Source organism: Lolium perenne, chromosome 3 (genome assembly GCF_019359855.2).
Source record: "Lolium perenne isolate Kyuss_39 chromosome 3, Kyuss_2.0, whole genome shotgun sequence".
Taxonomy (NCBI): Eukaryota; Viridiplantae; Streptophyta; class Magnoliopsida; order Poales; family Poaceae; genus Lolium; species Lolium perenne.
The window spans coordinates 330,048,363-330,120,451 of NC_067246.2; the positions used below are offsets into that span (position 1 = coordinate 330,048,363).

General features: G+C 42.9%; 1 protein-coding gene and 1 pseudogene across 1 annotated transcript; both read right to left on the minus strand.

Annotated features, from left to right (window-relative positions):
* Window positions 1–38,216: 38,216 nt before the first annotated feature.
* Window positions 38,217–39,235, minus strand: LOC127345801 (thaumatin-like protein 1b). Its single transcript, XM_051372326.2, has one exon. The coding sequence runs from the start codon at window positions 39,152–39,154 to the stop codon at window positions 38,357–38,359; it is 798 nt and encodes a 265-aa protein (XP_051228286.1). The 5' UTR covers window positions 39,155–39,235; the 3' UTR covers window positions 38,217–38,356.
* Window positions 39,236–45,009: 5,774 nt separating this feature from the next.
* LOC127340431 (2'-deoxymugineic-acid 2'-dioxygenase-like) lies at window positions 45,010–46,816 on the minus strand (annotated as a pseudogene).
* Window positions 46,817–72,089: the final 25,273 nt, after the last annotated feature.

Consider the following 72,089-nt stretch of genomic DNA (forward strand, 5'->3'; position numbering starts at 1 on the left):
CCTCAAGGGAATCTACTGGATATTAAGGTACTCCTTTTAATAGAGTATCGGAGCAAAGCATTAACACTCCGTGAACACATGTGATCCTCACATCACTACCATCCCCTCCGGTTGTCCCGATTTCTGTCACTTCGGGGCCATTGGTTCCGGACAGCGACATGTGTATACAACTTGCAGGTAAGACCATAAACAATGAATATCATGATGAAATAATAACATGTTCAGATCTGAGATCATGGCACTCGGGCCCTAGTGACAAGCATTAAGCATAACAAGTTGCAACAATATCATCAAAGTACCAATTACGGACACTAGGCACTATGCCCTAACAATCTTATACTATTACATGACCAATCTCATCCAATCCCTACCATCCCCTTCAGCCTACAGCAGGGGAATTACTCACACATTTATGGGGGAAACATGGCTGGTTGATGAAGAGGCGTCGGTGGTGGTGATGGCGATGATCTCCTCCAATTCCCCGTCCCGGCGGAGTGCCAGAACGGAGACTTCTGGCTCCCGAGACGGAGTTTTGCGATGTGGCGGCGTTCTGGAGGGTTTCTGGCGACTTCGACTTCCTCCTCGCGATTTTTAGATCAAAAGCAATAAGTAGTCCGAAGGAGGGCATCGGGGGCCAGCCGAGGCCGCCACACACTAGGGCCGCGCGCCCCCCTCCTGGGCCGCGCCGGCCTAGCGTGTGGGGCCCTCGGGCCCCCACCTGGCTTGCCCTTCTGGCTCCGTCAGTATTCTGGAAAAATAGGACCTTTCGCATAAATTCCGAGGATTTTCCTGAAAGTTGGATTTCTGCACAAAAACGAGACACGAGAACAGTTCTGCTGAAAACAGCGTTAGTCCGCGTTAGTTGCATCCAAAACACACAAATTAGAGGCAAAACAATAGAAAAAGTGTTCGGGAAAGTAGATACGTTTTGGACGTATCACACGCCGACCGCTTCGTCCACATTAGGGATTCGTTGCATAGAAAACAAAAATTTTCCTACCGCGAACACGCAATCCAAGCCAAGATGCAATCCAGAAGACGGTAGAAATGAGGGGATGATCGAGACTCACCCTTGAAGAGTTCCAAAGCCTACAAGATGAGGCTCTTGTTGCTGCGGTAGACGTTCACTTGCCGCTTGCAAAAGCGCGTAGAAGATCTTGATCACGGCGCCACGAACGGGCAGCACCTCCATACTCGGTCACACGTTCGGTGTTGATGAAGTCAACGCCCACCTCCCCGTTCCAGCGGGCAGCGGAAGTAGTAGTCTCCTCTTGAATCCGACAGCACGACGGCGTGGTGGCGGTGGTGGTGGAGAACTCCGGCGGAGCTTCGCTAAGCGTGCGGGAGAGAAGGAGGAGTGGGGCGGCTAGGGTTTGGGGAGAGGGGGGGGGGCGCCGGCCACTTAAGGGGTGCGGCCACCTTGTGGTGTTGGGGGTGGCCGGCCCCCTCCCCTTGGCCCTCATTATATAGGTGGAACACCCAAGAGTTGGTCTACAAGTCTTCGAATAAGACCCCAAACCAAAACCTTCCATATGACATGAAACCTACCCAAGCTAGGACTCCCACTAGAGGTGGGATTCCCACCTTCCCTTCGGAGGGGGTGGCCGGCCACCTTGGTGGAGCCCAAGGTGGACTCCCCCCTCCTAGGGTTGGCCGGCCATGGGAGGTGGAGTCCCTCCGGGACTCCGCCTTCATTAGTCATTTCTTCCGGACTTTTCTAGAACCTTCTAGAACCTTCCGTAGAACCTTCCGGATCATTTTAAAACTTATAAAATGACTTCCTATATATGAATCTTATTCTCCGGACCATTCCGGAACTCCTCGTGATGTCCGGGATCTCATCTGGGACTTCGAACAAATCTTCGAACTCCATTCCATATTCAAGTTCTACCATTTCAACATCAAACCTTAAGTGTGTCACCCTACGGTTCGCGAACTATGCGGACATGGTTGAGTACTCTCTCCGACCAATAACCAATAGCGGGATCTGGAGATCCATAATGGCTCCCACATATTCAACGATGACTTTAGTGATCGAATGAACCATTCACATACGATACCAATTCCCTTTGTCACGCGATATTTTACTTGTCTGAGGTTTGATCATCGGTATCACTCTATACCTTGTTCAACCTCGTCTCCTGACAAGTACTCTTTACTCGTACCGTGGTATGTGGTCCCTTATGAACTTTATTCATATGCTTTCAAGACATTAGACAACATTCCACAGAGAGGGCCCAGAGTATATCTATCCGTCATCGGGATGGACAAATCCCACTGTTGATCCATATGCCTCAACTCATACTTTCCGGATACCTAATCCCACCTTTATAACCACCCATTTACGCAGTGGCGTTTGATGTAATCAAAGTACCTTTCCGGTATAAGTGATTTACATGATCTCATGGTCATAAGGACTAGGTAACTATGTATCGAAAGCTTATAGCAAATAACTTAATGATGTGATCTTATGCTACGCTTAATTGGGTGTGTCCATTACATCGTTCATACAATGATATAACCTTGTTATTAATAACATCCAATGTTCATGATTATGAAACTAATCATCCATTAATCAACAAGCTAGTTAAGAGGCATACTAGGGACTCTTTGTTGTTTACATATCACACATGTATCAATGTTTCGGTTAATACAATTATAGCATGGTATATAAACATTTATCATAAACATAAAGATATATAATAACCACTTTTATTATTGCCTCTTGGGCATATCTCCTTCAGTCTCCCACTTGCACTAGAGTCAATAATCTAGATTACATTGTAATATACCTAACACCCATGGCATTCTGGTGTTGGTCATGCTTTGCCCTAGGGAGAGCTTTAGTCAACGGATCTTCTACATTCAGATCAGTGTGTACTTTGCAAATCTTTACTTCTCCATCTTCGATGTAATCGCGAATCGAGTGGTAACGCAGCTTGATATGCTTCAGCCTCTTGTGTGACCTTGGTTCTTGTGCATTGGTGATGGCACCCATGTTGTCACAGTATATGACTAGTGGGTCCAATGCACTAGGAACCACACCGAGCTCTACAATGAACCTCTTCATCCATACCGCTTCTGATGAAGCCTCCGGAAGCCGCTATGTACTCTGATTCTGTTGAAGACTTCGCCACCGTGCACTTTGCTTCGAGCTTGCCCACCATCTGCAGCACTATTCAATAAAAACACGTACCCAGACTGTGACTTAGAGTCATCAGGATCAGTGTTCCAACTTGCATCGGTGTAACCGCTTACAACGAGCTCTTGGTCACCTCCATAACAAAGAAACATATCCTTAGTTCTTTTCAAGTACTTCTGGATATTCTTGACCGCTGTCCAGTGTTCCATTCCTGGATCACTTTGATATCTGCTAGTCAAACTAACATCATGTGCTATATCCGGTCTAGTACATAGCATGGCATACATGATAGATCCTACTACCGAGGCATAGGGGATATTACTCATCCTTTCTCTTTCTTCTGCCGTAGCCGGTCCTTGAGTCTTACTCAAGACCTTGCCTGGTAACATAGGTAAGAAACCTTTCTTACTTTCGTCCATTCTAAACTTCTTTAGAATCTTGTCCAGGTATGTACTCTGTGATAGCCCTATTAGGTGTCTTGATCTATCTCTATAAATCTTGATGCCTAATATATACGATGCTTCACCAAGGTCTTTCATTGAAAAACTATTATTCAAATAACCTTTTACACTGCTTAATAGTTCTATATCATTCCCAATCAATAATATGTCATCTACATATAATATCAGGAATGCTACAGAGCTCCCACTCACTTTCTTGTAAATACAGGCCTCTCCATGACACTGTATAAACCCGAAGTCTTTGATCACCTTATCAAAACGTCGGTTCCAACTTCTTGATGCTTGCTTCAGTCCATAGATTGAAGGCTGAAGTTTGCATACTTTGTCAGCATTTTTAGGATCGACAAAACCTTTGGGTTGTACCATATACAACTCTTCCTCAATGTCTCCATTAAGGAACGCCGTTTTGACATCCATCTGCCAAATCTCATAATCGAAAAATGCAGCTATTGCTAACAAAATCCTCACAGATTTTAGCTTCACTACAGGTGAGAAAGTCTCATCGTAGTCAACTCCTTGAATTTGTCGGAAACCCTTTGCGACAAGTCGAGCTTTATAGACAGTAATATTACCATCAGCATCTGTTTTTTCTCTTGAAGATCCATTTATTCTCGACAGCCTTGCGGCTATCAGGTAAGTCTACCAAAGTCCACACTTTGTTATCATACATGGATCCCATTTCGGATTTCATGGCTTCTTGCCATTTGTTGGAATCTGGGCTCATCATCGCTTCTTCATACGTCGCAGGGTCCTCATCATTGTTGTCCACAATCATGACATTTAGACAAGGATCATACCAATCAGGAGTGGCACGTTCCCTTGTCGATCTGCGAGGTTCAGTAGTTTCCTCGTTCGAAGTTTCATGATCATTATCATTAGCTCCCTCTGTTGCCGCTGCAGGCGGTACAGGAACAGTTTCCGGTACTGCGCTACTCTGATCAATGAGTAAAGATTCATCAATCTCATCGAGTTCTACTTTTCTTCCAGTCACTTCTTTAGTGAGAAATTCTTTCTCAAGAAAGGTTCCGTTCTTAGCAACAAAGATTTTGCCTTCGGATCTGTGATAGAAAGTGTACCCTATAGTTTCCTTAGGGTATCCTATGAAGACTCATTTCTCCGCTTTGGGTTCTAGCTTGTCCGGTTGTAACTTCTTTACATAGGCTTCGCAACCCCAAACTTTAAGGAACGACAGCTTAGGTTTCTTATTAAACCATAATTCATACGGTGTCGTTTCTACGGATTTTGATGGTGCTCTATTTAAAGTGAATGCGGCTGTCTCTAATGCATAACTCCAAAAAGATAACGGCAAATCAGTAAGAGACATCATAGAACGAACCATATCTAAGAGAGTTCGATTACGACGTTCAGACACACCGTTTCGTTGTGGTGTTCCCGGTGGTGTCAATTGTGAAAGTATTCCGCATTTCTTTAAATGCATGCCAAACTCATAACTCAGATATTCACCTCCGCGATCAGATCGTAGAAATTTAATCTTCTTATTACGTTGATTTTCTACTTCACTTTGGAATTCCTTAAACTTCTCGAAAGTTTCAGATTTATGTTTCATGAAATAGATATACCCATATCTACTCAAATCATCTGTGAAGGTTAGAACATAACGATAACCACCGTGCGATGCTACACTCATTGGTCCGCACACATCGGTATGTATGATTTCCAATAATTCAGTAGCTCGCTCCATCATACCAGAAAATGGAGTCTTAGTCATTTTTCCCATTAGACATGCTTCGCATCTATCAAGTGACTCAAAGTCAAGTGATTCAAGTAATCCATCGGTATGGAGTTTCTTCATGCGTTTCACTCCAATATGACCAAGACGGCAGTGCCACATATAAGTAGAATTATCATTCAATTTAATTCGCTTAGCATCAATGGTATGTATATGCGTATCACTACTATCGAGATCTAATAGAAATAAGCCATTCTTTTCAGGTGCTCGACCATAAAAGATATTATGCATAAAAATAGAACAACCATTATTCTCAGACTTGAATGAATAACCGTCTTGCATTAAACAAGATCCAGATATAATGTTCATGCTCAACGCGGGTACAAAATAACAATTATTTAGGCTTAAAACTAATCCCGCAGGTAGATGTAGAGGAAGTGTGCCGACAGCGATCACATCGACTTTGGATCCGTTTCCAACGAGCATCATCACTTCATCTTTCAGTAGTCTTCGTTTATTCTTTAGTTCCTGTTTCGAGTTACAAATATGAGCAACCGAACCAGTATCAAATACCCAGGTACTAGAACGAGAACCAGTGAGATAAACATCTATAACATGTATATCAGATATACCTTCTTTCTTCTTCTTGACAAGGCCGCTCTTCAGATCAGCCAGATACTTGGAGCAATTACGCTTCCAGTGTCCCTTCTCCTTGCAGTAATAGCACTTAGCATCAGGCTTAGGGCCGTTCTTAGGTTTCATAGGAGGCGTGGCAGCTTTCTTGCCACCCTTCTTGAATTTTCCCTTAGACTTGCCCTGTTTCTTGAAACTGGTGGTCTTGTTGACCATCAACACTTGGTGCTCTTTCTTGATCTCAATCTCAGCAGCTTTTAGCATGCCAAAGAGTTCAGGTAACTCCTTGTTCATGTTCTGCATATTGTAGTTCATCACAAAGTTCTTGTAACTTGGTGGCAGTAATTGAAGGACACGATTAATCCCTAGTCTATTAGGAATCACTATTCCCAAGTCACTGAGTTTCTTCGCATGCCCGGTCATTACGAGCATGTGCTCACTAACGGAGCTGCCTTCTTCCATCATGCAGCTGAAGAAGTGTTTCGATGCTTCATAGCATTCCACGGCCGCATGAGTCTCAAATATAGCTTTCAGCTCATTGATCAACTCATGAGGATCGTGGTGCTCAAAACGTTTTTGAAGATCGGCTTCCAGACTGCACAGGAGGGCACACTGAACTTGAGAGTACCGAGTTTTTTGAGTTGCGTAAACATTCTTTACTTCCTCGGTTTCAGTTTCTGCAGGAGGGTCACCTAGCGGTGCATCAAGCACAAATTGCAGATTTCCGCCAGCGAGGAAGATCCTCACATGACGGAACCAGTCGGTGAAGTTGCTACCGTTGCTCTTAAGCTTTTCTTTCTCTAGGAACTGGTTAAAATTGATTGGGGACGCCATCTCTACAACATATATTTGCAAAAGTTTAGACTAAGTTTATGACAAATTGAGTTCAAATTTTAATTCAACATAATTAAAAATCTAGGTGAACTCCCACTCAAAACAATATCCCTCGCATTGTCTTAGTGATCACACGAACCAAATCCACCACACCTAAGTTCGATCATCACGAGACAAGGTGTAATTTTAATGGCGAACACTCAAAGTGTTCATCATATCAACCATATGATTCATGCTCTACCTTTCGGTATCACGTGTTCCGAGACCATGTCTGTACATGCTAGGCTCGTCAAGGCCACCTTAGTATCCGCATGTGCAAAACTGTCTTGCACCCGTTGTATGCACTTGTTGATTCTATCACACCCGATCATCACGAGATGCTTCGAAACGACAAGTCTTGGCAACGGTGCTACTAAGGATGAACACTTTATTATCTTGAGATTTTAGTGAGGGATCATCTTATAATGCTACCGTCGCGATCTAAGCAAAATAAGATGCATAAAAGGATTAACATCACATGCAGTTCATATGTGATATGATATGGCCCTTTTTTCTTTGCGCCTTAGATCTTCATCTCCAAAGCACGGACATGATCTCCATCATCTTCGGGCATGATCTCCATCATCATCGGCGTAGCATCAAGGTCAATGGCGCCGTCTTCATGATTGTCCTCCATGTAGCAACTATTACAACTACTTTGAAATACTACTCAACATGAAATTTAAAGACAACCATAAGGCTCCTGCCGGTTGCCACAATACAATAATGATCATCTCATACATATTCATCATCACATTATGGCCATATCACATCACCAAACCCTGCAAAAACAAGTTAGACGTCTCTAATTTGGTTTGCATATTTTACGTGGTTTAGGGTTTTCGAGAGAGATCTAATCTACCTACGAACATGAACCACAACGGTGATACTAGTGTTGTCAATAGAAGAGTAAATTGAATCTTCACTATAGTAGGAGAGACAGACACCCACAAAGCCTCTTATGCAATACAAGTTGCATGTCGAACGAGGAACAAGTCTCATGAACGCGGTCATGTAAAGTTAGTCCGAGCCGCTTCATCCCACTATGCCACAAAGATCCAGAGTACTCAAACTAAAGACAACAAGAGCATCAACGCCCACAAAACCATTGTGTTCTACTCGTGCAACCATCTATGCATAGACACAGCTCTGATACCACTGTAGGGATTCGTTGCATAGAAAACAAAAAATTTCCTACCGCGAACACGTAATCCAAGCCAAGATGCAATCTAGAAGACGGTAGCAACGAGGGGATGATCGAGACTCACCCTTGAAGAGTTCCAAAGCCTACAAGATGAGGCTCTTGTTGCTGCGGTAGACGTTCACTTGCCGCTTGCAAAAGCGCGTAGAAGATCTTGATCACGGCGCCACGAACGGGCAGCACCTCCGTACTCGGTCACACGTTCGGTGTTGATGAAGTCGACGTCCACCTCCCCGTTCCAGCGGGCAGCGGAAGTAGTAGTCTCCTCTTGAATCCGACAGCACGACGGCGTGGTGGCGGTGGTGGTGGAGAACTCCGGCGGAGCTTCGCTAAGCGTGCGGGAGAGAAGGAGGAGTGGGGCGGCTAGGGTTTGGGGAGAGGGGGCGCCGGCCACTTAAGGGGTGCGGCCACCTTGTGGTGTTGGGGGTGGCCGGCCCCCTCCCCTTGGCCCTCATTATATAGGTGGAACACCCAAGAGTTGGTCTACAAGTCTTCGAATAAGACCCCAAACCAAAACCTTCCATATGACATGAAACCTACCCAAGCTAGGACTCCCACTAGAGGTGGGATTCCCACCTTCCCTTGGGAGGGGGTGGCCGGCCACCTTGGTGGAGCCCAAGGTGGACTCCCCCCTCCTAGGGTTGGCCGGCCATGGGATGTGGAGTCCCTCCGGGACTCCGCCTTCCTTAGTCATTTCTTCCGGACTTTTCTAGAACCTTCTAGAACCTTCCGTAGAACCTTCCGGATCATTTTAAAACTTATAAAATGACTTCCTATATATGAATTTTATTCTCCAGACCATTCCGGAACTCCTCGTGATGTCTGGGATCTCATCCGGGACTTCGAACAAATCTTCGAACTCCATTCCATATTCAAGTTCTACCATTTCAACATCAAACCTTAAGTGTGTCACCCTACGGTTCGCGAACTATGCGGACATGGTTGAGTACTCTCTCCGACCAATAACCAATAGTGGGATCTGGAGATCCATAATGGCTCCCACATATTCAACGATGACTTTAGTGATCGAATGAACCATTCACATACGATACCAATTCCCTTTATCACGCGATATTTTACTTGTCCGAGGTTTGATCATCGGTATCACTCTATACCTTGTTCAACCTCGTCTCCTCACAAGTACTCTTTACTCGTACCGTGGTATGTGGTCTCTTATGAACTTTATTCATATGCTTGCAAGACATTAGACGACATTCCACCGAGAGGGCCCAGAGTATATCTATCCGTCATCGGGATGGACAAATCCCATTGTTGATCCATATGCCTGTTTCTCTTTAGAATTATTTTTTAATAAGTCATTTTGCACTTTAGTGAGTTGATCAATTTGAGTTTGAACGATTTGAAAATGTTTAACAAGCATCTTAACATCATTGGAGGTTCTCTCCACAATATCATGCAAATTGCTAATAGCTTGAGAATTTTCCATTAGATGATTCTCTACTCTCATATTAAAATTTTCTTGCTTAACAATATAATTATCAAACTCATCTAAGCATTGCGCAGGAGGTTTTGAATACGGAATATCTTCCCTAGTAAAGCGCTGAAGGGAGTTTACCTCAATCATGGATGAAGGGGGAATTATCTCACATATATCTTCTATGGGAGGTAGATTCTTCACATCTTCAGATTTAATACCTTTCTCCTTGAGAGACTTCTTGGCTTCCCTCATATCTTCATCATTCAATTTAATTAAACCCCTCTTCTTCAATATTGGCATTGGAATTGGTTCAGGCGTAGTCCAATCATCATGATTCCGGCCTATTTTAGCCAATAATTCTTGACTTAAATGCGGAGTTCTTTTCCTGAAAACACAACCAGCACAACTATCCAAATATGCCCTAGACTCAATGGTTAGTCCACTATAAAATATATCAAGTAGATATATTCTTTTCTAAATCATGTCCAGGTCGAGCTCTGATAAGAGAACAAAATCTTGCCCAAGCCTCAGGCAATTTCTCTTCATCTCCCTGGTCAAATCTATAAATTTTCTGTAAACCAATATGTTGAGCACTAGCAGGAAAGTATTTTCGAAAGAAAACATCACGCAAATCAGTTGGACTTTTAATAGAACCAGGAGGCAAATTATTATACCAAGTTTTAGCATCATCCTTTAATGAGAAAGGAAAAAATTTAGCGACAAAATAAGTACGCATATTGACATCATCAGAAAACAAGCTACTCATAGAAGAAAGTTCAATCATGTGTTCTACAGCACTTTCATTTTCAGTACCACAAAAGGGTGCTTTCTCTACAATAGCTATATGAGATAGATCAAGAGAAAAATCATAATCTTTATCCTTAATGCATATAGGAGATGTGGCAAATTTAGGATCAGGAGATAACTTATGTCTAACAGTATATTGTGTGAGAAACTTTTTAATTTTACTTGCATCAGCAGTAGCATTGCATCTATTAATAAAATCATCATTAAGCTCCACATAATCTTCATCAGGATCATCACTAGAATAATCAAGTTCAGGTGAATTAACAGGTGTAGTAGCATTAGGAGTTTCAGTATTTTCAATTTGTCTAGACCTAGCAATTGTAGCATCTAGAAAGGATCCCAATGAACCACTATCATCAAGCACAGCAGAAACATTATCAATATTATGAGTGTTTTCAGATTCAGCAGAAGTACCAGCAAGTGAAGCTTGTGGCGGTGAAACAAGTTGACTTATCACAGATGGTGAATCAAGAGTAGCATAGGTACTCAGAGTTGTACCTTTTCTTGTAGTGGATGGTAATATGGCGACTTTAGGATCGCGAGTTTTACCCATGATGGAGAATTTGCAGCGAACAATATCAATCCAAGTGAACTTCCAAATAAAGCTATGCTCCCCGGCAACGGCGCCAGAAAACGGTCTTGATAACTGATACGTCTCCGACGTATCGATAATTTCTTATGTTCCATGCCACATTATTGATGTTATCTACATGTTTTATGCACACTTTATGTCATATTCGTGCATTTTCTGGAACTAACCCATTAACAAGATGCCGAAGTGCCAGTTCCTGTTTTCTGCTGTTTTTGGTTTTAGAAATCCTAGTAACGAAATATTCTCGGAATAGGACGAAATCAACGCCAAAGATCTTAGAATCCCCGGAAGCATCCAGAACACACGAGAGGGACCAGAGGGGGGGCACAGGCCCACCACACCATACCCTGGCGCGGCCTAGGGGGGGCCCGCGCCCCCCTATGGTTTGGCCAGCCCTTCGACCCTCTGGCGCCGCCTCTTCGCCTATATAAAGCCCCTGGATCGAAAACCCTGATACGTTCGACGAAAACCACAGAAACCTTCCAGAGCCGCCGCCATCGCGAGGCCAAGATCTGGGGGACAGGAGTCTCTGTTCCGGCACGCTGCCGGAGCGGGGAAGTGCCCCCGGAAGGCTTCTCCATCGACACCGCTGCCATCTCCACCGCCATCTTCATCACCGCTGTTGCTCCCATGAGGAGGGAGTAGTTCTCCATCGAGGCTCGGGGCTGTACCGGTAGCTATGTGGTTAATCTCTCTCCTATGTACCTCAATACAATAATCTCATGAGCTGCTTTACATGATTGAGATTCATATGAGTTTGTATCACAATTTATCTATGTGCTACTCTAGCAATGTTATTAAAGTAGTCTATTCCTCCTGCACGATGTAATGGTGACAGTGTGTGCATCCGTGTTAGTACTTGGTTTATGCTATGATTATGATCTCTTGTAGATTATGAAGTTAACTATTGCTATGATAGTATTGATGTGATCTATTCCTCCTACATATGCATGAAGGTGACAGTGTGCATGCTATGTTAGTACTTGGTTTAGTCTTTTGATCTATCTTACACTATAAGGTTACTAAAATATGAACATTAATTGTGGAGCTTGTTAACTCCGGCATTGAGGGTTCGTGTAATCCTACGCAATGTGTTCATCATCCAACAAGAGTGTAGAGTATGCATTTATCTATTCTATTATGTGATCAATGTTGAGAGTGTCCACTAGTGAAAGTGTAATCCCTAGGCCTTGTTCCTAAATACTGCTATCGCTGCTTGTTTCTTGTTTCTTGCGTTACTACTGCTGCAATACTACCACCATCAACTACACGCCAGCAAGCTATTTTCTGGCACCGTTGCTACTGCTCATATATATTCATACCACCTGTATTTCACTATCTCTTCGCCGAACTAGTGCACCTATTAGGTGTGTTGGGGACACAAGAGACTTCTTGCTTTGTGGTTGCAGGGTTGCATGAGAGGGATATCTTTGACCTCTTCCTCCCTGAGTTCGATAAACCTTGGGTGATCCACTTAAGGGAAACTTGCTGCTGTTCTACAAACCTCTGCTCTTGGAGGCCCAACACCGTCTCTGAGAAAAGGAGGGGGGCGTAGACATCAAGCTATTTTCTGGCGCCGTTGCCGGGGAGGAAAGGTAAAAGGTACTCACACTCCGTATCTCGGCTACTAAGCTATTTTCCGGCGTTGTAAGTACTCGAAGCTATTTCCTTTAGATCCTGCAATTGCAACTTTTTGTTTCTTGTTTACACTAGTTTGGCATAATGGACAACAATGAGCTTCTTATTCTATTTCCTGATTTAAGACATGGATGGTTTGATCCGAAAATTAAAAAACCCATGGAACATGTTAGTATGAACGCTTTGAACACTATTGTTGCTAATGATATGGAAAATTCTAAGCTTGGGGAAGCTGGTTTTGATGAGCATGATCTTTTTAGTCCCCCAAGCATTGAGGAGAAAATTTTCTTTGATGATACTTTGCCTCCCATATATGATGATTATAATTATAGTGGTCTTTTGGTGCCACCTACTATGGAGAGTAAATTTTGTTGTGATTATACTATGCCTCCAACACTTGATGAGAATAATAATGATAGCTACTTTGTTGAATTTGCTCCCACTATTACTAATAAAATTGATTATGCTTATGTGGAGAGTAATTATTTTATGCATGAGACTCATGATAAGAATGCTTTATGTGATAGTTATATTGTTGAGTTTGCTCATGATGCTACTGAAAGTTATTATGAGAGAGGAAAATATGGTTGTAGAAATTTTCATGTTACTAAAACACCTCTCTATGTGCTGAAATTTTTGAAGCTACACTTGTTTTATCTTCCTATGCTTGTTACTTTGCTCTTCATGAACTTGTTTATTTACAAGATTCCTTTTCATAGGAAGCATGTTAGGCTTAAATTTGTTTTGAATTTGCCTCTTGATGCTCTCTTTCGCTTCAACTACTATTTCTTATGAGTGCATCATTAAAACTGCTGAGCCCATCTTAATGGCTATAAAGAAAAGAACTTCTTGGGAGATAACCCATGTGTTATTTTGCTACAGTACTTTGTTTTTATTTTGTGTCTTGGAAGTTGTTTACTACTGTAGCAACCTCTCCTTATCTTAGTTTTGTGTTTTGTTGTGCCAAGTTAAGCCGTTGATAGAAAAGTAAGTACTAGATTTGGATTACTGCGCAGTTCCAGATTTCTTTGCTGTCACGAATCCGGGTCCACCTCCCTGTAGGTAGCTCATAAAATTAAGCCAATTTACGTGCATGATCCTCAGATATGTACGCAACTTTCATTCAATTTGAGCATTTTCATTTGAGCAAGTCTGGTGCCATTTTAAAATTCGTCAATACGAACTGTTCTGTTTTGACAGATTCTGCCTTTTATTTCGCATTGCCTCTTTTGCTATGTTGGATGAATTTCTTTGATCCACTTATGTCCAGTAGCTTTATGCAATGTCCAGAAGTGTTAAGAATGATTGTGTCACCTCTGAATATGTTAATTTTTATTGTGCACTAACCCTCTAATGAGTTGTTTCGAGTTTGGTGTGGAGGAAGTTTTCAAGGATCAAGAGAGGAGTATGATGCAACATGATCAAGGAGAGTGAAAGCTCTAAGCTTGGGGATGCCCCGGTGGTTCACCCCTGCATATATTAAGAAGACTCAAGCGTATAAGCTTGGGGATGCCCAAGGCATCCCCTTCTTCATCGACAAATTATCAGGTTCCTCCCCTGAAACTATATTTTTATTCCATCACATCTTATGTGCTTTGCTTGGAGCGTCGGTTTGTTTTTGTTTTTTGTTTTGTTTGAATAAAATGGATCCTAGCATTCACTTTATGGGAGAGAGACACGCTCTGCTGTAGCATATGGACAAGTATGTCCTTGGTTTCTACTCATAGTATTCATGGCGAAGTTTCTCCTTCGTTAAATTGTTATATGGTTGGAATTGGAAAATGATACATGTAGTAATTGCTATTAATGTCTTGGGTAATGTGATACTTGGCAATTGTTGTGCTCATGTTTAAGCTCTTGCATCATATGCTTTGCACCCATTAATGAAGAAATACATAGAGCATGCTAAAATTTGGTTTGCATATTTGGTTTCTCTAAGGTCTAGATAATTTCTAGTATTGAGTTTGAACAACAAGGAAGACGGTGTAGAGTCTTATAATGTTTTCAATATGTCTTTTATGTGAGTTTTGCTGCACCGGTTCATCCTTGTGTTTGTTTCAAATAAGCCTTGCTAGCCTAAACCTTGTATCGAGAGGGAATACTTCTCATGCATCCAAAATACTTGAGCCAACCACTATGCCATTTGTGTCCACCATACCTACCTACTACATGGTATTTTCCGCCATTCCAAAGTAAATTGCTTGAGTGCTACCTTTAAAATTCCATCATTCGCCTTTGCAATATATAGCTCATGGGACAAATAGCTTAAAAACTATTGTGGTATTGAATATGTAATTATGCACTTTATCTCTTATTAAGTTGCTTGTTGTGCGATAACCATGTTTCTGGGGACGCCATCAACTATTCTTTGTTGAATATCATGTGAGTTGCTATGCATGTTCGTCTTGTCTGAAGTAAGAGAGATCTACCACCTTATGGTTAAGCATGCATATTGTTAGAGAAGAACATTGGGCCGCTAACTAAAGCCATGATCCATGGTGGAAGTTTCAGTTTTGGACAAATATCCTCAATCTCATATGAGAAAATTATTAATTGTTGTTACATGCTTATGCATAAAAGAGGAGTCCATTATCTGTTGTCTATGTTGTCCCGGTATGGATGTCTAAGTTGAGAATAATCAATAGCGAGAAATCCAATGCGAGCTTTCTCCTTAGACCTTTGTACAGGCGGCATAGAGGTACCCCTTTGTGACACTTGGTTAAAACATGTGCATTGTGATGATCCGGTAGTCCAAGCTAATTAGGACAAGGTGCGGGCACTATTAGTACACTATGCATGAGGCTTGCAACTTATAAGATATAATTTACATGATGCATATGCTTTATTACTACCGTTGACAAAATTGTTTCATGTTTTCAAAATCAAAGCTCTAGCACAAATATAGCAATCGATGCTTTTCCTCTATGGAGGACCATTCTTTTACTTTCAATGTTGAGTCAGTTCACCTATTTCTCTCCACCTCAAGAAGCAAACACTTGTGTGAACTGTGCATTGATTCCTACATATTTGCTTATTGCACTTATTATATTACTCTATGTTGACAATATCCATGAGGTATACATGTTACAAGTTGAAAGCAACCGCTGAAACTTAATCTTCCTTTGTGTTGCTTCAATGCCTTTACTTTGAATTATTGCTTTATGAGTTAACTTTTATGCAAGACTTATTGATACTTGTCTCGAAGTACTATTCATGAAAAGTCTTTGCTTTATGATTCACTTGTTTACTCATGTCATATACATTGTTTTGATCGCTGCATTCACTACATATGCTTTACAAATAGTATGATCAAGGTTATGATGGCATGTCACTCCAGAAATTATCTGTGTTATCGTTTTACCTGCTCGGGACGAGCAGAACTAAGCTTGGGGATGCTGATACGTCTCCGACGTATCGATAATTTCTTATGTTCCATGCCACATTATTGATGTTATGTTCATGTTTTATGCACACTTTATGTCATATTCGTGCATTTTCTGGAACTAACCCATTAACAAGATGTCGAAGTGCCAGTTCCTGTTTTCTGCTGTTTTTGGTTTCAGAAATCCTAGTAACGAAATATTCTCGGAATAGGACGAAATCAACGCCAAAGATCTTAGAATCCCCGGAAGCATCCAGAACACACGAGAGGGACCAGAGGGGGGGGCACAGGCCCACCACACCATACCCTGGCGCGGCCTAGGGGGGCCCGCGCCCCCCTATGGTTTGGCCAGCCCTTCGACCCTCTGGCGCCGCCTCTTCGCCTATATAAAGCCCCTGGATCGAAAACCCTGATACGTTCGACGAAAACCACAGAAACCTTCCAGAGCCGCCGCCATCGCGAGGCCAAGATCTGGGGGACAGGAGTCTCTGTTCCGGCACGCTGCCGGAGCGGGGAAGTGCCCCCGGAAGGCTTCTCCATCGACACCGCTGCCATCTCCACCGCCATCTTCATCACCGCTGTTGCTCCCATGAGGAGGGAGTAGTTCTCCATCGAGGCTCGGGGCTGTACCGGTAGCTATGTGGTTAATCTCTCTCCTATGTACCTCAATACAATAATCTCATGAGCTGCTTTACATGATTGAGATTCATATGAGTTTGTATCACAATTTATCTATGTGCTACTCTAGCAATGTTATTAAAGTAGTCTATTCCTCCTGCACGATGTTATGGTGACAGTGTGTGCATTCGTGTTAGTACTTGGTTTATGCTATGATTATGATCTCTTGTAGATTATGAAGTTAACTATTGCTATGATAGTATTGATGTGATCTATTCCTCCTACATATGCATGAAGGTGACAGTGTGCATGCTATGTTAGTACTTGGTTTAGTCTTTTGATCTATCTTACACTATAAGGTTACTAAAATATGAACATTAATTGTGGAGCTTGTTAACTCCGGCATTGAGGGTTCGTGTAATCCTACGCAATGTGTTCATCATCCAACAAGAGTGTAGAGTATGCATTTATCTATTCTATTATGTGATCAATGTTGAGAGTGTCCACTAGTGAAAGTGTAATCCCTAGGCCTTGTTCCTAAATACTGCTATCGCTGCTTGTTTCTTGTTTTCTGCGTTACTACGCTTGCAATACTACCACCATCAACTACACGCCAGCAAGCTATTTTCTGGCACCGTTGCTACTGCTCATATATATTCATACCACCTGTATTTCACTATCTCTTCGCCGAACTAGTGCACCTATTAGGTGTGTTGGGGACACAAGAGACTTCTTGCTTTGTGGTTGCAGGGTTGCATGAGAGGGATATCTTTGACCTCTTCCTCCCTGAGTTCGATAAACCTTGGGTGATCCACTTAAGGGAAACTTGCTGCTGTTCTACAAACCTCTGCTCTTGGAGGCCCAACACTGTCTACAGGAAAAGGAGGGGGGCGTAGACATCAATAACCCACAAGTATAGGGGATCGCAGCAGTCTTCGCGGGTAGTAAAACCCAATTTATTGATTCTACACAAGGGGAGACAAAGAATACTTGAAAGCCTTAACAGCGGAGTTGTCAATTCAGCTGCACCTGGAAACAGACTTGCTCGCAAGAGTTTATCAGTAGTAACAGTTTTATAGCAGTAGCAGTAGTGAAATAACAGCAGCAGAGTAACAGAGACAACAGTAGTGATTATAGTAAACAGCAGGATTAAAATATTGTAGGCACGGGGACGGATAACGGGCGTTGCATGGATGAGAGAAACTCATGTAACAATAAAGTAGGGCATTTGCAGATAATAATAAAACGGTGTCCAAGTACAAAGCAATCAATAGGCATGTGTTCCAATTATAGTCGTACGTGCTCGCAATGAGAAACTTGCACAACATATTTTGTCCTACCAGCCGGTGGCAGCCGGGCCTCAAGGGAATCTACTGGATATTAAGGTACTCCTTTTAATAGAGTATCGGAGCAAAGCATTAACACTCCGTGAACACATGTGATCCTCACATCACTACCATCCCCTCCGGTTGTCCCGATTTCTGTCACTTCGGGGCCATTGGTTCCGGACAGCGACATGTGTATACAACTTGCAGGTAAGACCATAAACAATGAATATCATGATGAAATAATAACATGTTCAGATCTGAGATCATGGAACTCCGGCCCTAGTGACAAGCATTAAGCATAACAAGTTGCAACAATATCATCAAAGTACCAATTACGGACACTAAGCACTATGCCCTAACAATCTTATACTATTACATGACCAATCTCATCCAATCCCTACCATCCCCTTCAGCCTACAGCGGGGGAATTACTCACACATGGATGGGGGAAACATGGCTGGTTGATGAAGAGGCGTCGGTGGTGGTGATGGCGATGATCTCTGATGGCGTGTAACTCACACGTTCGTTGGGAACCCCAAGAGGAAGGTATGATGCGCACAGCAGCAAGTTTTCCCTCAGAAAGAAACCAAGGTTTATCAAACCAGGAGGAGCCAAGAAGCACGTTGAAGGTTGATGGCGGCGGGATGTAGTGCGGCGCAACACCAGGGATTCCGGCGCCAACGTGGAACCTGCACAACACAACCAAAGTACTTTGCCCCAACGAAACAGTGAGGTTGTCAATCTCACCGGCTTGCTGTAACAAAGGATTAACCGTATTGTGTGGAAGATGATTGTTTGCAGAAAACAGTAGAACAAGTATTACGATAGATTGTATTTCAGTATAGAGAATTGGACCGGGGTCCACAGTTCACTAGAGGTGTCTCTCCCATAAGATAAACAGCATGTTGGGTGAACAAATTACAGTTGGGCAATTGACAAATAAAGAGGGCATGACCATGCACATACATATTATGATGAGTATAGTGAGATTTAATTGGGCATTACGACAAAGTACATAGACCGCCATCCAGCATGCATCTATGCCTAAAAAGTCCACCTTCAGGTTATCATCCGAACCCCCTCCAGTATTAAGTTGCTAACAACAGACAATTGCATTAAGTATTGCGCGTAATGTAATTAGTGACTACATCCTTGAACATAGCACCAATGTTTTATCCCTAGTGGCAACAGCACATCCATAACCTTAGAGGTTCTTGTCACCCCTCCAGTTCACGGAGACATGAACCCACTATCGAGCATAAATACTCCCTCTTGGAGTTACTAGCATCAACTTGGCGAGCATCTACTAATAACGGAGAGCATGCAAGATCATAAACAACACATAGACATAACTTTGATAATCAACATAACAAGTATTCTCTATTCATCGGATCCCAACAAACGCAACATATAGAATTACAGATAGATGATCTTGATCATGTTAGGCAGCTCACAAGATCCGACAATTAAGCACAATGGGAGAAGACAACCATCTAGCTACTGCTATGGACCCATAGTCCAGGGGTAGACTACTCACACATCACTCCGGAGGCGACCATGGCGGCATAGAGTCCTCCGGGAGATGATTCCCCTCTCCGGCAGGGTGCCGGAGGTGATCTCCTGGATCCCCCGAGATGGGATCGGCGGCGGCGGCGTCTACGGAAGGTTTTCCGTATCGTGGCTCTCGGCATGCGGGGGTTTCGCAACGGAGGCTTTAAGTAGGCGGAAGGGCAGGTCGGGGAGGCGGCACGAGGGCCCCACACCACGGGCCGCGCGGCCAAGGGGGCCGCGCCGCCTAGGGTGTGGCCACCTCGTGGCCCCACTTCGTCTCCTCTTCGGACTTCCGGAAGCTTCGTGGCAAAATAGGACCCTGGGCGTTGATTTCGTCCAATTCCGAGAATATTTCGTTACTAGGATTTCTGAAACCAAAAGCAATGAAAAACTTGACAGCGCACTTCGGCATCTTGTTAATAGGTTAGTTCCAGAAAATGCACGAATATGACATAAAGTGTGCATAAAACATGTAGATAACATCAATAATGTGGCATGGAACATAAGAAATTATCGATACGTTGGATACGTATCAGCATCCCCAAGCTTAGTTCTGCTCGTCCCGAGCAGGTAAAACGATAACACGAGATAATTTACGGAGTGACATGCCATCATAACCTTGATCATACTATTTGTAAAGCATATGTAGTGAATGCAGCGATCAAAACAATGTATATGACATGAGTAAACAAGTGAATCATATAGCAAAGACTTTTCATGAATAGCACTTCAAGACAAGCATCAATAAGTCTTGCATAAGAGTTAACTCATAAAGCAATAATTCAAAGTAAAAGCATTGAAGCAACACAAAGGAAGATTAAGTTTCAGCGGTTGCTTTCAACTTGTAACATGTATATCTCATGGATAATTGTCAACATAGAGTAATATAATAAGTGCAATATGCAAGTATGTAGGAATCAATGCACAGTTCACACAAGTGTTTGCTTCTTGAGGTGGAGAGAAATAGGTGAACTGACTCAACATTGAAAGTAAAAGAATTGTCCTCCATAGAGGAAAAGCATCGATTGCTATATTTGTGCTAGAGCTTTGATTTTGAAAACATGAAACAATTTTGTCAACGGTAGTAATAAAGCATATGTATCATGTAAATTATATCTTACAAGTTGCAAGCCTCATGCATAGTGTACTAATAGTGCCCGCACCTTGTCCTAATTAGCTTGGACTACCGGATCATCACAATGCACATGTTTTAACCAAGTGTCACAAAGGGGTACCTCTATGCCGCCTGTACAAAGGTCTAAGGAGAAAGCTCGCATTGGATTTCTCGCTATTGATTATTCTCAACTTAGACATCCATACCGGGACAACATAGACAACAGATAATGGACTCCTCTTTTATGCATAAGCATGTAACAACAATTAATAATTTTCTCATATGAGATTGAGGATATATGTCCAAAACTGAAACTTCCACCATGGATCATGGCTTTAGTTAGCGGCCCAATGTTCTTCTCTAACAATATGCATGCTTAACCATAAGGTGGTAGATCGCTCTTACTTCAGACAAGACGAACATGCATAGCAACTCACATGAAATTCAACAAAGAGTAGTTGATGGCGTCCCCAGTAAACATGGTTATCGCACAACAAGCAACTTAATAAGAGATAAAGTGCATAATTACATATTCAATACCACAATAGTTTTTAAGCTATTTGTCCCATGAGCTATATATTGCAAAGGTGAATGATGGAATTTTAAAGGTAGCACTCAAGCAATTTACTTTGGAATGGCGGAAAATACCATGTAGTAGGTAGGTATGGTGGACACAAATGGCATAGTGGTTGGCTCAAGTATTTTGGATGCATGAGAAGTATTCCCTCTCGATACAAGGTTTAGGCTAGCAAGGCTTATTTGAAACAAACACAAGGATGAACCGGTGCAGCAAAACTCACATAAAAGACATATTGTAAACATTATAAGAATCTACACCGTCTTCCTTGTTGTTCAAACTCAATACTAGAAATTATCTAGACCTTAGAGAAACCAAATATGCAAACCAAATTTTAGCATGCTCTATGTATTTCTTCATTAATGGGTGCAAAGTATATGATGCAAGAGCTTAAACATGAGCACAACAATTGCCAAGTATCACATTACCCAGACATTTATAGCAATTACTACATGTATCATTTTCCAATTCCAACCATATAACAATTTAACGAAGAAGAAACTTCGCCATGAATACTATGAGTAGAAACTAAGGACATACTTGTCCATATGCTACAGCGGAGCGTGTCTCTCTCCCACAAAGTGAATGCTAGGATCCATTTTATTCAAACAAAAACAAAAACAAACCGACGCTCCAAGAAAAGCACATAAGATGTGATGGAATAAAAATATAGTTTCAAGGGAGGAACCTGATAATGTTGTCGATGAAGAAGGGGATGCCTTGGGCATCCCCAAGCTTAAACGCTTGAGTATTCTTAGAATATGCAGGGGTGAACCACCGGGGCATCCCCAAGCTTAGAGCTTTCACTCTCCTTGATCATGTTGCATCATACTCCTCTCTTGATCCTTGAAAACCTCCTCCACACCAAACTTAGAACAACTCATTAGAGGGTTAGCGAAAATAAAAATTAACATGTTCAGAGGTGACACAATCATTCTTAACACTTCTGGACATTGCATAAAGCTACTGGACATTAATGGATCAAAGAAATTCATCCAACATAGCAAAAGAGGCAATGCGAAATAAAAGGCAGAATTTGTCAAAACAGAACAGTTCGTATTGACGAATTTTATCGAGGCACCAGACTTGCTCAAATGAAAATGCTCAAATTGAATGAAAGTTGCGTACATATCTGAGGATCACTCACGTAAATTGGCATAATTTTCTGAGTTACCTACAGGGAAAACAGCCCAGATTCGTGACAGCAAAGAAATCTGTTTCTGCGCAGTAATCCAAATCTAGTATGAACTTTTCTATCAACGACTTTACTTGGCACAATAAAACACTAAACTAAGATAAGGAGAGGTTGCTACAGTAGTAAACAACTTCCAAGACACAAAATAAAAACAAAGTACTGTAGGTAAAAACATGGGTTGTCTCCCATAAGCGCTTTTCTTTAACGCCTTTCAGCTAGGCGCAGAAAGTGTGTATCAAGTATTATCAAGAGATGGTGTATCGTTATCACAAGCTCCCCCATCCGTGGTGGTACTAAGGGCTTTATCAATTTTAGGCCTATAGTAATATTTCTTTGGTTTAGGCACTTTAGAGACATACATAAACTTTTGCTCCTTACCCACATAAGCTTTCTCCTTATATTTAAGAGAAGAAAATGTTGAACCCAAGGTTCCCATAGCTTTTTCAAGTTCGTCAATCCTATTAATTTGATTATCATGGACAACACAAGTTCCTAGGACACTAATTCTTTCATCAATTCCTCCTAAGGATTTATCAAGTTCATCAGTTTTATCAAGTAACATTTCCAATTTAGTTTCAACACTTAGAAATTTTTTCTCTATGGTTTCCAATTTTTTCATAACATCTTCAAGAGAGATTTCAGTTTTAACTTCATCAACAGGGGGTATTCCAAATAGACTCTCAATAATGCAGCTAGCTTCTAATGCAGGAGTACTTAAGAAGTTACCTCCTGCGAGACAATCAAGAACATACCTATTCCAGCTAGAGATACCAACATAAAAATTCCTGAGTAAAATAGTGGTGGAGTGTTTCTTAGTGCACCTAATATGGGCATTACTAATTCTATACCAAGCATCTCTTAAACATTCTCCCCCTTGTTGCTTAAACGTACGAACTTCAACTTCAGGATTACTCATCTTAGTAGTAGTAAATAAAGCAAACTAGATAAAGTAAATGCAAGTAACTAATTTTTTTTGTGTTTTTGATATAGCAAACAAGATAGCAAATAAAGTAAAACTAGCAACTAATTTTTTTGTATTTTGATTTAGTGCAGCAAACAAAGTAGTAAATAAAACTAAGCAAGACAAAAACAAAGTAAAGAGATTGAGAAGTGGAGACTCCCCTTGCAGCGTGTCTTGATCTCCCCGGCAACGGCGCCAGAAAAAGAGCTTGATGGCGTGTAACTCACACGTTCGTTGGGAACCCCAAGAGGAAGGTATGATGCGCACAGCAGCAAGTTTTCCCTCAAAAAGAAACCAAGGTTTATCGAACCAGGAGGAGCCAAGAAGCACGTTGAAGGTTGATGGCGGCGGGATGTAGTGCGGCGCAACACCAGGGATTCCGGCGCCAACGTGGAACCTGCACAACACAACCAAAGTACTTTGCCCCAACGAAACAGTGAGGTTGTCAATCTCACCGGCTTGCTGTAACAAAGGATTAACCGTATTGTGTGGAAGATGATTGTTTGCAGAAAACGATGAAACGATATTGCAGTAGATTGTATTTCAGTATAGAGAATTGGACCGGGGTCCACAGTTCACTAGAGGTGTCTCTCCCATAAGATAAACAACATGTTGGGTGAACAAATTACAGTTGGGCAATTGACAAATAAAGAGGGCATGACCATGCACATACATATTATGATGAGTATAGTGAGATTTAATTGGGCATTACGACAAAGTACATAGACCGCCATCCAGCATGCATCTATGCCTAAAAAGTCCACCTTCAGGTTATCATCCGAACCCCCTCCAGTATTAAGTTGCTAACAACAGACAATTGCATTAAGTATTGCGCGTAATGTAATTAGTGACTACATCCTTGAACATAGCACCAATGTTTTATCCCTAGTGGCAACAGCACATCCATAACCTTAGAGGTTCTTGTCACCCCTCCAGATTCACGGAGACATGAACCCACTATCGAGCATAAATACTCCCTCTTGGAGTTACTAGCATCAACTTGGCCAGAGCATCTACTAATAACGGAGAGCATGCAAGATCATAAACAACACATAGACATAACTTTGATAATCAACATAACAAGTATTCTCTATTCATCGGATCCCAACAAACGCAACATATAGAATTACAGATAGATGATCTTGATCATGTTAGGCAGCTCACAAGATCCGACAATTAAGCACAATGGGGAGAAGACAACCATCTAGCTACTGCTATGGACCCATAGTCCAGGGGTAGACTACTCACACATCACTCCGGAGGCGACCATGGCGGCGTAGAGTCCTCCGGGAGATGATTCCCCTCTCCGGCAGGGTGCCGGAGGCGATCTCCTGGATCCCCCGAGATGGGATCAGCGGCGGCGGCGTCTCTGGAAGGTTTTCCGTATCGTGGCTCTCGGTACTAGGGGTTTCGCAACGGAGGCTTTAAGTAGGCGGAAGGGCAGGTCAGGAGGCGGCACGAGGGCCCCACACCACAGGGCCGCGCGGCCAAGGGGGGGGCCGCGCCGCCCTAGGGTGTGGCCACCTCGTGGCCCCACTTCGTCTCCTCTTCGGACTTCTGGAAGCTTCGTGGCAAAATAGGACCCTGGGCGTTGATTTCGTCCAATTCCGAGAATATTTCGTTACTAGGATTTCTGAAACCAAAAACAGCAGAAAACAGCAACTGGCACTTCGGCATCTTGTTAATAGGTTAGTTCCAGAAAATGCACGAATATGACATAAAGTGTGCATAAAACATGTAGATAACATCAATAATGTGGCATGGAACATAAGAAATTATCGATACGTTGGAGACGTATCAATCTCCTCCAATTACCCATCCCGGCGGAGTGCCAGAACGGAGACTTCTGGCTCCCGAGACGGAGTTTCGCGATGTGGCGGCGTTCTGGAGGGTTTCTGGCGACTTCGACTTCCTCCTCGCGATTTTTAGATCAAAAGCAATAAGTAGTCCGAAGGAGGGCGTCGGTGTTGGAGATATGCCCAAGAGGCAATAATAAATTAGTTATTGTTATATCTTAGTGTTCATGATAAATGTTTACATCCCATGCTATAATTGTATCAACCGAAACATTGGTACATGTGTGTTATGTAAACAACAAGGAGTCCCTAGTAAGCCTCTTGTATAACTAGCTCGTTGATTAATGGATGATCATGGTTTCGTGATCATGAACATTGGATGTTATTAATAACAAGGTTATGTCATTAGGTGAATGATATAATGGACATACACCCAAATGAGCGTAGCATAAGATCAAGTCATTAAGTTCAATTTGCTATAAGCTTTCGATACATAGTTGCCTAAGTCCTTCGACCATGAGATCATGTAAATCACTTACACCGGAAGGGTACTTTGATTACATCAAACGCCATTGCGTAAATGGGTGGTTATAAAGATGGGATTAAGTATTCGGAAAGTGTGAGTTGAGGCATATGGATCAACAGTGGGATTTGTCCATCCTGATGACGGATAGATATACTCTGGGCCCTCTCGGTGGAGTGTCGTCTAATTAGCTTGCAAGCATATGATTGGATCATAAGAGATGACATACCACGGTACGAGTAAAGAGTACTTGTCGGTAACGAGGTTGAACAAGGTATGGAGATACCGATGATCGAACCTCGGACAAGTAAAATATCGCGCGACAAAGGGAATCGGCATCGTATGTAAATGGTTCAATCGATCACTAAGTCATCGTTGAATATGTGGGAGCCATTATGGATCTCCAGATCCCGCTATTGGTTATTGCTCGGAGAGGAGTCTCGACCATGTCTGCATAGTTCGCGAACCGTAGGGTGACGCGCTTAAGGTTCGATGTCGCATAAGTAGATTCGGAATATGAGATGGAGACCGAAGTTTGTTCGGAGTCTCGGATGGGATCCGGGACATCACGAGGAGGTCCGGAATGGTTCGGAGAATAAGATTCATATATGGGAAGTCATTTTCAGGGTTACCGGAAAAGTTCAGGATTTTTCGGTATTGTACCGGAGGTTCTAGAAGGTTCCGGAGGGTACCATAGTGGGGCCCACCTATCCCGGACGACCAACATGGACCGGAGGGGTCGCATAGGCCCACATGGGCCATGCACACCAGCCCCCCCAAGGCCCATGTGGCTGTACCAAGTGGATAAGATCAAATCCCTTGAAAATAGGGACTTAACTTGGGGGGGAAGTTCCCCCCCTTGTTTTGGCCGACCCAAAGGCTTGGAGGAGGGGCCAAGGCAGCCCCCCCACGCCTATATAAGAGGGAGGGGAGGGCTGGGGCGCAGGATATCATCCCCCCAAGCCCTAGCCGCCCCTCTCTCCCTCCTCCTTCTTCCTGCGCAGGCTTGGCGAAGCCCTGCAGGAATTTCTCCTCCACCTCCACCACCACGCCGTTGTGCTGCTGGGATTCCGAGGGGATCTACCATACCTCCGCTGCCCTCTGGAACGGGGAGAGAACGGGCTTCATCGACACCGTACGCGCGACCGAGTACGGAAGTGCTGCCGGATTGCAGCACTGGGGACGATCGTCTACGCCAACAACGAGATCTAATCTCGTAGGCTTTGGAAATCTTCGAGGGTTAGTCTCATATCAATCTCGTTGCTTCGATCTTGTAGATTAGATCTTGGGTGTTCCATAGATTAGATCTTGGATTTATTCATCTTGCGGTAGGAAATTTTTTGTTTTCTATGCTACGAACCCCATCAGTGGTATCAGAGCCATGTCTATGCATAGATCTGTTGCACGAGTAGAACACAATGGTTTTGTGGGCGTTGATGCTTTTTTTGCTTTAGTTTGTGTACTTTGCATCTTGCAGGATGGTGGGATGAAGCGGCCCGGGCTGACTTTACATGACCGCGTCTCATGAGACTTGCTCCACGCTTGACATGCAACTTGTATTGCATAAGTGGCTTTGCGGGTGTCTGTCTCTCCCACCATAGTGAAGATTACAATTTGCACTTTCTATTGTCAACACTAGTATCACCGTTGTGGTTCATGTTCGTAGGTAGATTGGATCTTACTCGAAAACCCTAAACCACGTAAAATATGCAAACCAAATTAGAGGCGTCTAACTTGTTTTTGCAGGGTTTGGTGATGTGATATGGCCATGATGTGATGATGATTATATTTGATGTATGAGATGTTCATTATTGTATTATGGCAACCGGCAGGAGCCTAATGGTTGTCTTTAAATTTGTTAAGACCTGTGTGTCTATTCATCATGTAATAGCTTTATTTCAAGTAGTTGTTATAGTAGCTATAAGTGATGGACAACCATGAAGTGGCGCCATGGACCTTGGTGCAATGCTGGTGATGATGGAGATCATGCTCATGTGCTTTGGAGATGGAGATCAAAAGCACAAGAAGAAAGGCCATATCATATCACATATTATGAATTGCATGTGATGTTAATCCTTTATGCATCTTATCTTGCTTAGATCGCGACGGTAGCATTATAAGATGATCCCTCACATTAATATCAAGATAATAAAGTGTTCTCCCCTTGTATGCACCGTTGCTACAGTTCGTCGTTTTGAAGCATCTCGTGATGATCGGATGTGATAGATTCTACGTTCACATACAACGGGTGTAAGCCATGTTTGCACACGCGGAATACTTGGGTTTGCTTGGCGAGCCTAGCATGTACAGACATGGCCTTGGAACACAGGAAACCGAAAGGTTGAACATGAGTCATATGGATGATATGATCAACATGTTGATGTTCACCATTGAAGCTACATCATCTCACGTGATGATCGGTTTTGGTGTAGTGGATATGGATCGTGTACCACTAAACAACTATGAGGGATGTTGTATTAAGTGGGAGTTCATTAGTAATTAGATTAAAACATGAACTAATTATCATGAACATAGTCTGAATAGTATTTTGAATTAAATTTGTAGAATTGGCATCCGTTATCTACCATGCGCTAGTCCTGTAATTGAGATAAAAATACTATTAAGTCTGACAAGTAACTTTACGGACTGGTACCGTATTGTTAAAGAATGAAGAAATGATTAAGTCCTATTGCAAACTTTTAGTAAACCTCACATTGTTGATTCAAAGGGCTATGGTTTCAATTAGTACCTAAAGTCATCTTGTCTCCGTGAAACTTGAAGTTCAAATCTGTTTGAAAAATAAGGAGCTAAAAATTTTGTTTTCAGAAATAAGCGAGGTATGAGATATATGTGATATCTAAGACCTTGTTACAAGATGATAGAATATAATTTGGTGAGACTACATAAACTCATAAGTTTTATGGGAATGTATGAAGTTTGAAGACGCCAGGCGTCCCAATCCTCCAACTATTGGGGCACTAACGATATTCGCATATCCATGAAATGATCGTCCTTAGTATGCACCGTTGCTAAGACTCGTCGTTTCGAAGCATCTCGTGATGATCGGGTGTTATAGATTCTACGTGTGCATACAACGGGTGCAAGCCAGATTTGCACATGCGAATACTGAGGTTAAAACTTTACGAGCCTAGCATGTACAGACATGGTCTCGGAAAGTCATCATGATGGATAAAATTATGAGTGAAATTGTTCATCACATTAAAAGGCTACTAATAGTGAAATCTGGAACACTTGTCATGTGATGATCAACTTCAAAGTAAGAACCTCGAGGTTATTGGTATTTGACCAATGGACCTAAAAGTTATTGAAGGTGAAGTGTTTTCTGAGAATGGGGAAAGCTAAAAGAGAAACTACAAAAGATATTTTGGCAGAAAGAAAGAAAAAGACTAGAAAGTCTAGCTCAGGTGTATATAGATGATATACATGTTATGGATGTATTCCTTATTTGGTCACATAATAAAATTCTTCGGTATTTGTACCAGATTGACTGGTATGAGATGTCATACAATAGAACGCAATACAAGAATACGATGGCCTAAGTGACTGATAAGGAATATGGTAATAATGCACGTCTGGAACATAATAAAGTGTTATTATGTTTGTCGTTGGCATTTTACCTAGCCCTTAAAATTTATAATAAAGAACTTAATAAATTGTTATTTTGCTCTGGTCAAATGAAAACAATGAGTTGTTCAAATTATGACATTACTCCATGTACGATGGATAAGTTATTATAAATCTTAATGGTGAAACACACATACATAACACTGACGCTAAAATGCCATAAGGCAAATGATTTGAATTCCACTCATTAGTGGAACCGCCATTTAGGTCATGTTAGAAAGGAACGCATGAAGGAACTCCATTTGAATGGAATTTTGGAGTCATATGATTTTTGAATCATTTGGCGCTTGCAAATCTCTTCTAAAAGGAAATGACTTAAATATCGTTCATAGGCCAAGAGTTGAACGAGCAACTAACTTAGTGGAAACATACATAGTGATGTATATGGTTCACTGGGCATAGTTGTGTGCGGGAGATTCTTCTACTTCATGAAAACTTCTAACAATGAATTGAGTATATATGTGGATATATTCGATAAGGAAGAAGTTTGAGACATTTGAATAGATTCAAATAAATTTCAGCATGAAGTGGAAATCATCGTAATAGAAAAGTCAAATATCTATGATTGGATCATGGTGGAAATATTTGAATTACGAGTTTTAGCGAACATCTAAGAGAGTTATGAAATCGTTCTACAACCTCACGTTTCTTGGAGTATCATAGTGATGATGGAGTATCCGAGAGACGTATCCAAACCTTGTTGGGTTAATGATGAGATAAAATGATGCCATTATATTTTTGTGGATTATGCTTTAGAGACTACCGCTTTTACACTGAATAGAGCATCATCATGATCCGTTGAAATGACACCATACAAGTTATGGCATGGGTATAAACCCTAATAGTACTTTCTTAAATTTTGGTATGCATAGCATAAGTAAATAAGTTTACAACCAAACTCGGATGAATGTCTTTGTTGGTTATCCCAGAGAATTGATTGGGAATTCTTTCCACTATGGAGACAAAGATAAAAGTGTTTGTCGATGTTTCTTACTTATTTCAAAGAAAATGTTTCTAGCGAACTATTTGAGTGGGAGGACAATGGAACTTGATAAGGTTCATGAACCTGAGCATGATGATTAGAGTAGCACAGCATCGGAAATGGTTCCGGAAGTAGCTACGAAGATCATGGCTCCCATGTCTACAAAGTGTTATAGTCATGGAAATCAAAGTACTTATTGAACCTTGTAGGTATGGTTTACTTTGTGATCAAATAAATGATTTGTGGACAAAGGATTGATTTTCAACAATGATAAACCAACTACATACAAAGAAGTTATGATGGGCCCTGACTCCGTTAAAATGGCCATGCGCCATGAAATCCAAGATAGATGAATGCTTTTTGAAAGTAAATGGATCTATAAAATAGATGGACTTGGATGGAATATCCTTAAAGAAGCTTGACTTATCGAAAAGTTGTTTACGACAAAGTTCAAAGAGTTGACTACGATAAGATTAGATCTTCCGTGGCAATGCTTAAAGTCTATGTGGATCATTCTAGTAATCGCTACATATTTCTTTTATGAGATATGATAGTAGGATGGCAGAAATACATTCCTTGCCAGAAGTGTGTATGAAGGATGTATACTAGATACAACCAAGAGTTTTTGCTAGTCTGTGGAATACTAGATAGGTATACGAACTTCAATTGGATGAAGTGAGTATCACGGAGTTGGAACCTTCACCGGATGAAATAGTCAAAGAGTTTTTGATTTCATCAGAAACGATGAAGATGCTTGCATTTGCAAGAAATTAAGTGGGAGCACTGAGACATATTTATAATACTTTATGTAGATGACATATCGTTGATTATAAATGATGTAATTATATACTTGATGTGAATAAAAGGTTTCATTAAGAATTAACTTCAATGAAAGGATATGGACTGAAACATATTTAGTGTCAAGATCTATGAAGATAGATTGAAACACATAATAAGTTTAAGTCAAAGTACATAGAATGAATATTGAAGTAGTTCAATATAAAAATATTAAGAAGGTGTTCTTTTCCATGTGAAGGTTTAACAAGACTTGAGTGTATCTGACACTCAATGAGTAAAACCACATGAGTGATTTTAGATCACGAATAATATGTACAAAATCAGATGTCCTGTGCTCTAAAGTGTTACGAGCATATACCAGAATGATTCATGTAATGATCATTGGACAACAGTAAGAATATCCCTGGGTGCTTTAGAAGAACCAAGGATATATATATATATATATATAGTTTTTGTATGGGGTAATGACAAACAAATCGATGTAAGGTGTTGCACCGATATTAGTTTGTCACATATAAAAATAAATTTCAATCTCAATTAGGCTAAGTGTTGTTTAAAAGGTAGCACAATGAGCTAGAAGAAGTCTATGCTAGATTTAGATCAGTTCTAAATATTGTGGGATTCTACAAACGAAGGCAGAGTATGTCATTGTTTTGACAATGACTGAGGATGTTAAGTCGAGGAGTTCTCTGAGAACTTGGTGTAGTTCCGATAGTGTCAGAACTTTGAAGCTATATTGTGTATGACAATATTAGTGACTTATTTCAGACCGCAGAATTAAGGTTCCACCAGAGGACTAAGCATATACAATTAATGCCGACTCATTTGAAAAATAAGTGATGCATTGAGACGCAAATGAATTGCAAAATACATACGTTTCTGAGCGTGTCAGATCCATTGACTAAAACCTCTCCCGTGAGCAAAACATGATAAGCACCAGAAGGCCAAGGTGTTATATCTTTTCAAATGTAAACTAGATTATTGACTCTAGTGCAAGTGGGAGACTGTTGGAGATATGCCCAAGAGGCAATAATAAATTAGTTATTGTTATATCTTAGTGTTCATGATAAATGTTTACATCCCATGCTATAATTGTATCAACCGAAACATTGGTACATGTGTGTTATGTAAACAACAAGGAGTCCCTAGTAAGCCTCTTGTATAACTAGCTTGTTGATTAATGGATGATCATGGTTTCGTGATCATGAACATTGGATGTTATTAATAACAAGGTTATGTCATTAGGTGAATGATATAATGGACATACACCCAAATGAGCGTAGCATAAGATCAAGTCATTAAGTTCAATTTGCTATAAGCTTTCGATACATAGTTGCCTAAGTCCTTCGACCATGAGATCATGTAAATCACTTACACCGGAAGGGTACTTTGATTACATCAAACGCCATTGCGTAAATGGGTGGTTATAAAGATGGGATTAAGTATTCGGAAAGTGTGAGTTGAGGCATATGGATCAACAGTGGGATTTGTCCATCCTGATGACGGATAGATATACTCTGGGCCCTCTCGGTGGAGTGTCGTCTAATTAGCTTGCAAGCATATGATTGGATCATAAGAGATGACATACCACGGTACGAGTAAAGAGTACTTGTCGGTAACGAGGTTGAACAAGGTATGGAGATACCGATGATCGAACCTCGGACAAGTAAAATATCGCGTGACAAAGGGAATCGGCATCGTATGTAAATGGTTCAATCGATCACTAAGTCATCATTGAATATGTGGGAGCCATTATGGATCTCCAGATCCCGCTATTGGTTATTGCTCGGAGAGGAGTCTCGACCATGTCTGCATAGTTCGCGAACCGTAGGGTGACGCGCTTAAGGTTCGATGTCGCATAAGTAGATTCAGAATATGAGATGGAGACCGAAGTTTGTTCGGAGTCTCGGATGGGATCCGGGACGTCACGAGGAGGTCCAGAATGGTTCGGAGAATAAGATTCATATATGGGAAGTCATTTTCAGGGTTACCGGAAAAGTTCAGGATTTTTCGGTATTGTACCGGAGGTTCTAGAAGGTTCCGGAGGGTACCATAGTGGGGCCCACCTATCCCGGACGACCAACATGGACCGGAGGGGTCGCATAGGCCCACATGGGCCATGCACACCAGCCCCCCGAAGGCCCATGTGGCTGTACCAAGTGGATAAGATCAAATCCCTTGAAAATAGGGACTTAACTTGGGGGGGAAGTTCCCCCCCTTGTTTTGGCCGACCCAAAGGCTTGGAGGAGGGGCCAAGGCAGCCCCCCACGCCTATATAAGAGGGAGGGGAGGGCTGGGGCGCAGGATATCATCCCCCCAAGCCCTAGCCGCCCCTCTCTCCCTCCTCCTTCTTCCTGCGCAGGCTTGGCGAAGCCCTGCAGGAATTTCTCCTCCACCTCCACCACCACGCCGTTGTGCTGCTGGGATTCCGAGGGGATCTACCATACCTCCGCTGCCCTCTGGAACGGGGAGAGAACAGGCTTCATCGACACCGTACGCGCGACCGAGTACGGAAGTGCTGCCGGATTGCAGCACTGGGGACGATCGTCTACACCAACAACGAGATCTAATCTCGTAGGCTTTGGAAATCTTCGAGGGTTAGTCTCATATCAATCTCGTTGCTTCGATCTTGTAGATTAGATCTTGGGTGTTCCATAGATTAGATCTTGGATTTATTCGTCTTGCGGTAGGAAAATTTTTGTTTTCTATGCTACGAACCCCATCAGTCGGGGGCCAGCCGAGGCCGCCACACACTAGGGCCGCGCGCCCCCTCCTGGGCCGCGCCGGCCTAGCGTGTGGGGCCCTCGGGCCCCCACCTGGCTTGCCCTTCTGGCTCCGTCAGTATTCTGGAAAAATAGGACCTTTCGCATAAATTCCGAGGATTTTCCTAAAAGTTGGATTTCTGCACAAAAACGAGACACCAGAACAGTTCTGCTGAAAACAGCGTTAGTCCGCGTTAGTTGCATCCAAAACACACAAATTAGAGGCAAAACAATAGCAAAAGTGTTCGGGAAAGTAGATATGTTTTGGACGTATCACACGCCGACCGCTTCGTCCACATTAGGGATTCGTTGCATAGAAAACAAAAAATTTCCTACCGCGAACACGCAATCCAAGCCAAGATGCAATCCAGAAGACGGTAGAAACGAGGGGATGATCGAGACTCACCCTTGAAGAGTTCCAAAGCCTACAAGATGAGGCTCTTGTTGCTGTGGTAGACGTTCACTTGCCGCTTGCAGAAGCGCGTAGAAGATCTTGATCACGGCGCCACGAACGGGCAGCACCTCCGTACTCGGTCACACGTTCGGTGTTGATGAAGTCAACGTCCACCTCCCCGTTCCAGTGGGCAGCGGAAGTAGTAGTCTCCTCTTGAATCCGACAGCACGACGGCGTGGTGGCGGTGGTGGTGGAGAACTCCGGCGGAGCTTCGCTAAGCGTGCGGGAGAGAAGGAGGAGTGGGGCGGCTAGGGTTTGGGGAGAGGGGGGGCGCCGGCCACTTAAGGGGTGCGGCCACCTTGTGGTGTTGGGGGTGGCCGGCCCCCTCCCCTTGGCCCTCATTATATAGGTGGAACACCCAAGAGTTGGTCTACAAGTCTTCGAATAAGACCCCAAACCAAAACCTTCCATATGACATGAAACCTACCCAAGCTAGGACTCCCACTAGAGGTGGGATTCCCACCTTCCCTTCGGAGGGGGTGGCCGGCCACCTTGGTGGAGCCCAAGGTGGACTCCCCCCTCCTAGGGTTGGCCGGCCATGGGAGGTGGAGTCCCTCCGGGACTCCGCCTTCATTAGTCATTTCTTCCGGACTTTTCTAGAACCTTCTAGAACCTTCCGTAGAACCTTCCGGATCATTTTAAAACTTATAAAATGACTTCCTATATATGAATCTTATTCTCCGGACCATTTCGGAACTCCTCGTGATGTCCGGGATCTCATCTGGGACTTCGAACAAATCTTCGAACTCCATTCCATATTCAAATTCTACCATTTCAACATCAAACCTTAAGTGTGTCACCCTATGGTTCGTGAACTATGCGGACATGGTTGAGTACTCTCTCCGACCAATAACCAATAGCGGGATCTGGAGATCCATAATGGCTCCCACATATTCAACGATGACTTTAGTGATCGAATGAACCATTCACATACGATACCAATTCCCTTTGTCACGCGATATTTTACTTGTCTGAGGTTTGATCATCGGTATCACTCTATACCTTGTTCAACCTCGTCTCCTGACAAGTACTCTTTACTCGTACCATGGTATGTGGTCTCTTATGAACTTTATTCATATGCTTTCAAGATATTAGACAACATTCCACCGAGAGGGCCCAGAGTATATCTATCCGTCATCGGGATGGACAAATCCCACTGTTGATCCATATGCCTCAACTCATACTTTCCGGATACTTAATCCCACCTTTATAACCACCCATTTAAGCAGTGGCGTTTGATGTAATCAAAGTACCTTTCCGGTATAAGTGATTTACATGATCTCATGGTCATAAGGACTAGGTAACTATGTATCGAAAGCTTATAGCAAATAACTTAATGACGTGATCTTATGCTACGCTTAATTGGGTGTGTCCATTACATCATTCATACAATGATATAACCTTGTTATTAATAACATCCAATGTTCATGATTATGAAACTAATCATCCATTAATCAACAAGCTAGTTAAGAGGCATACTAGGGACTCTTTGTTGTTTACATATCACACATGTATCAATGTTTCGGTTAATACAATTATAGCATGGTATATAAACATTTATCATAAACATAAAGATATATAATAACCACTTTTATTATTGCCTCTTGGGCATATCTCCTTCACACATGACTAAGGAGGACGCTCGCGACACGCTCATGCAGCCGTGGCAGTACATGCATGTATTTGCATTTGTGTGTTATTGATTTCTTTATCGCCATGTAGTTTATTTTACCATAATGGGTTTATCTTGTGCATGTAGAACCTTCCTCAGTATGTCGGCGCAGACGACAGGTGCTTTCTTGCGATGGTCATGTGGTGGACATGCCCCCAGTACCTCAAGAAGCACGAGGAGGGCAAGAAGAAGCAGGCAGAGATGCGAGGTGGATCGCATATCCAAGGCAGCATCCCCATCTCTCTTCACCTGCAGAACGAGGTGAGAAAATTAATGGTTCCTTCATTCTTTGAATTCATGTTATATATTTGCTAACTCTGCAAGGGTGTGCCACTTCACTTTATTACATGTTCTCTTTTGCAGGAAGTGAGGACAGGAGCGAAGCCTAACGTCTTTGCCGTTCTAAAGAAGATGAAGCAAAGGAAGACGCCGCATCCTGAGACAGGGTCCGTGTGGATTAACCCGCAATCCGAGACCCAGTGCACGTCGTATGTCTCCAAGTTCAAGAAGAAGTACGGCGAGGACGCCAACCCAGAGGCCGAGGACTTTGACCCTGAGGTTGCGGTGCTTGCGGGAGAAGGCTTGAAGCATGGCCGCCTATGGTTTGGTGACGGGGTTGTCGACCCAGCGAAGGTTCCCTCTCTCCGCCAGATCCGTCGTGGTCGTAAGAGCGGCCAGCCTGAGGCAGAGTCCCGGCCACGAGCTTCGGATCTAGCTGTCGAGCGGTTACGGGTATGTTCTTCCTCCGGCCTCTACCTTTCCTTTACATGCTTTCCATTGAAATGTTAATGACATCGCGACAACACATCGTAGATGGAGATGGCAGCAAAGGAGCAGGCGGCCCAGGAGCACGCACGGAACATGGAGCGGCAGATTCTGGAGTATAGCAGCAGCAGACACAGATGATGCTACAGATGCAACAACAGCAGCAGATGATGCAGCAGCAGCAGGCACAAATGAGCTGGCTGATGAGCCAGACGGCTCTGTCTTCTCCACCGGGGAGTATTCCTGCTCCTCCACCTTACTCCATGCCGTGGATGCCGCCACCGCCCACTCAGAGCCCGGGGACACCTGTCACCGTGAACAACTTGAACATCATCCGGAGCATGAACCGCGGTGAGTCCTCCTACACTTGTGCCCAACCCGCTACTTGTGCTTGTTCAAGTGATCATTATGCAAATGACAAATGCCAATTCCATCAAACCTTGTAGATTATGTGTCACAAGGCAATGACGATGAGGCGGGCGCAAGCAATGGAGGAGGACAAGGTTGATGGCATGGTCTTCGTGCACTTTGTCGGATTGTATGCTTGTAATGGATTGTAATATTGGACATTGCACTATGGACTCTATGTAACTTGTGTGGATGGACTATGAACTCTATGTAACGGATTGTATGCATGAAATATGTGTGCTCGACGTATTTGTGGTGTTGTTGATGTGTTTGGTGATCATATGTTGATATATATGCTATATTTGTGAAATGCAATATTTGAACTGCAGGGATAAATGAAAAACAGCAAAAAAATGAAAAAATCAGGCCCCTTTGCCGTGTGTGTGCACACGGCAAAGGACTTTTGGTCACTTTGCCGTGTGCACACGCACGGCAAAGGGGCCACGTGGCGCTCACCTGTGCGCCTGGGATGTCCTGGAGGGTCTGCCGGCAAGGCCTTTGCCGTGCGGGCTGGCCTTCTGCCGCACGGCAAAGCCAACGGCACGGCACAGAAATAGCGCACGACAACGTTGCCACGCACGGCAAAGGAAAGTGCCGCACGGCAAAGTCCCGCACGCACGGCAACGCTCTGCCGCACGGCAAAGTATCGCACGCACGACAAAGAATAGGGCGCACGGCAACGGTCTTTGCCGTGCAGATAGGCGGCGCGCACGGCAACGTTGCCTTTGTCGTCGCTCTCTTTGCCGGGCAGCCTTTGCCGTGCGTGCACGCACGGCAAAGCCTTTGCCGTGCATATAGCGGCCTTTGCCGTGCAAAGTGCCGCACGGCAACGTCTTCTTTTCCCGTAGTGCATTGTATCATATGCTAGTATCATAATCTTCCTATATTAATTGATTTGTAGAATCTCAATGCAAATATATGTAGTACAAGATTTGTTTGACATTAAATTTTCTAGTACTACGTGCTATGATACGGTATCTACCTATGATACTACTATCATCTCCCTCATCTTTAATCACACTATCGCATCAGCTTTTTGCATGCATGTGATGCATAATACTACCTATGATACTTCCATTGTGGATAGTCTAATAGAAAATATATATTATAAAATATATATCATTAGAAAGTTTAGATTTTAATGATATAATTTTTGTATTGTATAATTGATATTAACAACCTAGGGATACTTGCAAGCCCTATGAATTAGGAGAGAGGTACTAGTATCTTTTTCACCGTTAATTGATTAATTACTATTCGAGCCCCTCAAATCTTTTTTCACCGAAGTGAATAAATTACATTCATGCCGTTTTATTATTGCAGCATTAGAATCAGACAATTAATTAATAATTAATTGGCTGGGCAGAATATCACGTCGTAGACGGCGGCGCCGGAACAGGTGAAGGTTGAGCTGGCGTCATCGTATGCGTAGCTGTACGCCGTCGGGCAGGCGGCCTTGAACACCTGCGAGTAGTTGGTTGGCCCGCACGCCGCCGGCGTGCCGTAGTCGCCGCTGCAGCAGTAGCGCGCGCTGCCGTAGGCGTTGCACGCGCTCTTGCACGCCACCACCGCCGACCCGGACTGCACGCGTAGGTCCGAGGGGCAGACCGCGTTCACGTCGCCGGCGCATGCGGCGGCGCTGCACCCGTTGTTGCCGCTGGTGTTGCCGGACGGGGCGATGCGGAGCGGCACGTTGAAGCCGTCGACGAGGCTGACGTCGTAGAAGTCGAGGCCGCCGGAGCCGGGCGCGGCAAGGGTGATCTCAGCGAGCGTGACGGGCGGCGCCGGCCCGCGGCCGTTGCAGGCGACGTCGCCGGAGCCGCAGTCGGCGGTGGCGCAGGAGAAGCGGCCCGTGGAGGCGTCGGTGGCGCAGCCGGTGCGCGCCCAGAAGTTGCCCGACCATGCGCCGGAGGACGGGGCGGCGAGGGAGGAGGTGGCGCCCGAGGCGAGATAGAAGCCGGTGTGGGATAGGGGAGGCGAGGTGGCCCCGTTGAGCGCGCCCACCCACACCGGGTGCGCGCACGCGTTGGTGAAGCTGAACGACGTCGCCGCCTCCGCGCCGCCGCCGAGGAGAAAGAGGATGGTGAGGTGTAAAACAAGGAGACCGAGCCGCGTCCCCGTGCCATTGCTGCCGGCGTCCATGGCCATGGGGATGGTCGAGCGATCGGTCAGTTGAAGAAGAAGGCCGGTGAGCTAGAATAAGACCAGCGATCGATCGAGTGTCACGCACGCACCTACGATCTATCTATCTGTCTCGTGCCCGTCGTGGAGTTATATAGCATGCCAAGGTAACGAGTAGTACATGCAGAAGGAGATCGATGACGATGCATGGTAGGTAGGTTAGGGTAGATAGCTAGCTAGAGATAACAGGTGATCGACGCGTACGTGTAGGAGGGGAAAAATCACTATACTTTGTTGGGTAAATATTTTTTGGTCGATCACGCTTGGCATGGGCTAGCTACATCCATCAGTCATAATGCTGACAAAAAGTAAAAGGCAAACACAGGTTGATTGAATGGGCATCACGTACGCACGGTCCATCTGTTGTTCATCTTCAATTCCACCGATCGATCGGTGTGCCGATTTTGCCCTTTTTCGTTTCTAATAAGCTCACCGGTCGATTTTCGGCGCAGATGCAATGCGGGTTTAACTCGCACTGGACTAAGAACATGACGGATGTACTCTCCAGCCCAGAGAGTCAAACGACAGTTGAACTGACAAAAGAAAAGCCAGCCTGAGAAAGGAAGGACAACTAATCGTACTCCCTAATGGTTCTGATTACTAACATTTGGTGTATGGCTCCATATAAGTTTTGTGTCGTCATCTCTTTGTTTCTGAATATTTCCTATTTTACTCAATGAGAAATGTAGCACACGCTGCAAATTTACTAGTAATAGTGCACGTGTGTAATGCTTTAAAAACAAATATCACAAAGTGCGAATCCCCTCCCTGGCAATCGATCGCTCGAGCAATCACTTTCCTTGGCGTGGAAGCACTCGCGGAGCGAGTCAATTCCCTTTTTATTACATACTGTTTTAATTGCGTTCACACGTGTTCACATTAATAGCTTGTATTACTACTTTGCAAGTTGCATGCAGCCAAGGGCATTCACACTGCATGCATGCACATGCACAGATTATCTCATGGATTTGCATTTAATGAGCCAACTTTTCAGCACACTTTCATAAGTTGTTGCATGCATACACATAGCATCTCACTTGGGGATGCAAGTGGCCGGACGCCTGCCAAACCATCGATTCTTGTCCGCCTCGTAACTTCATTATATAATCACCTAATCACAATCACTAGTCTTTAGACAATTTGAACCACGCACATAATCCAGCGGGCTGTCCGCCAGGCCCACCGGGCGGTCCACTTGCATGCCTAATCTCACTCTTTTTCTTCAGCACGAGGCAGGCTCTCAATTCTCTTTTTGCAATTCCCTTTTGGGTTTTATTTTCGTACGGTAATTCATATTTAATGGGGTCCTTTTGCAATTCCCTTTTTTGGGCCAGTGGTTTTTAAGGGGAAAATAACGGGTGGGAAGATCCACTTGCAACTCAAATGAACTACCACTTGCTACTCAAAGCTAACAAAAGTTGCTAAAATATTCTAAATAAAATTTACTTTTTAGGGTTGCTAGGTATTTATATTTACCATTGATAAATAACGAGGCACCGGGTTGATAACTTGTAAACAAAAAAAGAGTCGCTACATATTTTAAATTAAATTAAAATTTTAGGGTTGATATTTATTTATATTTACCATTGATAAATAGCGGGTCACCGGGCTGATAGCTTGTAAACTAAAAGAGAGTCGCTAAAATATTCTAAATGAAATACTTTTTAGGGTTATTATTTATTTATATTTACAATTGATAAATAACGAGGCACTAGGTTGATGGCTTGTAAAATAAAAAAAATGTTCGCTAAAATATTCTAAATGAAATACTTTTTAGGGTTGATAGTTATTTATAATTACCATTGATAAATAACGGAGCACCGGATTGATAACTTGTAAACTAAAAAGAGTCGCAAAAATATTCGAAATGAAACTAGATTTTAGGGTTGATAGTTATTTATATTTATTGTTGATAAATAACAGGACACCGGGTTGATAGCTTCTAAACTAAAAAAGATTCGTTAAAATGTTTAAATAAAATTAACTTTGGGGTTGATAATTTTATACATTTACGGTTGATCACTCGAGTACGGATGGGTTGATTATTTAAATAGAGAGGGTTGATAACTTTTAGCCAGAAAAAAATTTGTCGAAACATATTAACATGTGTGCTAGTTTTGAAGATCTCTTCGAGACGGATTTATTGGTGAAAGTGAATCTTAATTTGGAGTTGTCGTTTGAAAGTTAAAACGTTTTGAATTTTCAAATTTGGGAAACATTTCGCTGACATCAGCAGATTCGTCTATTTGTGCATGCATGCAGAACTTTCCCTCAATAGCCTCCACCAGGTTGATAATTTTATACATTCACCGTTGATCACTTAAGTACGGAGGGGTTGATTATTCAAACAGAAAGGGTCGATAACTTTTATCCCGAAAAAAAGTTTCTCGAAACATATCAACATGGGTGCTAGTTTTGAAGATCTCGTCGAGACGGATTTATTGGTGAAAGCGAATCTTAATTTGGAGTTGTCGTTTGAAAGTTAAAATATTTTGAATTTTCAAATTTGGGAAACATTTCGCTGACATCAGCAGATTCGTCTATTTGTGCATGAATGCAGAACTTTCCCTCAATAGGCTGCACCAGGTTGATAATTTTATACATTCACCGTTGATCATTTAAGTACGTAGGGGTTGATTATTCAAACAGAAAGGGTTGATAAGCCCGAAAAAAAGTTTATCGAAACATATCAACATGGGTGCTACTTTTGAAGATCTCGTCGAGACGGATTTATTGGTGAAAGCGAATCTTAATTTGAAGTTGTCGTTTGAAAGTTAAAACATTTTGAATTTTCAAATTTGGAAAAGATTTCGCTGACATCAGCAGATTCGTCTATTTATGCATGCATGCAGAACTTTCCCTCAATAGCCTGCATCAGGTTGATAAATTTATATTTTTACCGTTGATCACTCAAGTACGGAGGGGTTGATTATTCAAATAGAGAGGGTTGATAACTTTTAGCCAGAAAAAAGTTTATCGAAACATATTAACATGGGTGCTAGTTTTGAAGATCTCGTCGAGACGGATTTATTGGTGAAAACAGATCTTGAATCGGAGTTGTCGTTTGTGAGATAAAACGTTTTGAATTTTCAAATTCGGAAAGATTCTCGCTTACATCATCAAAACTTTCCCTCAATAGGAGGAAATTGCACATAACACCATATGTTGGGACATGTTTTGCAAGGAACCACAACCATAACTTGTTTTTGCACAGAACACCATATTTTGTTGTAATTGTTGCACAAAACACTAAATAGGGTCGTTACGTTCGTTTGATGCATAATTAGTCCCATAAAGCCATTGACAGTACATATGTGGACTCCGGCGTGGACCCCGACTAGGACCTGCCGCATAACTCTTCCTACTGTTCGACCCCGCCGCCATCGTCTCAGTCTCTGATCATGGTCGTCGCCTCCCTCCTTCGGAACGAATCAACTTTTTCATTCTAAATACTAGGGTCTGCACCTAGTCTAGGGGCAAAATGGTCGAGGGGGCTCGAGGATTTTCCGATAGGACGCGCGCATACATGTTGCCATCCGTGGGCAGCACATAACCAACCCATGTGCCTAATTTTGTGTCAAACGAGCTAATATCCCTATTTAGTGTTTTGTGCAACAATTACAATAAAATATGGTGTTCTGTGCAAAAACTAGACATGGTTGTGGTTCTGTGCAAACCATGCCCCAACATATGGTGTTATGTGCAATTTCCTCTCTCAATAGCCTCCACTATAGTCCAAAATTTGCCAAAAATGAAAAAAAAATTGGTTGGAAACTGATCGCTTAATTCCTCCCTGGCGCTCGAGCGCTAGCTAGGGCAGCCCCACAAAGTGTGCATTATCTTTTGGGAGGTGATGCCAAGTCAAAATTTAAGCTTTTTTAGTTGAAGGGGTAAACTTCCCCTGCATTGATCAAAAATACTTGAAGAACTAAATTTCCATGTTAAATTGTAGTCAATATATACACGTTTTTCTCCCTCTAAACTCTATAAGACTGCTCATAGTGGGAGTAACTTAGGTAGTAACATCACACATTTCAAGGTAATTTGGTGACATGTCATAGCAATAAATGAAGAAAGAGATGGAGGTGGTAACTAGCTATGTTACCATAATATCACACACCCCAAGATAAAATGAGTCTACAAACTAATAAATGAGACTTTGCATGATACCATCTCTAAGTTACTTTCCACTATGAAGGTAGTAACATGAACTAGTAACTTATGCATGACACCACCTTATGTTACTCCCCACTATGAACAGCCTAATAACTCTCCTTTTCGTTTTATTACATGATTAATGTGAGGAGGTGAACGCATGCATCATGATGCGACTAGCTTTCCGTTTGTATATCCCGGTTAATTAGAGCGTGCATAAAGATGGCCTCCCTAATTTAAACAATCTTGAATGCTAATTGAAGAGGAAAAATTAGGGGAGCCAGACTAGTATCGCTGGCATAAAAGCTGTTTTGGAGTGTTTTACCATGAAACATGAGTGCTATACTGCTATGTGAGCTGTTGGAGTGTCTTTTTTGCATTGATGTATAGATGTAGATGATTCTTCCATGCCAAATGTAATAGTAGTACTCATGCGAAGTATATCCCGCGTGTATCTAGCTTGTGTCTGTACGTTTGCATGAACAAATGCATGCTTTGGGAAATGACAGAGGTTTACACGAATTTCCAGCGAAGTATATCACACGTCCATCTATGCCGAAATGTTGATCCTTTTTTTCTTGGACTTTTCCTTAAATGCTCTCCCTCTTTTTTCTTATCCTCTTCACACTTTGAGAGGCTATCTAGTACTCCGAACCGTATTTATTTTTATACCCACGTGCTCATTCTACAACTATACTGTATCTCCAAAAACAGAAGTTTCTCCGTCCTAAAAAGGATGTCACGAATTTGTCAAAATTTAAATATGTCTATACACTAAATCTTTGTGGCATTAACAATTATCTCCATGTCAACTTTCAACGTCCATTTCTTCTTCTCCTCTCTAGATTTGATGCATTTTTTTTTTATTGAAACGTGCAACCCCCTTCCTACTGGTTTCATTATAGGGTAAAAGTAGTTCAAGGAAAAAATCAACTATAAATATAGTAAAAAATACAAATTATATGCCATGGAAATAATACCACTAGAAACGTATTTTAAATATGAATTCAATTATGTAAAAAAATTCTAACATATACTTCATATTTGTGACTAAATTAATGGAAACTTTTATTTGAAATACTTAATAAACCGGCACATATAAGGATGGCAACGGGTCTGCTCCCCACCGGGGAGTGCCATCTCATCCCCATCCCCATTTAGTAATTGGGGAGACATTTTATCCCATCCTCATTCCCACCGGGTTCCGGGCGGGGATCGGGTTCCCCATTAAGAAGCAAAATTCAAATGATCTTTTCGTAATTTTATGATCTTATATATTTTGCACATAGAAATAAGCAACTTTGTAATATGTACAAGATAAAATGACAACATATTAGTATCACATGTTTAGTGATATTAAAATATACTACATCAGACACAATATTACAACATATTTCATATAAAAATATATCAATTTACATGTATATCAAATTATAACGGGGGATAGCGGGGAGCGGGGATGGGGAGACCTTTTAATCCCCATCCCCATTTTAGCTTATGGGGATGAAAGTTGCCCATACCCGTCCCCTAATAGATGAATTCCCCACAGGTTTGCGGGGAACGGGGCCCCATTGCCATCCCTAGGCACATAGGGAGTATATAGTCGATCCTTAAACTTGTGGGAATCACTGATTATAATGATCAGCAAAAATAACCCTCTGCACAAGTCAGCATGCATGTTGATTGACCATCATTGTTGGGAGTAGTAAAGATGAACAAACAAAAGGTGTTTCAGAAGTCATGAAATCAGTGCATGTTGATTGACGCAATCTGGACTTTTGAGTGTGGTGAATCCTGAAGAAGTGAAGCACGGCTTCCCTGTTGCCAGCTGCGGCCTCATACGCCTCCGTGAAGTCGCTGCATACGAAGTCCTTGAACTTGGGAGGGTTTGTCTCTTCATCCAACATCGCCGGCGCCGGACCAACCCTGCAATCCATCTTGGGCGTGATAAGTGATGCCACCGACATCCTCGCCCTTGACGAGTTGGTCACCGCCCGATGCTCCACGCTTGGAAGCAGCCCATTGGTCACAATCTACAAAAGAAACAAATATACAATTAGCTGATGTATGAATATGCTCTCTTTGATCTAAAATAAACTGGCCAGCACATCCGTAGAATTAATTGATGCCATGTGAGAGTGTGAGACCTCCATCTGAAGCCCGAAGTTGATAACAAAGGCGTTGCGTATGGGTTGGACACGGATCCAGCGTCCCCTGTGCTTGGCCTGCAAACCACTGACTTCGCCCTGGGACAGAATGGTGAGCAGGTGGCGGTCGGAATGTGGCCGGATGCGCATCGTAAGGCTCGGGTCGGGGTACCGCGGGTTACTAGTAGTTCACGTTCATCAGCGTCTCCCCGCCGCTGAGGTCCCCTTCGAAGAAATCATGGTTATCGAATCCGAGCCCCTCGGCGATCAACCGGAGGAAGCTTCGCGCCAGCTCCTGTACTGCCACCGCGTACTTGGCAAGATGCTCTCTGCGTTACCCGATAAACAATGCTGCATTAGCAAGTAGTAAACCATGTAAACATAATTTAATTGGCTCACTAAGAACATAATGTCATCAGTGGTGAAAGATTGAGGAATGAGGATGCACATTTTTTTTCGATAAAGGGAATATATTAATATCAAAAGATACCAATTACACCCAGCCTCTGCAACAACGCACCACCCTAATGGCACTACGGATGCACACAGCCAAAAAAAGAAAAGAAAACTAAGAAACAAAAGTCCCGCTACAGTATCTCGGGCGTAACAACAGCAATACATCCACCGCCAAGACAACACCTGAAATACAGACTCTCCCATGAGGATGCACATGAGAAGAAGTTGTCATGCCGTTACGAGTAGATCACCATAAAATCATTTATCTGAACATTTCTGGTTGCGATGGCCATTGGTGCATCAGCTTCTCGACAGGGTAGCACCGAAGCTTGAGGCAGTCGCGCCAGTAGCGTATGTCGTTAGCGTCGTTATGGGACGTGAGTGAGCCGGAGAAGACCCGGAAAGGCTTGGTGTGGTCAATGGAGTAGTACTTCAGCTTTTCCTCCGGCCTCTGGCATCCTGAAGAACTCAGTTGCCGCCTATCGGAAGCCCTGAATCACGTCTTCTCCCACACCATGGTTCACCACCTGCAATGGCATGCATGAAAGAAATGATGATGATGAACACAGATCACGTGTGCATGGTAATGAAGCAAAGCAAAGCAAGGTGAATTAGTAAATGCACGCGGCTAACGTGACTGGAATCCTGGACGGGGAAAAAAACCTGGATGAAGCCGAACTCCTTGCCGGCCTCCATGATCTCGCCGACGACTTGAAGGCCGGCCTTCTCCGAGGGCTCTGTGGAGGTCGATGACGGGGAGGGTGACCGAGAGATCATCTAATAAATCCTGGTCGCAGGGGCGTTTCTCCGGTGGCAAGACGTACTTGCCTGGCACGGACTTGTGTGCCGGGGAATCGCAGATGAGCCTCATTGTCTAAGCTATGGCCTCGACTTGTGTGATGTGGGTATCTTGGAATCCTTGGATCACACACTTATACTTAGTTTCAGAAGGTACCTACGTCCTTCGTTTCTTGCAGCTTATCCATATGGTGTCACATTGGGTTCAGTTGTGGGCTCTTCTATCACCGAAGGAACAGCGGGATGCTATGGCTACTGAATGCACACGGTCCCAGATGGTCGCTCAGAATATCTTGTGCCAAACTGGCTGGCGTCACAATAGGCGGATACAATGATGCGTAGTCCTTTCTCTTTTGTTTTCTTTCGCTGGTTGATTTTTGTATCAACGCTAGGCGATACCTGAGATGTATTAAACTTTGTTCTCACATATTTTTGTTTAATAAAAGGCCGTGTGCAGAAGCCGAGGTTTCATTCCCTATTTCCAAAAAAATGAGACCCGCGCGCCGGAGCCATACTGTAATAGCTTACCATGCAGAGTAGTGTTTGTTCTTTTTATAATAGGGAAAGATATATTAATTCAGCATTAGATCAGCAAGCCCGCACAAAAGTTTGCTACACGCAAATAGATTGATCAAATGATGCTCAAAACAGAAAATGGGAAAAATTACGGATAGAGGCTAACGATAGGTCAGGCGAGAACTCTGACGGCTAAACCTGGGAAAGTTGTGTCTCCTCCGTTCTTTTTTTTTTCTTTTTCTGCGACGATCTATTAATCATCATATCAGCAGTAAAAATTATACCAAAAGTAATAAAAATTATAAAAAGGTATTTGGACCACCTAGCGGAGAGTACAAACACTAGAGCGAGCCGAAGGCGCGTCGCTGCCCTCGCCCCTCCATTACCGGAGCCCGACAAAAGCTTATCGAAGTAGAGCTGGTTGTAGTAAACAAACGGGAAGTCATCGAGCTAAGACCCCAAAAAGAACCAACGCAGCAGAGCACCAAGCAATGCTAATGATGAGAACCGTAGATTGGAAAAGCTAAATTTATAACCACACCGACGAAGACGAAGACGAACTAGATCACAAGAGATCCGTCGGACGCAAAACTCCACGAGCTCTCCGTTGGCGCAAGGTGCACCAACGGAGCGAGGATATGGCGGGAAGTACATTATTCTGTCATCAGGATGTTGCCGCCGAGCTGTGGCTCTCATGTTCTTGTTCGTTGATAACGTTGAGTGGCGGTATTTTTTTTATGTACTATGTACCCCTATTTTTCTGCTGCGTGTATCCTCATATTAACAACCGGATTACTCTGTGCTTCAAAAGGTCCACACCATGATGATGGAGGTTGATTCCATCGGAACAACTTCACTGGCACCCGTCACTAGTGGAAAACAGGGCTTTTGTGGCGGGTGGTAAGGGCCTTTTGTCGCGGGTGGCCATCCGCGACAAGGAAGGCGCGATAAAAGGTAGCCTTTTGTCGCAGGTCGCTTACCACCCGCGAAATATAGTCCACCACGCGGCAGGCGCAGGGCGTGCAGGGGACAGACCCTTTTGTCGCGGGCGGTATTACCACCCGCGACAAAAGGCCCTCTACGTGGCGCGCGCACAACGCTGCTGCTTTAGGGTTTGAGGGGTGCAGCACCCCACCCCCCCGCCACCGACCGCCTGTTATTTCATTTTTTTCATTCGAAAATAAAAGTTGCATATATTTGTACGCTACTAGAAGTGGTACACGTTCATTCATTATATATATAGATCGATCAAACAAATATTGGAAGCAAAAGTCGATTCCCCTTACATATTCGTAGATTCCCCTTACATATATATATATATATATATATATATATATATATATATATATATATATATATATATATATATATATATATATATATATATATATACATGGAGCTCACGATCGACAAGCGGTACTAAATACCGTCTATTTGGAGGTAGAGCATCTATTTGGACTAAACAAGCCTTTGTTGTTTAATACTTCTCTAACCAAAAGTCCCGCCAGTTCCTCCGCAATTCCTAGTAGGTGTTCCTTTGGTTGGAGTGTGTCCCGCATAAAGTCGACCTATATACGAAAATGAGATGAGTATGACTATATCAATCTTGATAACGAAATATTGACGATAATAAATAAAGTTGTGAATGTTATTGCTTATGTTGAATTTATTTTTGTTGCTTCTCAGTGGTTAACATGCGAATGGACTCGCAAACGTAGTATCCACATAGATTCGTCCCTTGTGGCTGCTGGGCGCACGGTACAGGAGTAAATGCTAGCCTCTCTGCCCAGGTACCCTTATGATGTTTCTTGAAAGTTATCCAAGCCCTGCCAGGCAAAAGAATGATTGAATGAGTGGATAATTAATTGATATCTCACGAAAGATATAGCGCGGCGATGAATGAAATTACACTTGGAGCAACTTCTGCAAGTCGCGGAACCCGTCCACGCATCTACACATTGGGTCTCTTACTTCAACTATTCCCTTATCAACTTGAATGTCTAGTAGAATCCAGTGGAAGCTGCACATGTTATGTATATACGTCAGGAATTACACTTAACATCGAGTAAGAAAAATTGAATGTGCATAAAAGATCATTAAGACTCTCACTCGTAGTTGTAATGAAAAAATATTGAATCACAGAAATATTGCTCCCCCAAAAACCTTAGTAGGTTTCCCCCCGTTTCTGAGCCTTTATGCTTTACCGTTTCAACATGTACTTTATCTGGGTCAACAAACCCAATATTAATAATATTATTACTTTTGCATTCACTGATCTTCAGTCTGCATAAGAGAATACATAAGATATAATGAGTATATGCAATGAAAATGAACATGAACTGAATGAAAATGAACTTATATGTAGTTCAGAACTTACAAGCAATAGCAACTCATGAGAGATTTGTCAAGGGATTCTAAATTGAATAACTGCCAGAGTTCATTCATCTCAATATGGATCTTCTCATTTCGGTAGTAATATTCAAATGGTATATTCGCCACGATGTACGTTATGTTCTCCTTGCATGCATCAAGGTACCACTGATGCAAATTCTGCATATGTGTTGGCAGTTTATGCAGCTGCTCTTTGTTGAGCAAGTCGGCCCCGTAGACAAATTTAGGAGCTATATCAGCAGTGGGTAATGCAGCATCTGCGGCAGACAGCAATTCCTCCACGGTAACTGAACAGGCAGACGCTAGCTTTGCAGCTTCTTCCATATCGATACCACCATGTTCCAGGTACACCTTGGGAACATTAAACACTTTGAGTGTTGGGATCGATTGTTTGGGCTGTTCTCCGAGCAGGGGAACTTTCTTCCTTTTTTTGCCTTTTGTCATTTGCTTGGCCTTCAGGGGTGCACTTGTTGAACTTGACTTCTTCTCGGCTACACTTCTAGCTGATGATTTGCTCGTGCTAGCAATATCCTTCTCCTTAGCCTTGTCATCCTTCTTCTTCTTAGCCTTTTCATCCTTCTTCTCGTCAATTACCCTCGCAAGGTGGCGTGTATAGTCATCCTTCTTCTCGTGTAAGTCATATTGCGATGGTGTGTTCAGAAAAGTAAGAGCATATTCTTTTTGCTTCTCTGTGTATGGCTTTGGCACTGGAGGTTTTGGCTTATGAAAATGATCATACGTGTGTTTCTCAACAATGGCCTCATTTTCCTCGACAGTATGATCGTAAGGACGGAGGGGAGGAACCTTTGGTACTTTTGGGAGGGGCGACATCTTGCGGACAGGACTCTTGAACCGCTTCCGGTTGGGTGCATTCCGAGTCTTAGTGGGCGAAGGCGGCGGCGCTGGAGATGGAGATGGACTACAGATGTCGTGGTCGACGTCGTACCCATGGGGTGATGGTGGCGACATGTGATCAGTAGGAGGAGGTGATGGTGGCCTGCGATCACCTGGAGGAGGTGATGGTGACCTGGGACGACTGGTACTAGGGGCTGATACGTCCATTTTGCATCACTATTTTATATCATAATTTACTGTTATTCATTGATATATTTCATATTTAGAGGTGATACTTATGTTATTTCATCTATTTTGCATGATTCATGATTATTGGAGGATCACTCACTGGAGTCAGGATTCTGCTGGAAAAAGCACCGTCGGAATGCAATATTTCTGGAGATCAACAATTGATGGAAATTACACGGAAGCTCTTATTTTTCCCGAAGATGAAGCCAGCCAAAAGGAGGAGCCGAAGAGGGCCGCCATGGGCCCCCCATAGGCCGGCGCGGGCCCTACCTTGGCCGCGCCGCCTTGTGGGGAGGGGGCCCACAGCCCCCTTCGGCCGCCTCTCCTTCGTGTACTTCTTCGTCCCGAAAACCTAAGCCCCAGAGGATAATCGGGAGGAGTCACAGCCGCCTCTACAGGCGGAAAAAACCAGAGAGAAAAGAGCTCTCCGGCAGGCTGAAATCCGCCGGGGAAATTCCCTCCCAGAGGGGGAAATCGACGCCATCGTCACCGTCATCGAGCTGGACCTCATTGGGATCATCATCACCATCATCTCCACCACCGTCACCGTCATCTCCACCGCTGCACCTCATCACCGCTGTAAGATCTAGGGTTGAATCTTGATTGTTTGATAGGGGAAACTCTCCCGGTATTGATTACTCCTTGTTATTGATGCTATTGAGTGAAACTATTGAACCAAGGTTTATGTTCAGATTGTTATTCATCATCATATCACCTCTGATCATGTTCCATATGATCTCTCGTGAGTAGTTCGTTTAGTTCTTGAGGACATGGGTGAAGTCTAAATGTTAGTAGTGAATTATGATTGAGTAATATTCAATGGTTTGATATTTAAGTTGTGGTGTTATTCTTCTAGTGGTGTCATGTGAATGTCGACTACATGATACTTCACCTTTATGGGCCTAGGGGAATGCATCTTGTATTCGTTTGCTAATTGTGGGGTTGCCAGAGTGACAGAAACCTAAACCCCCCGTTGGTATATCGATGGAGGAGGGATAGCAGGATCTCAGAGTTTAAGGCTGTGGTTAGATTTATCTTAATTACTTTCTTGTATTTGCGGATGCTTGCAAGGGGTATAATCACAAGTATGTATTAGTCCTAGGAAGGGCGGTGCATTAGCATAGGTTCACCCACACAACACTTATTAAAACAATGAAAATTAATCAACTATATGAAGCGAAAGCACTAGACTAAATTCCCGTGTGTCCTCAAGAACGTTTGGTCATTATAAGTAAACAAACCGGCTTGTCCTTTGTGCTAAAAAGGATTGGGCCACTCGCTGCAATTATTACTCTCGCATTTTACTTACTTGTACTTTATTTATCTGCTATATCAAAACCCCCTGAATACTTGTCTGTGAGCATTTACAGTGAATCCTTCATCGAAACTGCTTGTCAACACCTTCTGCTCCTCGTTGGATTCGACACTCCTATTTATCGAAAGTACTACGATACACCCCCTATACTTGTGGGTCATCAAGACTATTTTCTGGCGCCGTTGTCGGGGAGTGAAGCGCTATTGGTAAGTGGAATTGGTAAGGGAAACTTTTACTGTACGTGCTGATTTTATTTCTGCCTGATGCTATAATTCATTATGGAGAGATCTTCTCTTGAATTTCTATTTGGAAAATCTACTACTACTGCAAAGGTAGTGGATGAGGCGCCAGGTGAGAAAGAGGTTCCATACAAAATACCTATGAAAATTATTGAACGTGTTGTGGATAACCGCTATGATGGGGATGGAACTGTCCATCCTGGAGACCATTTACTGTTTTTACATGAATTATGCGGGTTATTCAAATGTGCAGGTATTGCTATGGATGAAGTTAGGAAGAAACTATTCTCTATATCGCTGTCTGGTGTACAAATTACTGAAGAATGGGGATTCTCTTGATTGGAATGATATTGTGCCTTTATTTTATTCTAAATTCTATCCTCCAAGTGAAATTCACAAAGACCGGAACCACATATACAATTTCTGGCCTCATGATGGAGAGAGTATTGCCCAAGCATGGGGGAGATTGAAGTCTTTAATGCTCAAATGCCCCATTCATGAGCTTCCTGGTAATATCATCATTGATAATTTCTATGCAAGACTTTCTTTTCAAGATAAAACCTTGCTGGATACTTCTTGTTCTGGATCATTTACACACAACAAAGAAGAGTTTAAAAGGGACCTTCTTGATCGGATTCAGGAGAATACTGAAGGATGGGAGAACGACAAAGATAGAGAGTCAGGAATAAATTATGATTACAAATGCATTGAAATTTTTATGGATACTGATAAATTTCGTAATATGAGTGCTACTTATGGTCTTGACCCTCAATTTGTTGCAAATTTTAATAAAGCTTTTGCCTCTCATTTTGAATTTCCTAGGAAGAATTTTGATAAGTATCATGAACCGTACAAAGATAAAACTGATTCATCTATAAATAAATGTGTTGTAATTGAAACTGTTGATCATGTTCTTCCTGAAGCTTATATTGAAAAAACTCCTTTCCATGCTAAAATGAAGGAGTATTCTGTTATAACTAGTGCGGTTAATAAAAGTGCAAAGAAACCTATAGAACCTGAAGAGCAAATAAAGGTTGAACCTGCTATTGCAATAGTTAAAGATCTTGTGACTGAAAATGTAGAAGATGGTCATATTATTTTCTGTGAAGATGCTTCTAATATTGTTTCGCATCCTAATAAGTCTAGGGAAGCCAGTGTTCCTATGCTCTCTGTTAGAATTGGTGATCATTGTTATTATGGTTTATGCGACATTGGTGCAAGTATTAGTGCCATTCCTTATGAGCTTTATACGGAAATCATGCATGAAATTGGTTTTTGTGAACTTCAAGATATTGATGTGGTTATTCGGTTAGCTAATAGAGAAACTATCTCTCCTATTGGTATTGTTCGAGATGTGGAAGTTCTATGTGGTAAGATCAAATATCCTGCTGACTTTTTGGTACTTGGTTCTGCTGCTAGTAAGTCTTGTCCTATTATTTTTTGTAGACCTTTTCTAAATACTTGTGGAGCTGTTATAGATTGCAAGAAAGAGAAAATTGTGACTAAATTTGCTGGTGAATCTTATGAGTTTAATTTCTCTAAATTTACCAAAACTCCTTATAAAGCTAATTTGCCTAATAATGATTTTAGAGTTGAACAGTGTGCGTCTATTGCTCTTGCTCCTAGTAATCCTTTGCAACAACATTTGGAGGATAGTGAGAGTGAAGTCTTTAGGGAAGAAAGGAATGAGCTTGATGAAATTTTCCTTCGTCAACCTATTCTTAAACATGACTTGCCGGTTGAAGATCTAGGTACAACACCACCACCAAAGGAAGATCCTATTTTTGATTTAAAACCGTTGCCTGATAACCTTAAGTATGCTCATATTGATGATAAGAAAATATGTCCTGTTATTATTAGTTCTAAGCTTTCAGATTTTGAGGAAGAAAGGTTATTGGAAATATTGAAGAAACACCGAGGAGCTATTGGCTACACACTTGATGACTTGAAGGGGATTTCTCCCTCTATTTGCCAACATGCCATCAACATGGAAGATGATGCAAAGCCTGTTGTTGAACATCAGCGTCGTCTAATTCCTAAGATGGAGGATGTGGTAAGGAATGAGGTATTAAAACTTCTTGAACCTGGTATTATATATCCTATTGCTGATAGTAGATGGGTTAGTCATGTGCATTGTGTTCCTAAGAAAGGAGGTATAACTGTTGTGCCTAATGATAATGATGAGCTCATCCCTTGAAGAGTAGTTGTAGGGTATAGAATGTGCATTAATTATCGAAAAGTTAATAAGGTTACTAACAAAGATCATTACCCTTTACCTTTTATTGATCAAATGCTAGAAAGGTTGTCTAAGAATACTCATTTTTGCTTTCTTGATGGTTATTCTGGGTTTTCACAAATTGCTGTTAAAACTAAAGATCAAGAGAAAACCACTTTCACTTGTCCCTATGGAACTTATGCTTATAGACGTATGCCTTTTGGTTTATGTAATGCTCCTGCTACTTTTCAAAGATGCATGTCTGCTATTTTTCATGGATTTTGTGAGAATATTGTAGAGGTATTCATGGATGATTTTTCTGTCTATGGGAATTCGTTTAATAATTGCTTGCGAAACCTTGATAAAGTTTTGCAAAGATGTGACGAAACTAACCTTGTTCTTAATTGGGAGAAATGCCACTTTATGGTTAATGAAGGAATTGTATTGCGACATAAAATTTCTGAGAGAGGTATTGAAGTTGATAGAGCTAAAGTTGAAGCAATTGAGAAGATGCCCTATCCCAAGGATGTTAAAGGTATTCGTAGTGTTCTTGGTCATGCTGGGTTTTATAGGAGATTTATTAAAGATTTCTCCAAGATTTCAAATCCTCTTACTAATCTTCGTCAAAAAGATGTACCTTTTGTTTTTGATGATGATTGTAAGGAAGCTTTTGAAACTCTAAAGGAAGCCTTAACAACTGCTCCTATAGTTGAACCTCCTGATTGGAACTTACCTTTTGAAATTATGTGTGATGCTAGTGATTTTGCTGTCGGCGCTGTTCTTGGACAGCGAGTAGATAAGAAATTGAATCTTATTCATTATGCTAGCAAAACTCTTGATGATGCTCAAAGAAATTATGCTACAACTGAAAAAGAATTATTAGCTGTAGTCTTTGCTTGTGACAAGTTTTGATCTTATATTGTTGATTCAAAAGTTACAATTCATACTGATCATGCTGCAATTAGGTACCTAATGCAAAAGAAAGATGCTAAGCCAAGGCTTATTAGATGGGTGCTTCTTTTGCAAGAATTTGATTTAGATATTATAGATAGGAAAGGTGCTTATAATCCTGTTGCTGATAATTTGTCTAGATTGGAAAATATTGCTTATGATCCTGTTCCTGTTAATGATAGTTTTCCAAATGAAAAATTGGCTGTAATAAAGGTGAGCTTGCGAGATAGTACTTGGTACACTGATTATGCTAACTTTATTGTTTCCAAGTACTTGCCTCCAACCTTTTCAGCTCAGCAAAGGAGAAAATTCTTTTATGACTTGAGGCATTATTTTTGGGATGACCCACACTTATATAAAGAAGTAGGGTGGATGTTATTCTGCGAAGATGTGTTCCCGTATATGAACAACAAGAGATATTAAGTAAGTGTCATGGTAGTGCTTATGGAGGACATCACGCCGGAGATAGAACCGCGCAAAAGGTTCTACAATTAGGTTTCTATTGGCCAACTCTCTTCAAAGATGCAAGAAAGTTTATTTTATCTTGTGATGAATGTCAAAGGGTTGGTAATATCTCCAGATGCAATGAAATGCCTATGAATTATACTCTTGTTATTGAACCATTCGATTATTGGGGATTCGACTTCATGGGTCCTTTCCCTTCTTCAGAAGGTAACACTCATATACTTGTCGCTGTTGATTATGTTACTAAATGGGTGGAAGCCATACCCACGAAAAGTGCTGATGGTGAGACCTCTTTAAAAATGCTTCTAGATATTATTTTTCCTAGATTTGGAGTTCCTAGATATCTTATGACTGATGGAGGTTCTCATTTTATTCATGGTGGTTTTAGAAAAACTCTTGCTAAATATGGTATTAATCATAGGATTGCTTCCGCTTATCATCCTCAAACTAGTGGGCAAGTAGAATTATCAAATAGAGAGATTAAATCTATCTTGCGAAAGACTGTTAATAAATCTAGAAAGAATTGGGCCAGTAAATTGAAGGAAGCACTATGGGCTTATAGAACTGCTTATAAAAATCCCATGGGTATGTCACCTTATAAAATGGTTTATGGGAAAGCTTGTCATTTACCTTTAGAACTAGAGCACAAAGCTTATTGGGCTGTAAGAGAACTAAATAAAGATCCTAAACTTGCCGGTAAGAAGAGATTTCTACAATTGAGTTCTTTAGATGAATGGAGAAGTGAAGCTTATGAAAATGCTAAACTTTTTAAAGAGAAAGTTAAGAAATGGCATGATGGAAGAATTATCAAAAGAGAATTTAATGTTGGGGATACAGTCCTATTGTATCGGTCTCGTCTCGGATTTTTTGCAGGGAAATTACTCTCGAAATGGGAAGGACCATATGTCATTGTCAAGGTGTATCGTTCAGGGGCAATTAAAATTAGTTCTCTGCAAGGTAATTGATACACTCCGACGTATCTATAATTTCTGATGTTCCATGCTTGTTTTATGACAATACCTACATGTTTTGTTCACACTTTATATCATTTTTATGCGTTTTCCGGAACTAACCTATTGACGAGATGCCAAAGTGCCAGTTCCTGTTTTCTGCTGTTTTTGGTTTCAGAAATCCTAGTAAGGAAATATTCTCGGAATTGAACGAAATCAACACCCAGAGTCTTAAAATTCCACGAAACTTCCAGAACACCCGAGAGGAACCAGAGGGGGGCCACAGGGCCGCCAGACACCAGGCCAGTGCGGGCCAGGGGTGGGCCGCGCCCCCCTAGTGTGTCACCGCCTCGTCGGCCTTCCGACTCCACCTCTTCGCCTATTTAAAGGTCCCTGACCTAAATCTTCGATACGGAAATACCACGGTACGAGAAACCTTCCAGAGCCGCCGCCATCGCGAAGCCAAGATCTGGGGGACAGGAGTCTCTGTTCCGGCACGCCGCCGGGACGGGGAAGTGCCCCCGGAGGCTTCTCCATCGACACCGCTGCCATCTCCACTGCCATCTTCATCAACGCTGCTGTCTCCCATGAGGAGGGAGTAGTTCTCCATCGAGGCTAAGGGCTGTACCGGTAGCTATGTGGTTCATCTCTCTCCCTATGTACTTCAATACAATAATCTCATGAGCTGCCTTACATGATTGAGATTCATGTGATGATGCTTGTAATCTAGATGTCATTATGCTAGTCAAGTGAATTTTACTTATGTGATCTCCAGAGACTCCTTGTCCCACGTGTGTAAAGGTGACAGTGTGTGCACCGTGTGGGTCTCTTAGGCTATATTTCACAGAATACTTATTCACTGTTATGAATAGCATAGTGAAGTGCTTATTTATATCCCTTCATGATTGCAATGTGCTTTGTATCACTATTAATCTATGTGCTACTCTAGTGATGTTATTAATGTAGTCTATTCCTCCTCCACGGTGTAATGGTGACAGTGTGTGCATCGTGTAGTACTTGGCGTAGGTTATGTTTGTAATCTCTTGTAGATTATGAAGTTATTTATTGCTATGATAGTATTGATGTGATCTATGCCTCCTTCATAGTGTGATGGTGACAGTGTGCATGCTATGTTAGTACTTGGTGTAATTGCAATGATCTATCATGCACTCTAAGGTTATTTAAACATGAATATCGAATATTGTGGAGCTTGTTAACTCCGGCATTGAGGGTTCGTGTAATCCTACACAATTAGTGGTGTTCATCATCCAACAAGAGAGTGTAGAGTATAGCATTTATCTATTCTGTTATGTGATCAATGTTGAGAGTGTCCACTAGTGAAAGTATAATCCCTAGGCCTTGTTCCCAAATACTGAAATCGCTGCTTGTTTACTGTTTTACTGCATCTGTCGCTGCAATATTTCCACCATCAACCACACGCCAGTTGTAGCATCAAGCTATTTTCTGGTGCCGTTACTACTGCTTATATTCATTCATACCACCTGTATTTCACTATCTCTTCGCCGAACTAGTGCACCTATACATCTGACAAGTGTATTAGGTGTGTTGGGGACACAAGAGACTTCTTGCTTTGTGGTTGCAGGGTTGCTTGAGAGGGATATCTTTGACCTCTTCCTCCCTGAGTTCGATAAACCTTGGGTGATCCACTTAAGGGAAAACTTGCTGCTGTTCTACAAACCTCTGCTCTTGGAGGCCCAACACTGTCTACAGGAAAAGAAGCGTGAGTAGACATCAAGCACTTTTTTGGCGCCGTTGCCGGGGAGGAAAGGTAAAAGGTACTCACACTCCGGATCTCGGCTACTAAGCTATTTTCCGGCGCCGTTGTAAGTACTCGAAGCTATTTCCTTTAGATCCTGCAATTGCATCTTTTTGTTTCTTGTTTTACACTAGTTTGGCATAATGGAAAGCAACATGGAGCTTTTTATTCTTTTTCTTGAGTTAAGACATGGATGGTTTGATTCGAAAATTAAAAAACCCATGGAACATATTAGTATGAACGTTTTGAACACCATTGTTGCTAATGATATGGAAAATTCTAAGCTTGGGGAAGCTGGTTTTGATGAGCATGATCTTTTTAGTCCCCAAAGCATTGAGTAGAAAATTTACTTTGATGATACTTTGCCTCCTATTTATGATGATTATAATGATAGTAGTCTTTTGGTGCCACCTACTATGGAGAGTAAATTTTGTTATGATTACAATATGCCTCCTATATTTGATGATGAGAATAATAATGATAGCTACTTTGTTGAATTTGCTCCCACTACAACTAATAAAATTGATTATGCTTATGTGGAGAGTAATAATTTTATGCATGAGACTCATGATAAGAATGCTTTATGTGATAGTTATATTGTTGAGTTTGCTCATGATGCTACTGGACATTATTATGAGAGAGGAAAATATGATGGTAGAAATTTTCATGTTACTAAAACACCTCTCTATATGCTTAAAATTTTGAAGTTGAGCTTGTCTAGTTTTCCTATGCCTGTTGCATTATGCCTACATAACTTGTTTATTTACAAGATTCCTATGCATAGGAAGCATGTTAGGCTTAAATGTGTTTTTAATTTGCCTCTTGCTGCTCTCTTTTGCTTCAAATACTATTTCTTGCGAGTGCATCATTAAAACTGCTGAGCCCATCTTAATGGCTATAAAGAAAGAACTTCTTGGGAGATAACCCATGTGTTTATTTTGCTACAGTAATTTTGTTTTACATTTGTGTCTTGGAAGTTGTTACTACTGTAGCAACCTATCCTTATCTTAGTTTTGTTACATTGTTGTGCCAAGTAAAGTCTTTGATAGTAAGGTTCATACTAGATTTGGATTACTGCACAGAAACAGATTTCTTGCTGTCACGAATCTGGGCCTAATTCTCTGTAGGTAACTCAGAAAATTATGCCAATTTACGTGAGTGATCCTCAGATATGTACACAACTTTCATTCAATTTGAGCATTTTCATTTGAGCAAGTCTGGTGCCTCTTTAAAATTCGTCTTTACGAACTGTTCTGTTTTGACAGATTCCACCTTTTATTTCACATTGCCTCTTTTGCTATGTTGGATGGATTTCTTTGTTCCATTAACTTCCAGTAGCTTTGAGCAATGTCCAGAAGTGTTAAGAATGATTGTGTCACCTCTGAACATGTGAATTTTTTATGCACTAACCCTCTAATGAGTTTGTTTTGAGTTTGGTGTGGAGGAAGTTTTCAAGGGTCAAGAGAGGAGGATGATACAATATGATCAAGAAGAGTGAAAGCTCTAAGCTTGGGGATGCCCCGGTGGTTCATACCTGCATATTTCAAGAAGACTCAAGCATCTAAGCTTGGGGACATTATTAGGTTCCTCTAGTGAAACTATATTTTTATTCCATCACATCTTATGTACTTTGCTTGGAGCGTCTGTTTGTTTTTGTTTTTGTTTTGTTTGAATAAAATGGATCCTAGCATTCATTGTGTGGGAGAGAGACACGCTCCGCTGTTGCATATGGACAAATATGTCCTTAGGCTTTACTCATAGTGTTCATGGCGAAGGTTGAATCTGCTTCGTTAAATTGTTATATGGTTGGAAACGGGAAATGCTACATGTGGTAATTGGTATAATGTCTTGAACAATGTGATACTTGGCAATTGTTGTGCTCATGATTTAGCTCTTGCATCATATACTTTGCACCTATTAGTGAAGAAATACATAGAGCTTGCTAAAATTTGGTTTGCATGGTTGGTCTCTCTAAGGTCTAGATATTTTCTAGTAAGGGTTTGAACAACAAGGAAGACAGTGTAGAGTCTTATAATGCTTGCAATATGTTTTTATGTGAGTTTTGCTGTACCGGTTCATACTTGTGTTTGCTTCAAACAACCTTGCTAGCCTGAGCCTTGTATTGAGAGGGAATACTTCTCGTGCATCCAAATCCTTGAGCCAAACACTATGCCATTTGTGTCCACCATACCTACCTACTACATGGTATTTCTCCCCCATTCCAAAGTAAATTGCTTGAGTGCTACCTTTAAATTTCCATTCTTTGTCTTTGCAATATATAGCTCATGGGACAAATAGCCTAAAAACTATTGTGGTATTGAATATGTACTTATGTATCTTATTTCTTATTAAGTTGCTTGTTGAGCGATAACCATGTTCCTGGGGACGCCATCAACACTTTGTTGAATATCATGTGAGTTGCTATGCATGTTCGTCTTGTCTGAAGTAAGGGCGATTTACCATGAGTTGAATGGTTTGAGCATGCATATTGTTAGAGAAGAACATTGGGCCGCTAACTAAAGCCATGATCCATGGTGGAAGTTTCAGTTTTGGACAACAATCCTCAATCTCTTATGAGAATATTATTTGTTGCTGAATGCTTATGCATTAAAGTGGAGTCCATTATCTGTTGTCTATGTTGTCCCGGTATGGATGTCTAAGTTGAGAATAATCAAAAGCGAGAAATCCAATGCGAGCTTTCTCCTTAGACCTTTGTACAGGCGGCATAGAGGTACCCCTTTGTGATACTTGGTTAAAACATATGTATTGCGGTGATAATCCAGGTAATCCGAGCTAATTAGGACAAGGTGCGGGCACTATTAGTATACTATGCATGAGGCTTGCAACTTGTAGGATATAATTTACATGATGCATATGCTTTATTACTACCGTTGACAAAATTGTTTCTTGTTTTCAAAATAAAAGCTCTAGCACAAATATAGCAATCAATGCTTCCCTCTGCGAAGGGACATTCTTCTACTTTTATGTTGAGTTAGTTTAGCCATCTCCATCCATCTTAAGAAGCAAACACTTGTGTTAACTGTGCATTGATTCCTACATACTTGCATATTTGCATTCATCATATTACTTTATGTTGACAATATCCATGAGATATACATGTTGAAAGTTGAAAGCAACCGCTGAAACTTAATCTTCCTTTGTGTTACTTCAATGCCTTTATTTAGAATCTATTGCTTTATGAGTTAACTCTTATGCAAGACTTATTGATGCTTGTCTTGAAAGTACTATTCATGAAAAGTCTTTGCTATATGATTCAATTGTTTAACCATTGTATTTACCGTATGATTAAGATCATGTTGGTAGCATGTCACTTCAGAAATTATCTTTGTTATCGTTTACCTACTCGGGGCGAGTAGGAACTAAGCTTGGGGATGCTGATACGTCTCCGACGTATCTATAATTTCTGATGTTCCATGCTTGTTTTATGACAATACCTACATGTTTTGTTCACACTTTATATCATTTTTATGCGTTTTCCGGAACTAACCTATTGACGAGATGCCGAAGTGCCAGTTCCTGTTTTCTGCTGTTTTTGGTTTCAGAAATCCTAGTAAGGAAATATTCTCGGAATTGGACGAAATCAACGCCCAGAGTCTTAAAATTCCACGAAGCTTCCCAGAACACTCGAGAGGAACCAGAGGGGGGCCACAGGGCCGCCAGACACCAGGCCGGCGCGGGCCAGGGGTGGGCCGCGCCCCCTAGTGTGTCACCGCCTCGTCAGCCTTCCGACTCCGCCTCTTCGCCTATTTAAAGGTCCCTGACCTAAATCTTCGATACGGAAAAGCCACGGTACGAGAAACCTTCCAGAGCCGTCGCCATCGCGAAGCCAAGATCTGGGGGACAGGAGTCTCTGTTCCGGCACATGATTGAGATTCATATGAGTTTTGTATCACAATTCATCTATGTGCTACTCTAGTGATGTTATTAAAGTAGTCTATTCCTCCTGCACGGTGTAAAGGTGACAGTGTGTGCATCGTGTAGTACTTGGCGTAGGTTATGATTGTAATCTCTTGTAGATTATGAAGTTAATTATTGCTATGATAGTATTGATGTGATCTATGCCTCCTTCATAGTGTGATGGTGACAGTGTGCATGCTATGTTAGTACTTGGTGTAGTTGTGTTGATCTATCATGCACTCTAAGGTTATTTAAATATGAATATCGAATATTGTGGAGCTTGTTAACTCCGGCATTGAGGTTTCATGTAATCCTACACAATTTGTGGTGTTCATCATCCAACAAGAGAGTGTAGAGTAGAGCATTTATCTATTTATTCTGTTATGTGATCAATGTAGAGAGTGTCCACTAGTGAAAGTATGATCCCTAGGCCTTGTTCCTAAATACTGTAATCACTGCTTGTTTACTATTTTACTGCATCTGTACTGCCTGCAATATTACCATCATCAACCACACGCCAGTTGTAGCATCAAGCTATTTTCTGGTGCCGTTACTACTGCTCATATACATTCATACCACCTGTATTTCACTATCTTTTCGACGAACTAGTGCACCTATACATCTGACAGGTGTATTAGGTGTGTTGGGGACACAAGAGACTTCTTTCTTTGTGGTTGCAGGGTTGCATGAGAGGGATATCTTTGACCTCTTCCTCCCTGAGTTCGATAAACCTTGGGTGATCCACTTAAGGGAAACTTGCTGCTGTTCTACAAACCTCTGCTCTTGGAGGCCCAACACTGTCTACAAGAATAGAAGCACCCGTAGACATCAGTATTGGCACCCCTTGGTTTGTTCCAAGCTTGGGGGAGTGCCGCGGTATCACATCATCACTATCTTTTACCTTTTTACTATCAAGTAGTGTCATATCATGAGTAGGGAAGTTATCATATAAGATGGGTTGCAGTATGGAAGTATCTCTCTTTTAGTTGGTTATCTATGTATCCCTTGGTGTGAGTTATCGTTATGGAATATTAATGAGAAGTTTTATCATTTACATATTGCACATCTTATTTTAGTTTGCAATCCCTATTATATGATTGATCTTGTTGTTAGTATTGGTATCACTTTGGGAGCATTGAGTAAATTTATTTGGTTTTGGCAAACTTAGCATTGGTCAATAGCAACAACACTTTGAGTTTAAATAGAAAAGAGGAAATACATGTAGATATGTTATTTCATTATCTTTCTTTCTTGTTAGCTCCTAGCTTAGTATTCTGAAGTTAAAATTGTTTGTGCTTACAAGGAAGATGCATGATTGTTTCTATCACATGTATATTTGTTTGTTTCCCTCAACTCTTATGCTTGCTAATCAACCTTGCTAGCCAAAGACGTGTACCGAGAGGGAATACTTCTCGTGCATCCAAACCCTTAAACCAAACCTATGCCATCAGTGTCCACCATAACTACCTACTATGTGGTATTTCCCTGCCATTCCAAGTAAATACTTCATGTGCTACCTTTAAACAATTCAAAAGTTATTACCTCTTTTTTGTGTTAATGTTTTATAGCTCATGAGGAAGTATGTGGTGTTTTATTTTTCAATCTTGTTGGGCAGATTTTCACCAATGGACTAGTGGCTTTATCCACTTATCCTATAATTTTGCAAAAAGAGATGGCAACGGGGTTCCCAGCCCCAATTAATCAACTTTCATTAATAATTCTCTTCACATGTTTTGCTCCGATTCATCAGTAAGCAACTTAATTTTGCAATAGACACTCCTCCATGGTATGTGAAATGTTGGAAGGCACCCGAGGATTCGGTTAGCCATGGCTTGAGAAAGCAAAGGTTGGGAGGAGTGTCACCCTTAAATAAACTAAAGAGAAGGGGGATGATCTACCTTGCTGGTAGAGATAACATCCTTCATGGGAGCCGCTCTTTGGAAGTCTGTTTGGCAAGGGGGTTAGAGTACCCACTACCATTCGTTGACAAAAACAAACACCTCTCAAACTTTATTTTTATGCTCTCTATATGATTTCAAAACTGAAAAAGCTCTAGCACATGATTTAATCCCTGCTTCCCTCTGCGAAGGGCCTGTCTTTTACTTTATGTTGAGTCAGTAAACCTATTTCCCTCTATCTTAAGCAAGCAATTGAGTTGTTGTGATCAAACCATTTATGTTGTGATCTACTTGATCATGCCTTTTATTCTTCCTTGTTTAGTACAAGTTTTATCTGAATGAATATAGCTTTGAAGGTTATCAATGATTATGAGGAGATTATTATGATAGAGTATGCAAGTTTTGCTATAAGCTTTAATATAAGAGCGCTGCTCGATAGATAAGTACAATCTGTTAACTGTTCTCTGACCAAGAACGAAGTTTGCCATCACCAATTATGATTTCCTATGCACCTTTGTTTGTGATTTCCCTCTACTTGTTTCAAGTTGAATTATATGAGGAAGTTGTTCACTGGAATGCTTTGTGTGAATTAATATGATGCTTCCTGTCCGTATTTTATTTATCGACTCTTCACTCCATGAACATGTGGTCTCGTTTACTGAGTTCAGTTTCACTTGGGGACAAGCGAAGTCTAAGCTTGGGGGGAGTTGATACGTCCATTTTGCATCACTATTTTATATCATAATTTACTGTTATTCATTGATATATTTCATATTTAGAGGTGATACTTATGTTATTTAACCTATTTTGCATGATTCATGATTATTGGAGGATCACTCACCGGAGTCAGGATTCTGCTGGAAAAAGCACCGTCGGAATGCAATATTTCTGGAGATCAACAATTGATGGAAATTAAACGGAAGATCTTATTTTTCCCGAAGATGAAGCCAGCCAAAAGGAGGAGCCGAGGAGGGCCGCCATGGACCCCCCATAGGCCGGCGCGGGCCCTACCTTGGCCGCGCCACCTTGTGGGGAGGGGGCCCACAGCCCCCTTCGGCTGCCTCTCCTTCGCGTACTTCTTCGTCCCGAAAACCTAAGCTCCAGAGGATAATCGGGAGGAGTCACAGCCGCCTCTACGGGGCAGAAAACCCCCGAGAGAAAAGAGCTCTCCGGCAGGCTGAAATCCGCCGGGGAAATTCCCTCCCGGAGGGGGAAATCGACGCCATCGTCACCATCATCGAGCTGTACCTCATTGGGATCATCATCACCATCATCTCCACCACCGTCACCGTCATCTCCACCGCTGCACCTCATCACCGCTGTAACATCAAGGGTTGAATCTTGATTGTTTGATAGGGGAAACTCTCCCGGTATTGATTACTCTTTGCTATTGATGCTATTGAGTGAAACTATTGAACCAAGGTTTATGTTCAGATTGTTATTCATCATCATATCACCTCTGATCATGTTCCATATGATGTCTCATGAGTAGTTCGTTTAGTTCTTGAGGACATGGGTGAAGTCTAAATGTTAGTAGTGAATTATGATTGAGTAATATTCAATGGTTTGATATTTAAGTTGTGGTGTTATTCTTCTACTGGTGTCATGTGAACGTCGACTACATGATACTTCACCTTTATGGGCCTAGGGGAATACATCTTGTATTCGTTTGCTAATTGTGGGGTTGCCGGAGTGACAGAAACCTAAACCCCCGTTGGTATATCAATGCAGGAGGGATAGCAGGATCTCAGAGTTTAAGGCTGTGGTTAGATTTATCTTAATTACTTTCTTGTATTTGCGGATGCTTGCAAGGGGTATAATCACAAGTATGTATTAGTCCTAGGAAGGGCGGTGCATTATCATAGGTTCACCCACACAACACTTATCAAAACAATGAAGATTAATCAACTATATGAAGCGAAAGCACTAGACTAAATTCCTGTGTGTCCTCAAGAACGTTTGGTCATTATAAGTAAACAAACCGGCTTGTCCTTTGTGCTAAAAAGGATTGGGCCACTCGCTGCAATTATTACTCTCGCATTTTACTTACTTGTACTTTATTTATCTGCTATATCAAAACCCCCTGAATACTTGTCTGTGAGCATTTACAGTGAATCCTTCATCGAAACTGCTTGTCAACACCTTCTGCACCTCGTTGGGTTCGACACTCTTATTTACCGAAAGTACTACGATACACCCCCTATACTTGTGGGTCATCAGGGGCTACCCATCCTGGCAGCCTGATGTTCTTCTTTTCCCAGAGAATGATTTCTCCTAGCACCTCTCTGAGTGTAACCCCCCCATCACCTCCATGGATTTCGAGCTCCAATGTCTCCCACGACGATACAACTTAATCCACCCCGACACGAGCATAGCCAGCTGGAATCTGATTGCCATGCCATGTTGCCGGCTCACCTTCAGGTCCAAATGCAGGTAAGACATAGCCGACCGCCACCTTAACAGACATGTTCCTGAACACCTCATGGAGATCACAAGGTGTTTGCTCCTTGATTCCATCCAAGGGGTCGCTAGGACCAGCATCTATCATCTGTGTAGGCGGGGCCTCCGAGTCGGCCACGCTACTGTCTCGTCGCTGAGATATGCCGGCGGTATTATCTGGCTGGCGATGTCCTTTAAGTTCATTAATCTCCCGCTGCTGCTGCTGAATCTCCCGCTTCTGCTGGTCTAGTTGCCGTTGGAACTCAGCCATCCGGTCATTCTGCACCTCCAGCTCGCGTTGTTTTGCTCTCGCTCGGCTTCTATAAGTCTCCGCGTCATTCGTAAACCCAAGCGCCCACGGAACACTAGGGCCGTAGCCTCTTGTTCGTCCTCCCATTTCAGGATTATCGAGGACAAGCGTCAGCAAGTCTTTCTCTCTATCGGGTGCAAACTTCAGTTTTCCCGCTTTAATATCAGCCGTCACTTCAATCCATTTTTTCCTGGGTACCCTAACCTTGCTGTCACTTTCAACAAGGTTCCCTGTCTTCATGTCATACTCACAGCCATGCCCAAGGAACCAATTTCGAGCCCTAGTGTCCCATCCTTCTCGCTCTGGTTCTGGAGTGATCCCATTCAGCTTCATCTCAGCCTCTTGTGCATCCCACTTAGGCATGGCTACTTCGTAGCCCCCTCGGCCCGTATGATGGTGATATTTCTTTTCGCTTGCATTCTTCTTGTTTTTCTTTGACAGGTTCACAGCCTCCTCTGATTCTTTGTACTGCACAAATTCTTCCCAATTATGCTCCTGCTTCGCTAGATAGTTTTCGAATAATGGAGGCTTCTTCTCGGCCTTATAAGCTGACCATAACCGGTTCTTATACGCTCGGAAAAGTTCCCCCATCTTCTTAAGAGCCCATTTCTTCACTAGCGCCCTCTGCTTGGCATTCTCAGACTCCGATCCCAAATTTGGCAAAGTGAAATGTGCCATGAGGTCGTCAAAAAGTGTGTCATTGTACCTATCGGCAACCTGATTTTCGGACACATTCTTGGTCTTGTTCCATTCTCTAATAGTGATCGGGAGATGATCTCTAACCAGAACTCCGCACTGATTTTTAAATGTCACTCTGACACTCGCGGGTGCCACCGGTTGGCCTTTCGGTGATATAGCTTCAATTGTGAAGTGGTCTTTTTTGCCCAATTTCTTTGCCGGGCCTCGTTTCTCCAACTTATCTTCGGAGGCCTAAGAGAATAAAATTCAGTTAATTTATATACATATGTACATATAGAATTCCATTAATGCCTGAACTGATCGTATACCTCGTCATGACCGGAGCCGTCGGCTTCTCCATCACCGGAGCCATCGGCTTCTCCATCACCGGAGCCACGGTCTTCTCCAGCTCCGGAGCCGTCGGCTTGTCCATTACCGGGGTTGCGCTCTTCTCGGTCGGCTTCTGGACCATCGCGGATTATGTCCTCGAATAAGTCTTCCTGTTCCAAGTCTCGATGGATTTCGAATGGAGATCCATTGTTTCTGCAGAAAGTTAAATCGATAAGTACATGTTCTAACCCTAACCAAACCCTAACCCTAACCCTAATCAAACACTAACCAAACCCTAACCCTAACCATGGATGGGGTAGGCTCAAGGAGAGGATCTCGACAATGCTCACGTGAGGAAGAGGGTGTTCGCGAGAGGGAGAGGGTGTCGGCGTTGGTTGTTTGCGAGAGGGAGAGGGTGTCGGTGTCTATTGTTTGCGAGATCGAGAGGGTGTTGGCGAATGGTGTTTGCGAGAGGGAGAGGAGAGGGAAGTTGCGGCGTTTCAGAGGTAGAGGAGAGGGAAGTTGCGGCATCGCGAGAGGGAGAGAAGAGGGGAGTTTCGGCGTTTCAGAGGTAGAGGAGAGGGAAGTTGCGGCGTCGCGAGAGGGAGAGAAGAGGGGAGTTGCGGCGTCGATGGTTTTTGCGAGAGGGAGAGGAGAGAGGGAGAGGGCCGATGTCGGCGTCGGCGTCGGTACTATACTAACTATATACAAAATAAGTAAACTAAACTAAATACAAAATATACTAACTATATACAAAATAACTAAACTAAACTAAATATACTAACTATATGTACTAACTATATACAAAATAAATACAAAATAAACTAACTATCTAACCATATACAAAATAACTATAAACTAACTATTTAACCATATACAAAATAACTAACTATTTTACCATATACAAAATAACTAACTATTTAACCATACACAAAATAACTAATTACATAAAACTAATTAACTAAATAACAAACAAATTAAAAAAAATGGCCGAGGGCGCCGGCGCTGGTACTGGCGCCCCTGCTGGTGGGCTACCTGAGGCGGCGGCGGCGGCGCAGGAGGACCTCGAGGGAGGCGGCGGCGGCGCCGGAGGGGCTCAGGGAGGCGGCGCCCCGAGTGAGGCAGAGAGGAAGCGGCGCGGCGACCCCGAGCGCGCGCGGCAGGGGGCGCACGAGCGGCGGTGGCGGCAGAGGAGAGGCTCGACGAGGAGGCACCGGAGGAGCTCGAGGCGGCGACGGCAGCGATTGCGGCGACGGTGGCGCCGGAGGGGCTCAGGGAGGCGGCGCCCGAGTGAGGCAGAGAGGAAGCGGCGCGGCGACCCAGCGCGCGAGGAAGGGGCGCACGAGCGGCGGCGGCGTCAGAGGAGAGGCTCGACGAGGAGGCACCGGAGGAGCTCGAGGCGGCGATGGCGGCGACGGCGGCAACGGCGGCGGCGGCGTCAGAGGAGAGGCTCGACGAGGAGGCACCGGAGGAGCTCGAGGCAGCGATGGCGGCGACGGCGGCAACGGCGGCGGCGGCGGGAAATTCAGGAGCCTGGCGGCGTGATTTCGTTAGGGTTGGCCTCCAGTGTTGCGGGTGGAGGCTCCGCCCGCGATGCCCACCTTTTATACCTACCCCCCTTTTGTCGCGGGTGGTGGCACGGCCCGCGACAAAAGGGGGGTGGTGGCACGGCCCGCGACAAAAGGCACCCCTTTTGTCGCGGGTCGTGCCACCACCCGCGACAAAAGGGTGGGTCTTTTATCGCGGGTGGTGGCACGACCCACGACAAAAGCGGGTGGGGGCTGATCCGCGGCGTCTGCATCCAACGGCTTTGGCCGTTTGAATCCAACGGCCTGGAGCCGTTGGACGCGGATCAGCCCCTAGAGGCGTTTTCTTTTTCTGTTTTACAAATAAACCCTAACTTTTCTATTTTAACTTAATAAAAACTATTATTTCAATAACTTTTAAATGGTAAATCAAATAGAAAAGTTTATATATGAAAATTTGACAGAAAAATACAATGAACATGAATATGACATCCATATAACTATTTCCATCTCACATCATATCAAACATTGATAGTCGTGTATGTTTCACCCTAATGATATGCGGAGTGACAACGAGTAAGGTTTCCCCGTGCCATGTGTCGCCGCCGCTTCCACGTGCCTCGCCCCGTCGCTGCCGGCGTGCGACGTGTGTAGCCATGGCTTACACGTGCCTCGCCACGTGTCGCCGCCGCTTCCACGTGCCTCGCCCCGTCGCTGCCGGCGTGCGACGTGTGTAGCCGTGGCTTACACGTGCCTCGCCATGTGTCGCCGCCGCTTCCACGTGCCTCGCCCCGTCGCTGCCGGCGTGCGACGTGTGTAGCCGTGGCTTACACGTGCCATGCCCCGCGTGCGCTATATAGAGCGACAAGTGTGGGCGCAACCACACATCGCCACCGCCTCCGCTCATTCATCTCCAGGATGCCTCCACGTCGTCGAGGGTCGTCCGGTTTCTGTGGCGTTCGAGTGCGACCGAGCGGTAGGTTCTACGCCGAGATACGCGCCGGTGGCTTCCGCCTCACCCTCGGCACGTACAACACGCCAGAGCTGGCGGCGCGCGCTTACGACGCGGCGGTGTGGCGCTTTCGGCGGCCACGGCGCGACATGAACTTCCCGGATGTTGAATCGTTAGAGGAGGCGGAGTTCCTCGCGCCACCGCAGTGCCTCGTCGACGATGAGGACCGTCGCCGGCACCGCCAGGTGCAGCGCAGGATTGCCATCGCCGAGCACGACGAGCAGTTGATGCACCAGTGGAGGGCGCAGTTCCCCAACAACGTCGACAACACCGACGCGTTCTTCGCTAAACTTAGGGCACAACGCAGGTCCAATAGGCGCCACCGTCGGGCCGTCGCTGAGTTCGAGCTCGAGAACCCGAATACAACTTGGACCGAAAACAACCCTCGGTGGGATGATATTTGGACGGAGACAACCTCCGACGACGAGTAGAGACTAGACTAGTAATTTATCTATTTTATTGTAATTTCAATAAAGTCATTGTCGGTTCTATTATTTTAAATTTAGTTTATAAAGTCGTTGTCGGTTGTTTTTGTTCAATAAAGTGGTTGACACGAAATTTATTACGATTGAACTGGAACTAAAGCACAGAGCTGTTATCACCAGAATTTGACCAAGTCAGAGGTGGGCCACGATCAAGATGGGCTTGAAGATTATATACGGAGAAAATACGTAGATCGGCCTTATATGCAAAGTTGGGCTAGATTGCCCATATATCTGTAATATAATAGATCGTATCTTAGTTAGAGTTTGTATCGTGCACGGTGGGGATTATTCCCACGTTAGAAAGTCCCCTGGACTATAAATATGTATCTAGGGTTTATGGAATAAACAACAACCAACGTTCAACCAACCAAATCAATCTCGGCGCATCGCCAACTCCTTCGTCTCGAGGGTTTCTACTGGTAAGCAACATGCTGCCTAGATCGCATCTTGCGATCTAGGCAGCACAAGCTCCACGTTGTTCATGCGTTGCTCGTACTGAAGCCTTGTTGATGGCGAGCAACGTAGTTATCATAGATGTGTTAGGGTTAGCATAGTTCTTCGCGCAATATGCTATCGTAGTGCAACCCTTGCATGTCTAGCCGCCCTTACACCTATCTTAGGTGTAGGGGCGGCACCCCGCTTGATCATTATTTAGTAGATCTGATCCGTTACGGTTGCTCCTTTTTCATCAAGGATTAGTTTAATATCTACAATAGTTAGGCCTTACAAAGGGCTGGAGGATCCAGCGGCACGTAGGGTGTCGTTTGCTAGTCCTAGACAGGATGTTCCGGGGATCAACCTCGTGTTGGTTTTTAGGCCTTGTCTAGGATCAGCTTACGATCACCGTG

Excerpts from the sequence above, each read along its gene's own strand:
- LOC127345801 (XM_051372326.2), bottom strand. The coding sequence starts at position 39,154 with ATGGCCATGGACGCCGGCAGCAATGGCACGGGGACGCGGCTCGGTCTC.